Below are 68,383 nucleotides of genomic sequence, written 5' to 3' on the forward strand. Positions count from 1 at the left end.
AATAAGGGTTTGGGATACACTGGGAATAATTTCTATGTTAGAAATGGATTTTGAGGGAAGAAACACTTGATCGGCTGGGTGTTTCATTGAAAATACGACTTTTATAGCTATAATTGAACAATATTTATCATAATAATATTTTAAATTTAAAGATTTAGTGGGTTAAAAATTAAAATAATGCATAAGATACACAAATAATGCTTCCAACGGCGGATGATTGGTTTGCAGTTTATATAAATGCTTGGAGCTACAGCAAATATCTGAGAAATCTATGGATACACAACGTAAAATTAAGCTTTAGGCGATCCTTTACCCCAAAAGACCTTTCAATGCTTGTTTCTTTGTTTTAGGCCCCTTCACAACCCACAAATACCCAACCAAATACCCAACAAAATACCCAAGCAAATACCCAGTTTCTGCCATCAACACAGTGACAACTACATTTCCAGAATAAATGAAAAAGGTGCAAAAAAAACCAATCAAATTCGAACACAATTCTCGCAGACTGCAGACTACATACAGCAGCAACATTTGTTTTAAATTAGAATATCAATGCAAATACTGGTACAGCCAGGCAGCTGCCAGAACAACGGCCGAAAACTACAAGTTTTAATAAATGCAAGAAATCGCAAAGAAACTGGAAAACGATCTGTTCTCTGGGGAGGGAGCGATACGAAGAGGGAGAGGGAGAGACAACACACGGAAGCAGCAGTGCGTCGGCTTCGGCAGTCGGCAGCCTCTGATGCGAGAGACATTCTTAACATTCGAGCAATCAGAGATAAGCAGAAGAAATCTCTGTTAACGTGTCTACACTGTTAACAATGTCAACAGCAGCAGCAGGCAGGCGTTGGGCTAGCGACAAGCAAGTGCTGGCTAATTAAGTCGGCAAAAACCAAAGCCCTCTCTCGATCGTTTGCTCTCACCACCATTCTCTCCCTCTCTCTGTCTGTCTGTGAACACGAGCGATCATGCTCAGCCACGAACTGTATTTGCTATCAACCGAACGGCAGAAAGGGTCGAGTCGAGAGACTTGGCCATAAACTGGGCCTTTAGTTTTAGCGCGTTTTTTGCCGCTTCAAAAGCGCCTTGGCTGCACTCGACGCGAGTTAGTTGCGGTTTAAGCGGCGAACGGTGCGGATCTATCAAGCGGTACGAGAAAAACGATCACCTGCCAGCCGCCAGTGGAAAACCCTGTAAGGACTTTGCCCTGCAACAATTTTTCTCTGCTTCGTTGCTATTGAGATCCCAAAACCCTAATCTAAGTGCTATAAAATTTTGGTCGCGTTGTGTATTTAGTGATATCATAAGGCCCAGCCAGTCGTGTGATAAGTCCAGTCCGCCCCCCCATCCATCGCTGGGATAAGGCCAAGAGCCGTGAACCAAGAGAACAATTGTGAACTTGCTTGGTTATACGTCTCTCATAAATGCTGTAATTGTGTTCCATAAAGATGGTTTTATAAACAAAAACTTTGATACAAAACGAATATCTGTCATAATTGTGAAATCTACTTTGAAGAAAAGTGATATATTTCAGAAAATCGTAAAGAATTGGTGTAGTTTTCGCATTGGAGCTGATAAAAATTATATCTGACAAAAGATTTATGACTATAAAGATGACAAAGATCTTTCCTAAAAAATCATAGAAACAAATGATTTCGCATAATTTGTTTTTATTTTTCTATATTTTGAACTACCTTTCATGGTACATCTATGGCTTTAGATATGACATCATGCAACAATATAAACCTGAAACTCATTCCACAATTGAAAGTCTTCAAAAAGCATAGAAAATATTATACAAAAATATCTTGAGTCTCCACACAATCACCAGACCAACAAAGAAACTTCCATCTTATACAATGCTAAAAAAAAGCCATAGAAAACCTCAGAGACGATTCCCACTCTACAGAAACGCCTGCTTCTCCCCATCCGAACACATTTACAAACGGCCTTGACATTGAAAAAATACATAAATCCAAACAAGCAGCGTCATAAATAATTGCTTCATTCCGAGATTCTATCGACAAGAAAAACCCCTCAATCTTCATCAATCATGAGTCAAAATAATCACTAAAAATATGGTTAACAAATGTGAATAAGCATAAACGAATTGGGTAAATATTTGTGTGGTTTGTGGCACGTAACTGCGTCTCACAGCTGACCCCAGAGCAGAGTTTGTTTTGGTTTTTATGTGGCTTGTAATAAGAAATACTTAAAGACTGGTTCCGCAAACCGGCTTGGCCATGGCTAGCACATGATGGCAAGAACCAGGCATTCGACAAGTCAGGGATTTCCCGAGAGGAGAAAACAGGAATCCCCCTTCGGAGGTTTCGTATGATAAGCGGCTTTTAAATCTTCCACTCACCTTTTCTCTTTTGGCCATATCTTTCGTCTGTTTGCCTACCTCAACAAAATGCCAGCTCGGACACAGCCCAAAAGCCAACAAAGAGATCAAAATGCGGTCAGCTAATTGTTGTCAAAATAAGTGGCCGCATGCCGCTGAAGAAGACGCTCACAAATAAATCAAATTATAATACTTAAGCCCTCGCCCGATAATTATATGTAAAAACGTGAAACGGAAAGCACTACGCCATGTGTTATGCAACCTTTTTACGGACGTGTGATTCGTCCGTATATATAAAAATCCAAATAAATAATAACAAACTTTGCATAACAACAATTGCCTGATTAATTGGCAGAGAAATTTTAGTTGTCCATCAAAAGAAATTTTCCATAAAAAAGAGGCAGGGCAGAGGCAACATAAAAATTGTAATCTGATTAGTGTAGAGCAACTCCGATTAAATAATACTCTTTTTTATAGAAATGAGCAATTCCTAAGAGTGTCATAGAAATTTAATTTAATTTGTAATTTACTTTTACTTCCTTTGTTAAATCTATCATTGAGTGTTCATTCATTCATAAGTTTATGAATGGTTTTTAAGGGTTAATAGGTTCTATCATCGTGTAAAAAAAGATTCCCTTAATTTCCATAAATTAAAAATTCCCTAAACCCCAAACTTTAATCTATAAAAAATTCCCTAGAATCCCATCGATTGGATTTCCCTTATTAGTTCCAATCATTGAATACTTTTATTGTTCCAATTTCTCAAGTCTAAATTATGCAAATTCTATTGTGGGGGGAACTTTCAGAGACCATTGAAGCAGAACAGAAACCCATCCCCGACTTTAGTCAAATAAAAAACCAACACCGCAAAGAAATTACAGCCTGCGTGAGGTATCCCTCTAGGTGTTAATTTTCAGGGATTACCCTTGTGGGACGGTGATTTTAATTATAGTTCAAATCAAGCGTTCAGACCATATAGACAATGAGTAATCGTGGGTCGAGCGATGAGTCCACGTGACATTCCCCGCGTCAAAAGCCAAAGATGCATGTTAATTAAAGTGGTTGTCACAGCTATTAGACAATTGACAAAACGCGTAATGAAATCGTTTAGTCATGTCCGCAAATGCAACAAAAACCCACTTGAGATACATACTTGCAAGATGATCAGATATATAATTGTATCTGAATGCGATTTAAGGGGCCCTAATTATCAAGCGCCATTCACTTTTGTATCCCCCATCAAATATTTACTCTTTTGATTGATTATTCCCCGAGATTCCCCTTCAGAAAGCATTAATTAACAAACCCAAACCCAAACATTTCAGTTCCGTCTCGCATTTGCAAATTAAATTATCCGCTAAATATCCGCTCACATCTTTTTAATAGATTTACATTGAATTTCGGGGCTTTCGGGGTTTTCGGGGTTTTCAGGGTTTTATTTTTATTTTGTTTTCCTTGTGACGACTTTTATGAAGTGCCACGTAGGCGGACACTTAATTTCTAATTAACGGAAGTGCGTTTCGGGGTCCACACAACAGAGCAGTAGCCCCCAGGTAGTACATAAATCTTTAAGATGCTTTAAGTGTTTGCCAAACACAAGTGGATGTTATGGCAAGTCTCTCAAGGAAAGTGCTTTGCGATATGAAGACGTTTAAATACTCTCAAGATTTGAAAAAGTTAAAGAAAGGAATACAAGAGGTTAGGGAATTACATTTTCAAAGAAATAAAGAGCGATAAAAGAGGTATTCTTATTCTTTAAAGAAAACCTGACTCAATGAAAATTTCCCTAAAGAGCATCCCCTGGACAGCAGCATCCACAAGAAAATGGTAGCGTAAGGAAAAATGTATGTATGAAAAATGCCTCACGCAATTTTCCTACGTATATTTTTGTGTTTTTCTTTTCATAATTTATGCGCAGTTTTCTTTATATGCCCCCGTCCCACTGTACCGCTTTCTGTTCCTCCTGTGTGTGTCCCTGGACTCTGGCTGGACTTTTGGCTTACGGACGTGAGTCCTGCCTGTCCTATGGGTGTATGAGTATCTGTGGGTCTACAAGGATCCGTATCTGTGTGTGTGTGTTTAAGGAACAGCGTGCTAATTAATTAAATTTGTACGTGTTGTATATTTCTGTATCTGTGTGTGTGTGTTTCTTGAGCGAATCAACTTTCTGGCCATGTGCTGATAGGGCTCAAATGCCCACACTTTCTCACTCTCTCCCTTTCTCCCTTCAAATAGGCCAAGCAACACAGAGCGTATGAGTGATATTTACAGTCAGGCCGTAAATCATACTTAACTTAATATACAATATACAATATATTCGCTCAGATGTCGGCCCTTTCGGCATGCTTTCGGCCATGTGCGTGTCCTTCCGACTCGTCTCATGGGCGCGTGGGTCAATAAAGGATGCTGGAGTTAGGTTAGAGTTTCGGGGATTTCGATTTATTGGGGGTTTGGCATGGAAGGAAAGAGAGTGGCACCATTTAGGGGTAATTGTTATTGTTAATTAGAAGGAAACAATTATGGGGATACAGATTGCGGTGGGAAAGGGGGAATAGAAAGACGAGGGAGGTTATTCATCGAATTATGCCAGTCATCGTTCGATTTCGATATCAGATAACAGGGATTATAAGCAATAAAAATATGCATAAATTTATAGTACAAATTAATATAAATCTACTTAATTAACTAATTTCAGAATGAATCAAAATAATTATCTAACATTTGATTACCTGTAATTATTTTGGCGGTCTTTCCGCATAATATTCATGTATCGATTACTTTCCAAGCGCACTGTGCCACCCCCAACTCTCAATTTTCGAGTCTGGCCTTGAACCCACACATCAAACCATTTCTCCATAGTCCCGATAAACATCAGAAATGGCTCTTAAAAAATGTCAGTAAACATCTTTAATGTGAGAGCAACTCGTTTTGGGTTAATATTCTTTCAACATTCAGCAAGAACATCTGCAAAACAAGACAAATACTCGTTATATTAAATTCCGAAAAATCAACCAACTGAATAAATACATATAATAATCATATCGTATGTAATTTTAGCTTTATCTATAAGTACTTATTAATCATTTATTTTTCGTCGCATTTTCAGGCAATCAAGGCAAAATTGTTTGGTCAAAATCAACAACAACTTCCGCAAAACGATTCCAATAATTCCTCGCCCAAAAGAAAAAAAAAGTTCAATAAAAGACAATTACCACTAAAATAGGAGGGAAAAGAGACGGCCACAATAGAAAGAAAAACAATAACCGCAAATTAAATATACGTAAACCATAATTATGACAAAATGAGTTTGTCGACAGCAGCAACAGAAGCAGCAGCCACAACAAAAGCAACAAAGAGCAGATTCTACAGCATGCGGGCGGCTAACAGAGTGCTAACAGTGCTGTTGGTGTATGCCTTAACAGTGCTTTTACAGTTTGTTAGTAATGCCAGCGGCCTGAAAACTGTAAATACTACAGAAGGCTTCCAAACTGTAAATGCTTCAGCAGGTGAGTGAAAGATGATGTATATCGACTATGAGATACTCTTTAGGAAAGTTTTTGTGCTTGGGAAATTAGTAGAAAATTAATTAAGAGGAATTCTCCAAGGAAAAGTCAATTATAATGATAGAAATACCTCCAAAGAGAGTTTATTAATGTAGATTTGTAGTTAATAAAACTCCCATCAAGACGGAAAACATATGATCTTTACGATCTGCATAAACACAGTATACCCTTCCCCTTAGCGCCTACTGGATAAAAAGAAATGTGTGTATCAACCTGTAAGAAGCTCCGGAGTTGGCAATTAACAGGTTTGGTCTCGACCTTGGCCAACATTATGGCGGGCATTAGCATTAAAAAAAAAAACATACATATATACTTAGGTACGAGATTGTGGAGAAGTGCGAGAGTATTTTCCTTAGACAATGTACGGCGATAAATAATGATTGCCACTCACATGCTAAAAATACTCAGAGCCTACCCCCGACGACCCGGGAGCCATGTGAATTTGCGCAAGTCCAGCAAATAATCAACGAAATGGTTGATGGTTTAAACAAATGTGGCTACAAACAGTCAGGCAATCATAATAATGGCCATAACGAGCCAATAAACGATGCAGCCCAGAGCCCACAGACCAGCGCCCTCCCAGCCACAAAAGCAGTCAATGAATACGGCCTTAATGGTTAACTGACAGAGAACCAGCGCCTAACGGAGGAGCGGAGGAACGGAGCAGCGTGCTACGTGCAGCACTCGCAGAAATAATTTATATGCCAAACAGCTGCTGACAGCGCACGTTCTTCTTTTCCTCTTTTAAATAAACAAAAAAAAAATAAAACATACATGTATAAAATAAAAAGAAAAACCCAACCAGGATGGAGGCTCATATGGAGTCCCAAAAGGGGAGGGAGAACACAGAACCATATTTCATGCCAAGACAAAAACTGTTGATTTTCTCATAAATAATCCCCGTTTTTGAAGTAAAGTTTTTTAAAGTATGCTTTTGGAAAAACAGCCTAGTCAATCATGGACTACAGGCAGAACTTTCGAGCAAAAACAAAATAATTGTTGCAAATTTCTAAATTTTTGCATCTGGAAACCAGAGCCTGGGGTCTTGCTTCCTCGCGGCCTTCAGATCTGCTCGTTTCACACTTTTTAGGCATTCCCAGGGGCTGGTCCTGTATCCTGTCCGAGTCACCATAGGTGGGGCCTGGTCTAGCCATCTGGAAAGTTGTTGGTCGTGGCTTCCTGTTTCTTTCTGTTCCTGTATACTGCTCAGCTATACGCGTCCTATTTGCCGCAACAGAAGGAGTCATCGTGGAGCATGGGCATCGTCTCATCGGTCATTGAAACGGCGCCTTAAGAAAAGCTTTCTGACAGATTCTTGTGCTGAGATTCTCGGCTTCCCTGAACGCTTTGCCTGGTGTCACTGGTTGTGGATTCCGGAACGATGGTGTTTGGAGAAGTCAATAGAAAAAACCCATCGGACTGGAATGCACTCTGGGATTTACCTCATTAAGTTTTACACATTTTATGTGTATTATTTATTCCCATAGATTGCACAATATTGCACTTTAATAGACAGCCGATTGCAATCTAAGATCTAACGCCCCCATTAGGTACTTATTTCTTAGAAGCAGTATCTGACGGGGCCTATCTTTTCCCTCCATCGTAATCTCTAGTCAAATGCTGTCGTAAATTTAATTTGTTTTTAATGTGAGAGTATTTTTAACTGAGATTTTCCTATCGACACTAATCAGACGGTACAATTTTCATTTGAACGTGAGCATGGCCATGTTCGTCCCATTGTTTTGGCTTTCAGTTAAACCATTTTTATGGCCTACTTTTATTGGGGCCCATGGCGGGGTCTGTGAAGATTAGCTGCACACTTAAATGGAAATATAAGTCCATATATCGATCGACAATACGGGTATACTCATGCTTACGCATGCTTCCACAAAATGGAGGGTAGAGGAGGGAATGGAAAAGTGTATATTAATGATCGGTTAAGGCCTGCAAATTGCAATAGACAGCAACCGGATCAGGTGGCATACATATACCTGACCCGCGAACCGCGATCCGGGTCTTGATGTCATTATAATTAGCATTCCGAAACCGCCTCTTAACTGTTTTAAGTTCTGTTCTGTGCTTTAATCTACATACGAATGTCGGAACAGGTAACCGGACCAGATGTTCAGGGAATGACAGGTGTTGATGCATCATCACAGATTGCTTGGGAAAAGATACATCCATATACAGATGGCTTATTGGGAATGTCTGACATATGTAGGTAGCAGATATTCGGAGGGTATTTTTAGCGAAACTGGAAACTGAGAGGTGATTGCATATCAAACTTGAATACCCTATACTAAAGGAGTAATGGCGCGTGGGCACGTAATTTCTGAATTGCGGCTATAATTATTATAAACGTATAAGAACAATTTAAGAGAAATCAACTTGATTATGTTCGAAATATATCAATATTTATATCAATTACGAATGATATGAATCAGGTTTTAGTGGGAGCTAAAGCTCACTTGTTTAGGAACAAAATCCTCATAAGTTTAAGAAACCCTGAAGCCTGGAGCAATCAGCACGTGTACAGAAATTTTAGCGACTAAATAATATGTACAAATAATCACAAACCCAGAGATTTGTACTTGTATGTATTATATTCCCAGCTTTCAATTAAATGATCCCATAAATTACGAATTTCTGGCGCGTGATATGACAACAAAAGAGAGTTTTTTGGGACTCAGCTCTCAAATTGTTTGCATTTGTCTTTAATTGTTCTTTTCACCATTGTTTATAGCCCATGCTTTATGGAATTATATTTGCTAGAGTGCTAAACAATTGTTTGTCAGAGCAAAACAATACCATACCTCTCTTTTCCTTGAGAGAGGAAAGTACTTTAATGTCGTTATGATTTAATGCGGACTTTCTGTGAATTTCAGGAGATACTTTCTGTTTGTATCAAGAGCACAATACCACCTACCGCAGAGAGCTGGGGGCCGTGTGGTTTGCCTCTCAGGATCCCTGTCTGGTGTACTCCTGTGCGGCGGGAGTGGCCAAGGATCCGCAGGCCCATATTGTGGTCACCCAAGTGGATTGCAGTGAGTTCTACTGCGAAGTGGTAAGTAATTATAGAATATCCATACATATACATATATATTTCTGATGTACATGTTCGTATCTGTACCTTAAGGGTTCGGAGCTACGCGAAACCGATGGCAGCTGTTGTGGCGAGTGCGTGCGCACCCACTGCCAGCACAATAATACCCTGTATGCGGTGGGCGAGTCCTGGCACAACGATGCCGACTGCACGCTGCTCGAGTGCGGTCGCCTGGACAGTGGCCAGATCATTGTCAACACCTATCAGCGCACCTGTCCGCCGCTGGAGGAGGAGTGTCCTGCCTCCAGGCTGGAGCTCAGGAACTGCTGCCCCTTCTGTCGACCCCTGAAATCGGTTCGTGTGGAGCAGCTGGACGAAGGGGATGACACGGATGACACTTGGACAGCCGAATGGTACCGCATGCATCCCTGTCGCCGCGACTGTCAGGCGGGAGCCGAACCCCTCACCTGTCGCTACACTTTTGTTGTGGAATGGTATCAGACCTTTGCGAAAGCCTGCTTTGATTGTCCCCTCAACCTGACGGACTGCTCGCGGCCCCACTGTGTCATGGGGGATGGCCTGGAGCGGGGCATCACTGTCGTGAATCGCATGATGCCCGGTCCCGCGATAGAGGTCTGCGAGGGCGATCAGATCGTTGTGGATGTGAAGAACAGTCTGCTCGGCGAGAGCACCTCCATCCACTGGCACGGACTGCACCAGAAAGACAGTCCGTATATGGACGGAGTGCCGCACATCACCCAGTGCCCCATCACGCCACATGCCACATTTCGCTATAGTTTTCCCGCGGATCTGTCGGGCACCCATTTTTGGCACTCGCACACGGGCATGCAGCGGGGCGATGGGGTTTTTGGAGCTCTGATCATCAGAAAACCCAAGAGTGCCGAGCCACATGGTCGACTGTACGACCTGGATCTCAGCGAACATGTGATGATTGTCCAGGACTGGATCCACGAGCCGGGGGCCAGCATCTTTGCGAGTCATCATCACTCGCGAGGAGACAACAAGCCCCACAATCTGTTGATAAATGGCAGGGGACGGTACTACAATCGGATCTGGGCGGAGGCCAAGAAGGATCACCAATTAGCCAGAGGAAAAATGAGCACGAAACCACTGAACCCGCTGCCCAAATCAGAGGTGGATGTAATCCAAACACTGCCACGTTCTGCGCGTCTGGCAAAGAGCAACACCACGCGACTTTTTCCGGTGCCCAATCCAGAGAAACTCTCGCGGCAGAAGCGTGGCAACCTCAACGAGATCCCCCTGGAACTGGTGCCCCATCAAGTGTACAATGTGCAGAGAGGCTTTCGGTATCGCTTCAGGATCATCAATGCGGAGTATCTCAATTGTCCCATTGTCGTGTCTGTGGACAAGCACAATCTCACAGCCATCAATTCCGATGGCTTCGATATCGAGGCCATGGAGGTGGGTTCCATTGTGACCTATGCCGGAGAGCGCTTCGATTTCGTGCTGAATGCCAACCAGGAGGTCGGCAACTATTGGGTGCGGCTCAAGGGGCTGATGGACTGCAGCGAGGTCTTTACCTCCGCCTTCCAGGTGGCTATCCTGCGGTACGAGGGCGCCCCCGATGAGGAGCCCACCGCGGAGCTTAGCTACGCCCACAAGGCGGAGGGCATCGAACTGAATGTGATGAACCGCGGTCCGGGATACCCCGATACCAAGACAGTGGCCGAGATGAGAGCTCTGCCCATTTACGATCAAGTGCCAGGCATCGATCATGATACCCTCGAACCGGAGGCAGACTTCAAGTTCTTTGTTTACTACGATTTCTATGCCAAGAACAATCCGGAGTTCCACGACAAGGATCTGTATGCCATGGACATGAACATGACCCAATCGAATCGACTGTACACGCCGCAACTGAATCACATTACCCTGAAGTTCCCGTCGCTGGCGCTGTTGCCATCCCGCAAGCAATTGAGCGACTCGGACTTCTGCAACGAAACGAGTCTCGAGCAGCAGGGCATCGACTGCAGGACAGAGTTCTGCAAGTGCCACCACGTGTTGCAAGTGCCCCTGAATGCAGTCGTGGAGCTGATCATCGTGGATGAGGGTTTTCAGTACTATGCGAATCATCCTTTCCATCTGCATGGCAATGCCTTCCGAGTCCTGGCTCTGGAGAGATTGGGCGAGAACGTCACCATTGAAATGGTGAGAATTACCCCTAAAATGTTCCTGGGAGAAAGCATAATTTCTATTTCTTTTTCTTTAGATCAAATCTCTTGATCGTTTCAATTTGCTGAAGCGGAACTTTGTGAATCCTCCCGTCAAGGATACGGTGACCATTCCGGACGGAGGCTATACCATCATCCGCTTTGAGGCCTACAATCCTGGCTATTGGCTCTTCCACTGTCACATCGAGTTCCATGCGGAGATCGGCATGGCTCTGGTCTTCAAGGTGGGAGACGATGATCAAATGGTACCCGTGCCAGATCACTTTCCCACCTGCGGGGACTACAATCCGGACTTGCGATCCGATGGGGAGGGAACCACTGAGGGCACAAGCAGACCCCCAACAGCAGCTCCTCAGGATACCGATGGAGGAGTAAAGGGACTGGCAGCCAACTCTAAGATGATGGCTTTGATCTTCAGTTTACTTCTCCTGAGATTTGGGCACTGAGAAGTGGTTCTGACACGGAGGTCAACCCCCATACTTGCCAAGCGAAATTCAGAGATTATTTATTCGGAGGAGCAGCATTAATCTTAATCAATTTGAGATCATTTGTAAATATTTTCCATAGTCGTATCGTTGCCTCATTGTAGCATCTAAACATCTGTGATTGTCTAAGAAAATACTTATTGTTTATTAAGCACAAAAATTCTATAAAAAATTGTATAAGAAATAGAAAAAGTGCAAACATTTAAAAGCCTTTTCTCTATTTTTAGAGATGTATACTTTCAAGGATCGTTTACAAAATTTATTCCTAAGATTTCATGACCCCTTCATTGTGTAAATCCTTTCATAGTGCGTTCCTAATGTTTCAGATAGAGGATCGTGTAGAATAGAACACAAAAATATACCTGAAAATATGATGAAACTTTCCCCAAATATTGCAAAATATTTAATTTGATTTATAATAAGGAAAAAATCACCGAATGGCATACATTGTCAGTCAGGTGGTAATCCAACGGCAACGCCCTCAAGGCTGATAGCGATCTTATCTGGCGGCCACTAGCAACAGCTGGACCTTAGAGCTGGAGACGAGACGTCACCCCGATTGGGGTATCAACAAATGCAGGGATCTTTAACACCGCTGACCCCCCATCGGCCATCCGTAGATAGATTGCATTTCGAAAAACAAACAAAGTAATCTCTCTGCAGAGATGCGCTCTGGACATCTGGAGGTCCATTAGGTATATAAGACGTGCCACCAGATCTGCTGTCCAGTCAGACACAACACTCGGTCCGAATCCTCCCATTCTACTCCTCCGTAATACTCTGAAAACCAAATTCCAATTCAAAATGTTCGACTGGACGGGCAAAAATGTGGTCTATGCTGGCAGCTTCACGGGCATCGGGTGGCAGATGGTGATGCAGCTGATGCAGAAGAAGATCAAGATGATCGGCATCATGCATCGCCTGGAGAATGTGGAGATGATGAAGAAGCTGCAGGCGGAGAATCCCGCCGTGAAGGTAGTCTTCATGCAGATGAATCTCATGGACAAGGTGTCCATTGAGCAGGCGATGCTGAAAATGGGCCAGTTGATGGGACACATCGATGTCCTGATCAATGGCGAGGATGTGTTGCTCGACAAGGATGTGGAGACGACAATGGGCATGAATCTGGTAAGGAATGAAAGTGCATTCGAATGAATCCCCCTCCAATCTCAGTTCCCTTCTACAGACCGGAATGATTATGATGACTATGATGGCTATGCCGTATATGGACAAGACCCAGATGGGCATGGGCGGCATGGTGATTAATCTCTCCTCTGTCTATGGACTCGAGCCTGCCCCTACCTTTGCCGTGTATGCGGCTGCCAAGCATGGCGTCCTTGGGTTCACCCGCTCGATGGGCGACAAGATTATCTACCAGAAGACTGGTGTCATGTTCATGGCCATGTGTCCGGGTCTCACCAACACTGAGATGATGGCCAATCTGCGCGATAATGTCACCTGGCACCACTCCGAATCGATAGTGGAGGCTATCGAGAGCGCCAAGCGCCAAATGCCAGAGGAGGCGGCCGTTCAGATGATCAAGGCTATGGAGATGATGAAGAACGGCAGCATGTGGATAGTCAATATGGGACAACTCAAGGAAGTGATGCCCACGATGCACTGGCAGATGTAGGACACGAGCTGTGCTGTGTTTGAGAGCGGAAAAATAAACTTTGAAGGAAGAAAAACCTGATTTTAGCTATACCTTTTAAAGATTTCATGCTTTTCCAAATCAAAGCAAGCATTTCCATATCATTTCTAACTAGAAGCCTCTGTTTCCCAATATTTCGTCATACCTTTTCGAGTTCTACTCAACGTAAAAACACACGAATTACAAAACTTTTACCAAAATTTGACGATGGCATCTGAGGCCCAGCAGTGCACTTCCTGTGGCAAGAAGGTCCTAGAGAACAGCAGAGATGGACCTTTGAAGAACTCGCGAAGCGAACACTTTTGGCAAATTGATGGCCATGAAGTGGAAGTTACATGCAAGATTCTCGGCGGACGTCTTCTTCCACGTTGTACTTGGCCGTATTGCACACTCAACCTCGTTGCAGTGCGGCGTCCAATTCGTAAGCCAAAATGCAACCCAAAACCTCGGGGACCCCGCAAGACCATTAGGAAACGTCCCCGCCCAGCTGTCAAGTCGCAACCGGGCTATAAGAAGTCCCGCAATGTCTGCGAGAAGAATTTTCAGCTGTCTGAAGCTGAGAATGGTACGCATCCCATTAAGGCGATCATCCTCAAGCAGGTGGAAGAAATGGGCTGGAAACCCAATCCCAAATACGCAAGAAGACAGAAACCTAGCTTGCCGTACAAGCGACGTGACCCCCTGACCAGCAAGTCGAAGTCCTTGAAGGCCCGCAAGACCCCAGCAAGAAGAGTCAAGCGCAAGCGTGGCAAACGTCCACGCCCCGCATGCAAGCGTAAGACCGAGGCCCGAAAGGTGCGTAAGGTCAACGGAAAGGCTCCCTACAAGCCGCATATGTACGAGCTACACGGTCCGTTCTCGGACTCCAAAATGGTGATCTCTTCCTACGCCAATAGCTCTGAGCCGCCCTCGTACAAGACGGTGATCATCAGGGAGCTGCAAAGTCTGGGCCGGACACAAAATCCCCAGTACGCAGAAACCGCAAGACCAGAGAAGACCGGCTATTGTTTGTTGTGCAGTCGCCTTCTGTTGAAGGAGAGGGAGAAAGAGGAGCCAGTTCTTCAACAGCAGAAGGAGGCAGAAGAGGCATCTCTTCACCAGCAGAAGCAGCAGCAGGAGGCAGCTGTTCAACTGCAAAAGCATGATAAAGGTACCAATACAGAGGATGATCAAGAGCAGCAGAGCGAGGAGGACGCCACAAAGGTCTGCCAGCAGACCGGGAATGTCCTCCAACAAGAAGGGGAGCCAAATGTCTTTGCTACGCCCTCCGATGAGGAATTAACGTTACTTTGGAATAATAAGAAACCAACGACACTACAATCAAAGTAGAGATAGAAATAGATACATCAGCATCATCGATGCTTTATTTATTGTTAGGTTTATCACATATTGGATCATCTTAAAGCTAAAGTCTTACGTAGCCATCTCTATAATGAACCTTGAGCATGTCTTTAACGCTTCAATCTAAGGCTTTCGAAAATTTTCTATATTTAACCGATAAATTACAAGTTCGAAACAATTTTCGAGCAAATATCTCACTCTTGTTTAGTGTCATTTTGTCCGCCACATCCGATCAATGTAATTTTGGGTCAATCGAACATCGATTGTAGTCCATCCTGCGATGGAGTTCTGCCTCAAAGTCCGCCTCGCTGTAGGGCTTATTCGAGCGAAAGAAGGTGTCCAAGATGCGGGCCTGGCACTGTCCTACCTTCATCACGGAACGCCAGTCGGTCGCTCTGTCCGGCTCCTTCTTGCTCTCCAGCGGCGCATAGATCGGCACCAAAGGGCAGTTGTAGTGGCGCGCATTGGCACGCCTGATGGGCCCACGATACGTCGCGTATTTGCAGACGGCACACTCGAACGTCTCGAAGAAGTCATACTCTCTCGTCGGATGCGGATAAGTGATCAAATGGTGGAGTAACTTTTCGTTTTGGATCGGATGGCTGCGATTCAGTTTGTGACCGCGAAAGGAGTCATATTCTGTTTTGTTCTCGGACAATTCCATTATATACCTGCCCAAGGCGGCGGCATTGGGAAAGTCGCTGACAAATATCGCAGATTTTTTTTGCGGCTGCCAGTCCTGAAGAGATTTTTTGAAGATATAGTTTATGAATTTTTGGGAACCTCTCCTTCTACTCACTTTAATGCTGGGCGAACCAAAGTAAATAGGAATGACGCCTACTACCAAGGGACGCCAGAACTTTTCGGTGATGTAGTCCTCGCACACGGCATTCTCGATGGCAATCATGAATTTGTATCTCGATAGAAAACGCAGCAGCTTCGGCGAATAGAGATTGTTCAAATAATCATTTTGCAGGCTGCAAGCAATAACGAAGTGATTAATATTAGGTGAAACATTTAAAACTCGAATTAATTTTGAAGAAAATGTCTGTTTGATGTGTTTTGTGTTTGTTTGATATGAACATTAAATTGATTCGACATCGCTGTCTTTGGACCCCTCCGACTTCGAGGGCTCAAAGCAATCCTTCAAAAGTTCGTTCTTTTTCTTAATTTCCAGGCATTTCAAGCAATTCTTGCTATTACATTCGTGTTTTGACTCAACGCGACGACGCTTGGGCGGACGCTGCCCATCATCAGACATATCAGGCAGACCAAGCGAGATGTTGGATTCCATGGACTCCACCAATACAGGGGATGTCTGTATCTGTGATTTGACTGCAGTTTCTGACTTGGCAAACCATCCGGTCACTACGCTTATAGCACGAGCTATCATGGGTTTCTGGAGTTCAGATTCAGAGTGCACTGTGGCAATTGTTACAATTTCTGAACTCTCTGCATCTAGCTGCACCTGCATGCCAGAGGGCGAAGATGAAGCTTCAAGTGCATCCACATTATTTTCCGTTTGGCATATGGGAACCGGAGACGAAGACTGCTCCTTGGCGTCAGCGGTTGCTGCATCTGCAGATGCAGATGTTCCCGGAAGTTCTTTTAATTCGATTAACTCAGTGGCTGTCCGGATCTCGTGTTTGTCTGAAGATTCCGACTTGGCAATGCATCCGCTCATTCCGTTTGTCGCACGAGCTATGATGGGTTTCTGGATTTCAGGTTCAGAGTGCACTGTGGCAATGGTTACAATTTTTAAACACTCTGCTTCCTGCTGCACCTGCATGCTAGAGGGCGAAGATGAAGCAGCGTTTGCTGCAGCTGCAGATGCAGACGTTCCCGGCAATTCGTTGAGCTTCGCATTCAAGCACTCACGGTAGCAGATCTGGGCCACCGCCTTAGCCGACTTCGAAGTGACATTCTTCTTTGCAGATGCAGATGTTCCCGGAAGTTCTTTTAATTCGATTAATTCAGTGGCTGTCCGGATCTCGTTTTTGTCTGAAGTTTCCGACTTGGCAATGCATCCGCTCATTCCGTATGTCGCACGAGCTATGATGGGTTTTTGGATCTTAGGTTCAGAGTGCACTGTGGCGATGGTTACAATTTTTAAACACTCTGCTTCTTGCTGCCCCTGCATGCTAGAGGGCGAAGATGAAGCTTCAACTGCATCCACATTATTTTCCGTTTGGCATATGGGAACCGTAGACGAAGACTGCTCATTGGCGTCAGCAGTAGCTGCGTTTGCTGCAGCTGCAGATGCAGACGTTCCCGGCAATTCGTTAAGCTTCGCATTCAAGCACTCACGGAAGCAGATCTTCGAAGTGACATTCTTCTTTGTGGCAGTAGCAGGAGAATTATTGTTGGGGCGCTTACGCGGTGGCATATTTGTTTAGAAAAATAAATTCTTTAAATATTTCAGACACCCGATATGTTTATGAGACGGTTGTGGGGAATGGCGTGAGATGTTTATTAATCGAATAAAAACAGGCCTCCTTTGTTTTCAAATTTACTTGCCTCGCAGGCAGATCTTTGTTGCGTAGGCAACTCCCAAACGAATCCACATTGATGTGCCGCATCAGCTCCTTCATATAGTCCTCGCGGCCGGACATGGTGTCGCAGTCGCTGTTCAGGAACACCACCGATGGCGAAGGCCCGTTGAGATTCGAGGACTTGAAATCGAACGACATTGTGTAGTCCATCGAGATGAGGTCATGGGCACTGGGCAGCCACTGGGTAGTGATGGGTTGATCACTGAAGCGACTAAAGGTGGAGGTGAAATTGAAATGCTGCAGGAAGTCATCAAAGGGAGCGTAGATTACATTCCTTGGCGACTCCTCGTGTAACAGAGCCCACAAATGCTGTGGGCTGCGTGGCAGGGGATAGTCCCCAGTCTTTAGAGCCGATCCATAGAAGAGAACAGCCTGAAAAATTATAAATTCATTATTCATTCTCTCTTCTCTTATCACAGCAGCCACCGGATGGGCGATAATTTTCCATGAACATTCTTTGACTAACCCGCGCAGAGGCCAATCGCTGTCGTTTGTTTGTAACGCGACAGTCGAAGACGCCGCATTGTCGCACCTCGTCGTACACAAAGGCGAAGTGGTGCGACCACCACAGCAGCTCAATGGGTGACGCCGTAGTTGATTTTTGAACGTCAAACAGCTCGACTAAGTCCCAGCAGACGAAATGCAGCAGCCACACGAGTAGCAGGCACGTGAACCCAATGATCCAACGGTGTGCGAACCGCATGTCCACGTTTCAGCAAAGAAATGTTCTTTAAATTCTATGGTTTTCTTTCAAACCGGCGGTTTGTTTGCGATTTCAGTCACAACAGCTGACAGTGCTGTGAAGCGTCTGTCTGTCGGAAAGCGGCGTATTACACACGTAACACACGGAAATCTTTTGTATTCCGTGACTGTTTTGATGAACAGTTAAATGTTAACAGAAAATATATTCCACAACTATTTTTGCACTATATATAAATTACTATTTTAAGTCCACGTACGCTTTATATATTCTTAAATTTGATACTTCCCAAATTTCAATGTCTTCTCGGTCCGATCAACTCCGCAAATGTGTGTTCTTTGATCCGACTTCGATCTCTAGTTCCATTCAGAGCTAGTTCACCGTAGTTCTAGTTCGCAGAATTATTCGAATTGAACTATTTCAATACTTATTCGGATACTTCTTCATTTCAGTCAAATATAGTATATAGGACTTTAAGATATTACTACGAAGTTGTCTTAAATTGTCTTAATTGCCAATATTTCTGATATATAATGATTAAAAAGTATTGAAATATCGCAGGCCACCAAAATATATTAACCCCACCATTCATCATACTACATCATGCACGATTGAACGTGTACGCCTGAACGTAGCTGTCGATGATCTTTCCAACACTGCAGTACGTCATCAAAATATTGTTCCATTTACAAATTGCTCAATTAAGGTAACTTCAGCAATAGTTGTTCAACTCAAATTAATATATTTTAAGTTAGCCATTAGACCATGATATTTCGAATAACTTTCCTCGTGCCGTGCTCCTGATGGAGAGAAAAGATTCAACAAAACCAACATCTATGAAAATCCCTCAAAACACTTCAGTCGACGCAGCAGCAAAAAAAGCCCATAGGCTCACCTTAAAGACGCTATATCTGAAATACACAGAATTTTAAAAGCAGAATGGGAGAGAGAACTGCTCGCTTTTCCCCGCAAACTCATTAAAACCATAGTTCCGAAAAAAACTAAACTGAGAGCCATTGTATCGATAGCGTCTCGCATATTATTTTTCATTGTAGAAAGTACAACACAACAAGGCACAACTTCGCATCTCTAAGACAGTATAATGATATTTGCAAATTTTTTGATAATCGTCGAAGAAATTTATGTAAAACTATAGAAGTACTTTAACATCTACTATTTCACGTTCACAAAGCCGGGCGGCCAAATAATCCCACGGTAATCTAGGGTAGCATAGTAACTTAAACACCATTTACAGACAATGATAGAGGAGCCAAGGGACGGCCCAAAACATTTGGGTTTAATGGACGGCCCGAATCAGGCAGAAAGCAAATACTGACATAACACGCTGAGCCAGGAACAGGGATGGAGCCGGGTCAGCGAGGAAGTAGGAAGCTCTGCACAGCCAGCCGCACAGATGGAATCGGAGCAACTGCAGCCAGCTGGCAAAGCTGCTACTACTGCACAAGCTATACGACCAGCGATTCTATTCCGATACCAAATTCGTAATTATTGACCCCGAAAGCCCACGAGTGACGAGTTTCAAGGAAATCTGATTATTTTTTCAAATGAGTTCCCACCATTCGACAATATAGGTTTTTTCAGGTTAGAAAAAAAACCTGACGTGATGAAGCAAATCTGACCTTGGATTCGTGTGGAGGGCCATAAAATACATAGGGATGGGATACTCTGGTCAGCGGCGCACGACACTTTTTTTGTGGGGCTGTGTTGTATTATCCAACATTGCCATAGAGATTGAACCTTGAGCATGTCTTTAATACTTCAATCTAAGGCTTTCAAGAATTTTCTCTATTTAACCGATACATTGTAAGATAAAAACAATTTTCGAGCAAATATCTCACTCATGTTTAGTGTTATTTTGTCTGCCACATCCGATCAATGTAATTTTGGGTCAGTCGAACATCGATTGTCGTCCATCCTGCGATTGAGTTCTGCCTCAAAGTCGGCCTCGTTGTAGGGCTTATTTGAGCTGAAGAAGGTTTTCAAGATGCGGGCCTGGCACTGTCCCACCTTCATCGTCAAACGCCAGCGGACCAAACTGTGCGGCTCCTTCTTGCTCTCGAGCGGCGCATAGATCGGTACCAAAGGGCAGTTGTAGTGGCTCGCATTTGCACGCCTGATGGGCCCGCGATACATCGCGTATTTGCAGACGGCACACTCGATCCTCTGGAAGAGCGAACCCTTAAGCGTGAGGTCACCCGTGTGATACCGATAAGTCATCAAATTGTGGAGTAACTTGACGTTTTGTATCGGATGGCTGCGATTGAGTTTGTGACCGCGAAAGGAGTCATATTCTGTTTTGTTCTCGGACAAGTCCATCAGATACCTGCCCAAGGCGGCGGCATTGGGAAAGTCGTTGACAAATATCGCAGTTTTCTTTTGCGGCTGCCAGTCCTGGATAGGGTTTTCTAGAGGATATAGTTTAGGATCTCTAGGAACCTCACCTTCTACTCACTTTAATGCTGGGCGAACCAAAGTAAATGGGAATCACGCCCACAACCAAGGGACGCCAGAACTTTTCGGTGATGTAGTCCTCGCACACGGCATTCTCGATGGCAATCATGAATTTGTATCTTGAGAGAAATCGCAGCAGCTTCGGCGAATACAGATTGTCCATATAATCCTTTTGCAGGCTGCAAGCAATAACAAAGCGATTTATTTTTGTTAAACATTTTAAACTCGGATTGGATTTGAAGAAAATGTCTGTCGAATCTGGATCCGTGCCCATGTTTGAATTTGATCGCATGACAATGCAACAATCAGCACTTTCGGATGAGCGAAAAATTCAATATCGAATGCGAGATGAAAAAACAAAGCCGATGTGTGCGTTGTCTACAATTTTCTCCGAGAGTGCCAATTATGTACAGCTGCAACTGTCTTTGTTGATTTCGTTAATTTCGTAGCTATTGTGATTGGGATTCACACAAGTGCGTCAAGCCCACACGCACATTTTCGTTATTATGTTGGATTCATTCGTCGTGTCTTTCTGCTCTACTATTTAGAATGTTTCTTGTTTCTAAAATAATAAACTCCCGGTTACAAAATGGTGGATGGTGGTAGGAAGGGGAAAAATACTTAACGACACACCTGTTTTCACACCTACTTAATATACAACAAATACACCTGCACCTGCTATAGAGCGAAGATGAAGTTTCAACTGCACTGAAGACTGTTCCTTGGCAGCAGCGGCTGCTGCAGCTACAGCTGCAGATGTTCGCGGCAATTCTGTGCCATATTTGTTTAGAAAACTAAATACTTTAAATATTTTTAGACACACGATATGTGACTGAGACGATTGTGGGGAGCGGTGTGAAGTGTTTTCAAATTTACTTGCCTCGCGGGCAGATCTTTGTTGTGCAGGCAACTCCCAAATGAATCCACATTGATGTGCCGCATCAGCTCCTTCATATAGTCATCGCGGCCGGACATGGTATCGCAGTCGCTGTTCAGGAACACAACCGATGGCGAGGGCACGTTTAGAATCGAGGACTTGAAGTCGAACGACATTGTGTAGTCCATCGAGATGAGGTCGTGGGCACTGGGAAGCCACTGGGTCGTGAGGGGGAGATCACTGAAGCGGCTAAAGGTGGAGGTGAAGTTGAAATGCTGCAGGAAGTCATCAAAGGGAGCGTAGGCCACATTCCTGGGCGACTCCTCGTGTAACAGAGCCCACAAATGCTGGGGGCTGCGTGGCAGGGGAAAGTCTCCCTTCTTTAGAGCCGTTCCATAGAAGAGAACAGCCTGAAAATGGAAAAATTATGAATCTCTCTCTGCTTATCAGAGCAGCCACCGGATAGGCGATCATTTTCTATGCACATTCTTTGACTAACCCGCGCAGAGGACAATCGCTGTCGTTTGTTTGTAACGCGACACTGGAAGACGCCGCATTGTCGCACCTCGTCGTACACAAAGGCGAAGTGGTGCGACCACCACAGCAGCTCAATGGGTGACGCCGTAGTTGATTTTTGAACATCATACAGCATGATTAAATCAAAGCAGACGAAATGCAGCAGCCCCACGAGTATCAGGCACGTGAACCCAATAATCCAACGGCGTTCCAACCACATGGCTAAGCTTCGGCAAAGAAATTTTCTTTAATTTCTATGATTTGTTTGCCTTTTTCGATTCCAGCCACAACACTTGATAGTGTTGTAAAGCTTGTCTGTCGGAAAGTGGCGTACTTTACTTTTACTTGTGCTTGAAAAAAATATATCTTTTTATGTGCACAATATAATTATTAAGGCAGAAAGTCAACGTGTGTTTTATATATTCTTAGATTTTGTGCTTCCCAAATTTAAATGTCTTCTCGGTTCGATCAGTTCCGCAAATGTGTTTCTTTGATCCGACTTCGATATATAGTTCCATTCAAAGCTAGTTTCACGTAGTTCTAGTTCGCTCAACTATTCGGATAGAACTAACCATTGGATACTTATTTGGACGGTACAAATATTTGGTTTCAGTCAAAACGGCGTGAAACTGGCATAACACGTCAACGATAGAGTGGCGGGGGAAGCCACAGCAGGCAGCAACAGCACAAAGCATGTGCTATGCACGATGCTGAGCCAGGAACAGGGGCGGAGTCAGGGCAGCAAGGAAGTAGAAAGCCAGCTGCACAGTTGGAACCGGAGCAACTGCAACCAGCTGGCAGAGATGCTACTACTGCACAAGAGAGCATTACAAGAGCCTCACGATACGCCTAGCGATTCTATTCCGAGCACAAGCATAAACTCTGGCTGCTTCTGCTTAAGATCTTTACACTACAATCTGAATAGGTATACAGATTTATCGGTACTTCAGCATCTTGGATGCTTAATTTATTGTTAGGTTTATCACATATTAGGTCAACTTAAAACTAAAGCCTTACGTATCGATGGATAATATTTTTGGTGTCATTTTAGGAGCCAAAATGTCATATCCTGCAATGCATGTCCAATCAATGAAACTTTTGTAGAGTCTAACATCGATCGTCGGCAATTCTGGGATTAAGTTCTGCCGCAAATTCCGCCTCGCTGTAGGGCTTATTTGAGCTAAAGAAGGTTTTCAAGATGCGGGACTGGCACTGTCCCACCTTCATCGCCGAACGCCAGTGAGCCAAACTGTTCGGCTCCTTCTTGCTCTCCAGCGGCGCATAGATCGGCACCAAAGGGCAGTTGTAGTGGCGCGCATTGGCACGCCTGATGGGCCCGCGATACGTCGCATATTTGCAGACGGCACACTCGAACACTTGGATGAGCGAACCCTCAGGCGTGGGGTCGCCCATGTGATACGGATAAGTGATCAAATTGTGGAGTAACTTTTCGTTTTGTATCGGATGGCTGCGATTGAGTTTGTGACCGCGAAAGGAGTCATATTCTGTTTTGTTCTCGGACAAGTCCATCAGATACCTGCCCAAGGCGGCGGCATTGGGAAAGTCGTTGACAAATATCGCAGTTTTCTTTTGCGGCTGCCAGTCCTGGATAGGGTTTTCTAGAGGATATAGTTTAGGATCTCTAGGAACCTCACCTTCTACTCACTTTAATGCTGGGCGAACCAAAGTAAATGGGAATCACGCCCACAACCAAGGGACGCCAGAACTTTTCGGTGATGTAGTCCTCGCACACGGCATTCTCGATGGCAATCATGAATTTGTATCTTGAGAGAAATCGCAGCAACTTCGGCGAATACAGATTGTCCATATAATCCATTTGCAGGCTGCAAGCAATTAATTTTTGTTAAACATTTTAAACTCGGATTGGATTTGAAGAAAATGTCTGTCGAATCTGGATCCGTGCCCATGTTTGAATTTGATCGCATGACAATGCAACAATCAGCACTTTCGGATGAGCGAAAAATTCAATATCGAATGCGAGATGAAAAAACAAAGCCGATGTGTGCGTTGTCTACAATTTTCTCCGAGAGTGCCAATTATGTACAGCTGCAACTGTCTTTGTTGATTTCGTTAATTTCGAAGCTATTGTGATTGGGATTCACACAAGTGCGTCAAGCCCACACGCACATTTTCGTTATTATGTTGGATTCATTCGTCGTGTCTTTCTGCTCTACTATTTAGAATGTTTCTTGTTTCTAAAATAATAAACTCCCGGTTACAAAATGGTGGATGGTGGTAGGAAGGGGAAAAATACTTAACGACACACCTGTTTTCACACCTACTTAATATACAACAAATACACCTGCACCTGCTATAGAGCGAAGATGAAGTTTCAACTGCACTGAAGACTGTTCCTTGGCAGCAGCGGCTGCTGCAGCTACAGCTGCAGATGTTCGCGGCAATTCTGTGCCATATTTGTTTAGAAAACTAAATACTTTAAATATTTTTAGAGACGATTGTGGGGAGCGGTGTGAAGTGTTTTCAAATTTACTTGCCTCGCGGGCAGATCTTTGTTGTGCAGGCAACTCCCAAATGAATCCACATTGATGTGCCGCATCAGCTCCTTCATATAGTGCTCGCGGCCGGACATGGTATCGCAGTCGCTGTTCAGGAACACAACCGATGGCGAGGCCACGTTTAGATTCGAGGACTTGAAGTCGAACGACATTGTGTAGTCCATCGAGATGAGGTCGTGGGCACTGGGAAGCCACTGGGTCGTGAGGGGGAGATCACTGAAGCGGCTAAAGGTGGAGGTGAAGTTGAAATGCTGCAGGAAGTCATCAAAGGGAGCGTAGGCCACATTCTTGGGCGACTCCTCGTGCAGCAGAGCCCACGAGTGCTGGAGGCTGCGTGGCAGGGGAAAGTCTCCCGTCTCTAGAAACGTTCCATAGAAGAGAACAGCCTGAAAAGTGAAAAGTAATCAATCTCTGCTTACAGCAGCCACCGGATGGACGATAATTTTCTATGCACATTCCTTGACTAACCCGCGCAGAGGCCAATCGCTTTCGCTTGTTGGTAACGCGACACTCGAAGACGCCGCATTGTCGCACTTCGTCGTAAACCCAGGGCATGTGCCGCGTCCACCACAGCAGCTCAATAGGCGCCGAGGATTCCGATTGTTCAATGTCAAACACCTCGACTAAGTCCCAGTAGACAAAATGCAGCAGCCACAAGAGTATCAGGCACGTAGACCCAATGATCCAACGGCGTGCCAACCGCATGGCTATGTTTCAGCAAATGTATTCTCTATGATTTGTTTTGCCTACGATTTGAATAGCCGGCAAACTCGAAGACGGCTGTTTTTTTTGCGATTTCAGTCACAACAGCTGATAGTGCTGGAAAGCGTCTTTCTGTCGGAAAGAGGCGTACTACACACGTCAGACACGGAAATACTTTTGTATTGTGTGTCTGTTTGCATGAAGAGCAAAATGTTGAATGTAAAAATATAGCTCGACTATTTTTTCACTGTATGTTTCACTAAACTAAATGAACTATAAGTGTTGCAATGTATAACCTTTCTTTGAGTTTAGCTTGCAGAATAAACATCTTTTGATATTCAATATATTATTATTGAGGCAGAAAGTCCACGTATGTTTTATATATTTTAATATTAAGTTCTCCCATATAAAAATTTCTTCTTCGTCCGATCAATTCCGCAAATGTGTTTCTTTGATCCGACTTCGATCTCTAGTCAATCCAATTCCTCATTCGGATAGAACTATTCGATACTTATTCGGATAGTAATAATATTTCGTTTTAGTCAGATATCAGGTATATCATTTTTAGTTATTACTGATGGAAATTGTTTTTAAATAAAAATAAATTCATATTAATAGATGTATTAAGTAATAATTTTTAATGATCAAATTTACTGTGAAGCCATGAAATGTTGAATATTTCCGATATATAATGAATAAAAAGTACTGAAATATCGCAAGCCACATATCGTGAATTATCATGCACGATTGAACGTGTACGCCTGAACGTATCTGTCATTGCCACTGGATGATCTTTCCAACACTGCAGTACGTCATCAAAATATTGTTCCATTTACAAATTGCTCAATTAAGGGGACTGCAGCCGCAATAAAAATACTGAAAATTGACGATAAGTATGCCAGAGCCAGCACCCATTTACAGCCAATGAGAGTGGAGCCAAGGGACAAGGCCCAAAATGCAACATTTGGCTTTAATGGACGGCACGAACCAGGCAGAAAGCAAATATTGACATAACACGTCAACGATTGAGTGGCGGAGGAAGCCACAGCAGGCAGAAGCAGCAGACCATACGGCGGGGAATTTGGGAGCACAAAGAATGTGTTATGGCCACAACGAGAACCCAGGGAGATGCTGAGCCAGGAACAGGGACGGTGCCAGGGCAGCAAGGAAGTAGGAAGCACTCCACAGCCAGCTGCACAGGTGGCATCGGAGCAACTGCAGCCAGCTGGCAGAACTGCTACTACTGCACAAGAGAGCATTTCAAGAACATACCAGAGTTCGTCAGGTGGGTATCCATCAGATAAGTGTACAATCAATCCATTGGATGAGTAATCAATTAATTTTAGTCACTTGCGGAATCGTCATTGCACGAGGGAAGGCGGTTCTTTCGTCTGCCGCTATGGCTTCAACGGAGTGTGCGCCTCATTGCCGCTGGACGGCGTCTCGGATCGCGACTACGATGCCCATGTAGCCAAGTATCACGTGAATCAGTTTACCCGCGAGATGCCGCCCGAGTGGGGCGTCTATTCGGCGGCCCAAAACCTGCCAGCCGTCCTCAACGATCCCTCGCGTGGCAAGCAGAGCAATCTGTTCACCAAAAAGTGGGGCGAGCAGTTTGTGGAGCGCCCGCATGTCCCAACATCCTCTAGGCTGCCGGACATCACGCATGCGGACTTTGCGGTCTACTTGGGTAGCATTGGGAAGCGCTATCGCTGGCATGAGCGACGCAAGCAGCAGCTGGAGCGGGACATTCCTCTGGAGAATGGAACAGGAGGAGCAGCAGGATCCATGGGAAGTCCCACGCATTTGAGTTCCGTGCCGGATATATTCCTTAAGTCGCAGCTGCAGCTGCATCATGCCCCCACCTTCAAGCAGGTCTTTCCGGACCTCATGCAATCCTCGGAGTCGAGTCCTTCGACGCACCAGCAGACGGGAAGGCAGCTGCAGGAGCAACTGAGTCAGTATCTGGACGTTGTAGAGGTGAAGATAGCACAGCAGGTGTCCCAGAAGTCCGCAGCCTTCTTTCATGCCATGACCACGCAGCACGCCATCCTGGCGGAGATGGAGCAGGCGGCCGAGCAGGTGCGGCAGCTCCGTTCGGCCCTCGCACAGCTGCACAACAGCTCCGTGGTGGATAGCTTTAAGGTCCTGCGCTATGCGAAGCGGCGGCAGCACTACAATTTAACCCTCGACAAGCTCCGATTGATGGCCACGGTGCACAAGACGCAGCCGATGCTCCAGCTGCTCCTCGGGACACAGGACTATGTGGCCGCACTGGACCTGATTGGAACGACGCAGGAGATACTGTCCGCGGAACTGCTGGGCGTGCACTGCTTCAAGCATCTCCCCATGCAGCTCAGCGAGATGGAGAAGCTGATCGACAAGATGCTGACTACGGAATTTGAGCGGCACGCCGCCTCCGACCTCAACAGACCCCTGACCCCCGAGGGCCTGCTGGAGACGGAAAGCGTGTGCGCGGAGGAGGACAAGTTGGTGGCCATTGTGATGGGTCTGCTGCGCAAGCAGAACTTCTCGTTTGTACAGTCCTACCAGCAGGAGGCCATCGCCACCATTCGGGCCATCATCAAGCAGTTGCTCATCGAAGTCCTCTCGCGCAGCGACAGCGACCAGGAGATCAGTCTCACGGGCGCGGGAGAACAGGCCTTGGAGCTGACCCTTCCCGAATGGATCGCCCTGCTGCAGCGTTCGAGTCAGGCTTTGAGCTCCATTCTGGAGCGGATCAAGGCTGTGGTGGGGATAATGCAGCAGACAGCCGATGCTGCCGTCGGAGCCCAGGACACCGTCAATCTGATCGATTCGGAGGCCTTCCTGAGCGCCAGCCATCACGAGCAGCTGCGCTCCCAGCTGCAGCTGCTCCTGCAGAACGTCTGCCACTACTGTCACGAGCGCTGTGCCAACATCGTTTCGCCCCAGAGCCTCGAGCGGAGTTCGGCCAGCGAGCAGCAGCTCTCCCAGCTGTCGGACATCGTCGAGCAGTTCAGCGAGACCACGAAGAGCATCTGTGGCGTGGCCAGCGTTCCCCTGCAGCTGGCCCTAAAGGTGCAGGCCTCACGCTACGCCCAGCGATTCCATTCCGTGCGCAAGAATAAACTCTCGCTGCTCCTCGACCAAGAGAAATGGCGACAGGTTGACATCCCCCACGAATTTCAGCGCATCATCGAGCGCATGTCCTCGGGGGACTATGCCAAGCCCGAAGGTTCGCTCATCAGCAACGGAGGAGGTAATCCCGTGCTGCTGCTGGAGGGCAAGCAGCCGTATGCTTTGGTCAGTGCCTCCCTGATGCTCATCCAAATGCTGTATGAATACGGGGGCAGTGCGCATCGTCTACCGTTCCTGGCCAGCTATCATTCGAGGAACGTGGTGGATCTCTTGCGATGCTTCAACTCCCGCAGCTGTCAGCTAATCATCGGAGCGGGAGCCATGCGAGTGGCCGGACTAAAGACGATCACTAGCACCAATCTGGCGTTGGTTTCGCGGGCCCTGCAGCTGGTCCTGTGGCTGTTGCCGCGCATCAAGGATCACTTCCATTCGATGAGTGGCTACGAGGCCATCGAACGCGACTATCAAGGCCATATCAAGGAGATCGAAAGCAAGATCCACGGCATCGTCTCAGAGCGCGTGGCCGCGCAGCTGGAGGTCTGGGAGGCCCGTCCGCCCATTCCCTCGCAGACCTTCCGCCTTATCTCGCGGCATCTGGTGAAGCTCCACGAGGCCATTGCGGGGGTCCTGCCCGAGGCGCAGATCCACGAGATCTACGGCGTGATGCACCGCAACTTCAAGGATCGCCTGAGAGATCAGCTCCTCAAGCTGAACATCAACAACAACGGAGGGCCGCAGCACGGCGTCGTCACCTCAGAGCTCACCTTCTACATGGAGACATTGCGCACGCTGAAGGCCCTGCCACCGACGCAGCTGGACAATGGGATCCTCGAGGAGATCTGGCTCTACTGAAGTATTTCACAAAGCATCATCTTCATTGTTTGTTATCCCCATGGGTCGGATCGGATCGGATCGGATCCCATACCATCCCCCACTTCTACGTTATCCTTGTTTTATCGTCTCCTTTAATCCTTAATCCACGTATGTATTTTGTTTTGCAATTGTATATTGAGTCCTAGTTTTAAGTTCCGCCCAAAAACGCAGAAAGGATTTTGCACTTTTTATAATAGTTAAGATTCAAGTTGAAGGAATGATAATGATTAAAGAAATACTATAGTTAATAATCAATTGAAGGAAACGGCGTATAATTCCGTTTAAATTTAACTTAAAATACTACAAGTTCCTTTTTGAAAACTTAACGGTTCTTTTGCCATTCGCAAAGGCACTGCACCATCCCTTGGGCGTTGCCAGATCAATGCACTTGTTGCCAGGACAACAATATTTAAAAAAATGTCAAAACAAAACGCATTTCTCCTAGTACTTTTTTCTCCGTGCAATGCGCTTGCCGCAAATCTTTCTCAGTTGGCACAAACGTATCCTGCGAATGTTTGAGAAGAGCACTGAAGGCGGGGATAATGCCACGCCCAGCATTCAGGACATTGCCGGTCGATTGGCAGAGGAACAGCAGCGACTGCGGCAACTGGAGGCCACCTCAATGCCCAAAGAGAGGACATTGCTGGTGCTGGGCAGCAAATGTGTGGTGAGGGAAAGGGGATTACGCCTCTTGGGCAATGGAAAGTATATCTTCACCTTTTACTAGGGAAAATCGACGGCCATCAACAAGTTCTTCGATCGGGAAGAGCACACAACGCGTCCCACTTTGGCCCTGGAGTACAGCTTTGGTCGTCGGATCGGGAGTGGAAGGTCGCCCCAGGTCATGAACGTGTGGGAGCTGGGCTCCCTGGACAATGCCGATCAGCTGCTGGAGGTGCCCATGCGGACACACGGACTCCAACAGCTGGCGGTCTTCATTATGGTGGATCTGTCGCAGCCGCAGCGCTTCTGGACGGATCTGGAGTGCGCCTACAAGGGCCTGAGGGACACATCTCAGGAGCTGTTGGCTCGAATGACACCTGAGCTGAGGGAAACCCTGGAACAGCGGACACTGGAGCGCGTGGGGCAGCAGAATAAGGAGGATCTAGGAAGCCTAGAGCTCCTGCCCTTTCCCGTAGTGATTGTGGGAGGGAAGTACGATGTGTTCATGGCTCTAGATCCATCTTTAAAGAAGGCCATCTGCCGCTGCCTGCGCTCTATGGCCCATCACATAGGTGGGGCGCTGCTCTTCTACTCCCAGAATGTTCCAAAGCTCTCGAAGGTACTGCGGGACACCATCAGTCACATGGGCTTTGGCTCTCCCAGTCATCCCTTTCGGTCGCACGTGACGGACCACAATGAGCCTCTGTCCGTCTGGTTCGGCACCGACAGTTGGTCCAGAATCGGCGACACGGGAGAACAGAGTGTGGAGCGAATCGGAGCCACATTTGGGGTGGCAGTCCCCCAACTGCAGCTGGAGAAGCAGATGCAACAGGTGCCCCAGGATCCGGCAAAGGATCCAGGCTTCAAGGAGTCCCTCATCGATGAGATGCGTGCCCAGAAGAACGAAGAACTTGCGACCATAATGAGGGATGTCCTCCTCAGGGGAAAGTTTGAAAGTGTTCAAAACTAAATCTAGAAATCCGTTCTCTAAATCTCATTGTAAGTCCTCTCCTCTCTGTATTGTTTGTTTGGTATCCGTGTCGTGTATTATACGCCTATCATGGAGTCCATCCCAACAAAAGGCCGCGTTATCAAGATCTTGGGGCGCATTGGAGCGCGTGGATATCAAACTGAAGTCCGCGTGCAGCTACTTTCTTATCCACGCATTCAATTTCTGCAAAAGGTTAAGGGTCCAGTCCATCTGGGGGATGTCGTCAATGTGGAGGACAGTAAGCTGGAGCATATATCGTGGCAGTCATAGATTTGCAGTCCCTTAGATTAAAAATGCAACAGAAAGGCAATTTTGAAGAGAGCTGTCAGCAGAGAGGACCACACGCTTCAATGGAAATCCGCAAAATCACTCAAAACTTTGTTTAATTTCAAAATTTCGTTTATAATTGGCAAAAAATTCCACAATAAAATAGTGACAGAAATAATAAAAGAACGAAACTAAATTTCGGAAGTTCTTGAATTCAAATTTGCCGCCTTTTACGGCAGATTGGCAGCACTTATCCACAAACAGCTGCGTTTTTTGCCATTCCCTTTTACGCTGTCAATGTACCGTTTTGTGGTGGAAGAAGCTCCAGGGCAAAAAGGTTTACAATTTCAAAAGCACCCCAAGCGCTCTTTATCGTTTCTCTCTGTCTCACTCTGAGTCTCTATCTCTCCCTCTCCGTTGCGGGCTCCAAACGAACGCCAGGCGTCGAGGTCGACTGCGTTTCCTCGGTTCCCCAATATTCGGTCTCGGCTGGCGTCGTAGTCGTAGCTCCAGTTGCTGGTGCGCTGTGCTCCACGTCGAGTCGCTTCGATCTCTCTCGCTCTCCATCGCTTGGCGGAACCAGCGTGTCTGTGTGTGTGTTTGTGTGTGTGGTAGCGTGTGTGCGTGTTGGCCATTTGCGCTTGCTGTAAATCTCTGGCAAAACTCCGGCTGCAAACACCAACAAATATTCTAATTAATACTAAAATAAACCATGTGAGCCGTGCCTCAGGCCTGGAGAGCAGCAGCCCAAAAATCAAAGTTAAAGCCCCCTCCACTCCGTTGCCTTTGCGTGGCGCTGGTTTCCCCCCCAAATAAAAGAAAAGAAAACTTCGGCTCGTGAAGTTTTTGTATTTTGTTGGCGTTGTGTAATCACTCTCCGAGAGTCGCCCCGGAGTTGGAGTTTATTTGCCTTTTGTACTTGTAGTTTTTTCGTATTTCGTTTCGGCATAAAAAATATTTTTAAATTGCCTTAAAGCTTGTGTTGTGGCGTGTGTGTGTACAAAAAAAAACAAAACAAAAAAAAAACGCTGACCCCAAAACTCCACTTCAACTTTAAAACTTCACTTCACAAAAGAGATATTCCCTAAGCAGAGGCGAAATTCAATCACAGGTGAGTCCCGTTCCAGCCCGAAAGCACAAACAGTGTGCTCCAGTTTTAGTACCGCCTCCGGACTCCCCTTTGTGGGGCACATAATTTTTGGTGGCACAAAACAAAACATCAAATTATTGATTTTCTTCTGGCGCTCTTTTTTTCCTGCAATTTTCCTCCTGTGTATATTTTTTGCTTGCGTGTTTGTGTGTGCATGTGGGCATGTTCATGTGTGCATTTAATCAAGAGCAAAAAAAAAGAACAGTTTTTATGCAGCTCTGGCAGCTTACTGTTAGCCTGGCAGAAGGGAGGGGGAGCGCGTGCTGAGCCGAGCCAAAGCCAAAGTCGCTTCGACGGTGACGACGACGATTCAACGCATTTGCATTTTGTCACATTGCCAAGGCGACGCCAACGACCCAGCGCCATATGGTCGCGATCTGATGCCCTACTTACTTCAGTTTAGGGTATATTTTGTTCTAGTTGGGATTGGGCATAAGCATAAAGGGAGGGAGGAGCGGCATCTACTAAGGAAAGGGCCACCCTTAGCTTATTTCATCGCCATCTCTTAGTTTTCTACTCTTCCATTCATATTCCTTTCCAAGCAGGGCATCCAATTGTCGATCTTCCCGACCCTAGCTTTCAATTTCGTTTTTGTTGCTTCCCTTTCTTTCGCCCGATGTTTGTGTACGTTGGACCTCTTGCATTATTGTGATCGGATCGGATCGGATCTCCTCTTTGACACTCCGTTTTTTGACTTTGTTGTTGCTGCCGATGGCACGCGCTCGTTTTGGTTTATTCGTAAATTCGTTCCGGTTTTCATTGCCATTTCATATTTCCAGTTGAATTTTTCCATATTTGGCAATGCCCACACTTAGAATATGAATAACCCAAAGAAATACAATCATTAATTGCCTTGAAGCTGCTTTTTTTGGCTTTGAAGAAAAAAGAATCAAACCGAAAAACGCCTGAAAATATTACTTTATTTTGTTGTTGCCATATATTTTGCTTTGACTTTGACCCGAGGGCGTGGAAACCAAAGCGAATCTATTTTGTGTTGCTTCAAGTATTTGTGGGGCCCCGATGATTAATCATAATAATATATATTAAGCCCCCGTTAGTCCCTGCTGTCGGCAGTGGTTCGGCGGTTGGTAACAGAACACCGAAAAGCGGCTTCTAAGTCATTCAATAACCTGGTTTATGTGCGTTTAATTCAGCTTACTTTCGAAAAGCAAAGCCTTTCAATGGACACGATTCAATGACCTTCCCGTGCATGTGTATGAATATGTATTACCATATGGCCTGGCCAATGACTTGCACTCGAAAATGTTAATTGAACCATGAAAGAGCGTGTAAATTAGAACTTGTTGCCACACAAAAAGAAAAGAAATCTGCTAATTAAGGCGCTAAAAACTGGAATGTCTTCACGATATAATAAATAATAAATGACAAATGGCAGCCAAAAAAAAAATAAGAGTCGAAAATCAAGCCAGAATCGCCATAAATATGAAGAACAAAAACTATGTGGGTGGAGAAACAGAGAGGGTAAGAAGTGCACAATCAACATTTATTATTAAATGTCAAATATAATTTAGAGGATGGCAAATTGTCGAGGGCGTCTGCCGCGCAATGAATTATTCTCCGTCTGTCGTTTTGGGAGGGGAAAACTGGAATAAGATTGGGGTAGGGTAGGGTAGGGTAGGGTACAGGAACGGTATAGAGGGGAACTACCATTTGCATAATATTTTCAATTGAGACTTTGGGCAGAGCTGGGGATCGGTTGGGAATAGAGGCAGTGTAGAAAAGGTAGTACTTTGGCCTTAACACATCCACACATCCAACCGGAAACAGCTTTCAAATATTGAAAACACACTCTAAAAGCTTTCTTATCATCGCACAAGTCACAACCCACTCACAAAATGGAACCTATCAAATGTTTTTGATAACAATAAACCTGAAAGCAGGGGGAAAATCACTGAAAGCAGTAGGAAAAACACTGAAAGCAGAGGGAAACTGAAACCCTAAAACAGAAATCATATGCGAGGTGTGTGGGTGGCCCGAAAGCCACGCTTGGGGCTGCGACTGTTTGTCTGGGAATTTATCAAGATTTCGACGACGGTTCCGTCGCTTCATTGTCACGAGGCATGCTCATAAATCTAATGGCATCTGCCAGATACAGAGATACATTTGATGCGTGCGCATTATGTGCATATTACAGATGCGTCTCCATCCATGACACCACTCCCATCCGAATGGCAAATGTCACTCGAGAAATGCAGAGCCGCGAAGGCCCGAAGGCATGATGGCAAATGTCAGGAAAGGATAATGTAATGTCATCTGTTGCCCTTGGAGCTTCGCCAGCGGAGGTTGTCTCATAGCAGTGGGTGGTGGAGAATTGGCGACTTCCATTTCTGAAAGTGCTTGAAGGTGGGTTAAGAGAGCGAAAGCTTTTGAAATTGTACATATATCCGAATAATAATAGCCTTTTAAAAAAGTAGTAGTGTTGGAAAATTGATATGGCCAGTGTTGGTAAACTCTTTTATTAGTGATGTAACACTAATTATGTGTGTTGGGCAAAGAGAAAAGCGTTTGAACAATTTTAGTTTTGGAAAATTGCAATGCAGTGCTGGTAAGCTCGCTTCTGAGCATCTATGTATATAGTAGTATTCTGTCTCAAACCATTCTACCACAGGAAATGTATATTTACCCATTTTTAGCATGAAAACTCTTCCACAAATCATGTCGTAGCACTGCCTGGGTTCCTTTAGGCGGAAACTCTATCTTTACCTTTCCCTTAACTTTAATTAGCTTCTTTCCAAGCATGACCGTACGCTGACCCTCGGGGCAGCCCCCCCGCCTTAAGCATCAGAACAATATCAGAAATCAGTGCCCTGTCCAGTGGCTGAAAGGTAGCCCCCGTGTTGCATACAGCACAATGAACTGCAATCTAGCCCCCGTGTACATTCTCCGTGAACGTGAATGAAAGAAATGGGAAGCGATGGCTGTTGCAGCTCACTGAAGCATCAAACGACGACGACGACGACAACGACAACGAAGGTGACTTAAAGTTGCAGCCACACCACACGGAGGAGAGCCTTGAATGAACAACGACTACGCTCTTGGGTCTGTTGGGGGCTGGTCTATCTCCGACTCTGTTTCTGCCTCCTCCAGCAATTGCATTCTGTGAGTGCGTGCGTGTAGCGCTGTGTATCCACGAGATACGTACTTACACGTACTTGTACATTCTGCTCTTGTGCTCTATGGTCATAAATGAGCAGCCAAGCAGCACGACAGCAGCACTGGAACTGGGACTGCCAATGGGCTCTGGTTCTCGTTCTGGAGATGGAGATGGGTAATCGTTTCCACAATATATATACATATATGTATCTTTACACTCCCACCCCCCACCCCCACTCTCTGTGTGACAAACGTAAAGTGTGCATAACTTTTAGTAGAGCATGAAAAATTAACTTTAATTTGATTGAAGGCTGGGCTGTTCCCAGAGATGGAAGGAGGAAGGAGTAGAGTGACTGCTGGAGGGGGGGGGGGGGGGGGGGGGGGGGGGGGGGGGGGGGGGGGGGGGGGGGCTGAAGCAATTAAAGTGTGATAATTAAATTGTGATATCAGCTGAACAATTTATCAATTAAGGCCTAATGATGATGGCCATCAAGAACTTAAGAACTGCCTTTTCTTTGGAGGAAATAACTTCAACTGATTGAAGGATATTGAAGGGTTTTCTATCTTCTTAAGTGCAATATTTGTTTGCATTCCCGACCTACGTCAAGTGTCAAAAACTTGAGAGAACTTTTATTGAGTGAAGGGTTTTGTGTGGCAAGTATTGAACATCCCTTAGAACACCTCAGTTTTCCCCTTTAAACCCTCTGGAGACCACGACCTACGTCAAAACTTCGGTTCGAAAGTCAAAACAGTTTCTGTTTTTCTCACGTTCTGCATCCAAGGAAGCAGCACCGTTCCGTTCCTGCTTGCCCCAACTACGTGAGCCGGATAATGAGCAATTTAGCAGCAGAGAACATCCCGACGGAGAAGCAACGAAGCGCAAAGGATGAGCTAGGATAATGCCACGCAGACACTTGAGTCGTCGGCAGAGGCTTAGGTCAAGCGGTTTCCCAGGGAAATTTGCATCAGGGATGGTGCTGCTGCTGCTGCTGCTGACTGGTGTTTATGCTTTATGAAACAATTAATATGTCAGTCGGCGGTCGGCGGGTCAGTGGTCGGCGGCTTAGAGACAGATTGATGGGGTTGTTGCCTGCTAAACGAACAAAACCAAAATCCCGAAAACCCAAGAACCAATTAGAACGAGAACTGTCAACATCAGGCACGAACGCGCACGAAAGTTTTCCTTCATTTTCTTGAACGGTGAACGGGCTCGTGTGCGGCACGTTTTTGCATGATTTCCTGCCGCTGCCGCACCCCCAATCGCTTGGTGGCAGGGGTATTAACAAGAACGAGAACAAGGACACTCCCTGGCATTTGTAGGCCGCCGTCGCCCACGAGCGTGTGGCACATTATCCTTAAGCGTCGCTCTTTATATCCGAGAGCTACAAGTGCAAAATGCTGAGAACAGCTTTTCCCATTCTCTACCCCCACTCCTGAGAAAGAGCGAGAAGGAAACAGAGCGCCAGAGAAAACGGAAGGAGACGTGGAACGTGACGCCGCGTGTTCTGTCCGCAGTTCCCGTGGGAATTTCCAAGAATCTCCGTATCCGTAGCCGTATCCGTATCGTGGGCGTGCGAAATAATTTGTATACGTCCTGGTTTGGGCTTTCTCTCTCTGTGTGTGTGTGCGCTGGTGGCAACCCTGTTTAATAGGGCTGTGGTGATTCATGGCAACTCTTTTTAATAGGGTTGTGGTGTCTTAAGACGAGAAAGGAGGATTAGCAGATATTTTCTGATTGAAAAAGTTTCTTCGTTTCGAGTGTTTATTGGAGTTTTTTAAAGCTCGTATCCCCTTCTTGGTGGTAGGGGGTATCTCTTTTAAACTCAAATTTACTTAAGTAATATCCATCGCCCCCAAAAGATTTCCCCATTCAAAAACCGATTTCATGCTTTCGCTTCAAGTTTTAGCAACTTTTTGGCTGTGCAATCAATTTCCAGTTTATGTGTATCCTGTGTATCCTTGAGGCAAACAACTTCCAAACCAATCAAGAGTTTACCCCCCTCCTCTCTGCAGACAAGAGGTGCAACACCCACTTGTATCTACCTACATATCCGATGGCAAAGCAATCAAACTACAAGATACAGCACAACAACAACAACAACAACCAAAAAAAAAGAGAGAGAAGAACTTTAATGGACATCCGGCTTTCATTATTCGTACTTTTATTATTATTATTCTTATCCCACCTTCCAGAAGGTGGCAAGGTGTGGCAGTGTCAGAGGCAGAAGAAGCACCTCAAGTGCAACCACAATAAAACAGAACGAGAACCAGAAAGCATACACACACACAACTACAACTATAAGTACAATCAAAAGTACTCGTAGATGTGGCTGTGGCAACGGCAACGGCAGCGGCTGTGGATGTGGATGTGGATGCGGATGATGATGATACGAGTATTTTGCGTTGGCAAAGGAAATGACTTTTGGCGTGGTCGAAGCCCAGAGATGGAGAAGAGTGGAAGTCGCAGCCTCAGCCACAGCCATGCACAGCTTGGGGCACACAAGAAGAGTTAGAAGAGAACGAAGAGCCGCCTCATTGAGTGTCTGACGCTTTTTTGGTTTATGGCTTTAACTGGCAGGAAGATTAACAATTGCTGCCACGATTGCTGCCTGCTGTGGGTGGGTGGTTGTCTGTGGTTTTTGGGCGCCTTTATGGCCATCATTAATCTTGTGGCATGCCCCGCCGACAGACAGACAGACAGACAGAACAGAACAGCGGAACGCACTAAGAAGACCAATCAACACTGTGCCGCGCCTTAAGTCGGTTACTATTTTCTTTATTGATTCACTTGTGGGGCATGCCACTAGCCCCACCTATAACACTATCCGCCCCTCCCCGCAACCCACAGCCCCCCATAGACGTCTGTCCATGGTAGAGTGTAAATTTATCGCGTATGTAAACAGAAACAAAGGATAAGCTAATTAATTTTATTACCAATTAAATGAATTGTAATGCAGTCTCTTCTCTCCAGGAAATGAAAGGAAAACCCACAAAAAAGTACATGGAATTTGGAGGCAATTCTAGAGATAATTAATGAAGAAAAGGCTCTGTAGGATGAGAGACATTAATAGAGGTTCAATAATTGAGATATTTAGGAAAAAATAATCATTAAATTAGGAATATATATAGAACCAATCAAATCGGGTATCATTTCTGAAGAAATAATGAGCAAGTTTCTTGTAAAACTCCTGAAGTAACAGATCAAATCTTTCCAGTTCTTTTAAAATCGTTTCTATATCAGATTTCTTTCATCAGAAAGTACTTTCAAATCACTTAAAGTCTCTTTCCTTCTTTGGAATTCTGTTCTCCATTCTTAAAATACCCACCATTTGACATTTGCTTGGCACTTTTTTCGCCCATCCCCATCCAGGGAAATGTAGTGAAAAAAGTGAGAGAAAAGAGAAAACTGAAAGAAGAAAAAAAAATGATTGCATTAATGCAATTTTAGCATCTCCGAACGAAACAGAGAGGGCAAAAAGAACTTTAGCGGGCACGTTCTGTAGCTGTATCTGTGTCTGTATCTGGGGTCTGGGGGTCTGGGGTTCTGGGCCATCCTCTGGAGTCGGTCCCAATTGCCGGCACATGACTATGACTCCGCCAATGGCCATGCTGCAGCTGCAACAGAAGCACAATTCAACTAAATGGAAAAGGACGGGGGCGTACTAGTAGGAGTAGTGCTGTTGCTGCTGATGAAGAAATGTTGTAAAATGGAATTGCATTACACATTTTAGGTGCCATTTGTGTTCGAGGGGGATACAGACCGTGGAGCAGGAGAGGAGAGCGGAGTAAGCGGAGTAAGCGGAGTGTGGCAGCCACAAAGCTGATGATGCGCAAACAAATTGGATGCCAAATGCTTGGCCCACGTAGAGGGAGAGAAAGAGTGAGCCATAATTGAGATATTTATGGTGATGGCCAATATGGATTGATGGATCCATAAGCTACTCGTAAAAGTTCTCTTTTTTGCAGAAAAAACTATAATTGGCGAAAGTTTCAACAGTGGGGTTTAAAATGTGAGTAAATTTCAAATATAAATCGTTGAAAATTTAATAATTAACAGAAGAGCCCAAAGGCTTTAACTAATTGAAAACTTGTGGACCCGGGAAATTTCCAATAAAATCCAAGTTTTTTCCTTGGAATATTCCCATTTTCCTGGGGGCACAGACATTCCTCTGTAATTCAGTTTTGTCCTAGTTTCAGGAGCATAATCAAATTAAATTCCAATAAAATTGTGTGTCGGTTCACACGCTCCATGCCACGTAGCCTTGCCGCTGCCCCTCCCTGGCTGGCATATCAGATAATGCTGGTATTTATTTTTTTTAGAGCAATCTCCTTTTTTATATTGCCTCTAATCCGATAAATGCTTTTTAATTGCATTTGCAACCTTATCCCAGGGACACTTGAAAATGTGTTCATGCCTGATGAGAAGAGGCAGAGAGAGGCAGGAGGAGGCGTGCAACGGGGTGGCGGATGGAAAGATGGAAAGGCGAAGGGCGAAGGGCGTGTGCAACCCTTGGCTAATTGCTTGGGTGTGAAATGTGTCGTCGAAGGACGTACAACCCCTATAAAAAAATATAAAAAAACGGCGGTACCTCCTGCGGGAGACAAAATTGATAAAGAATGAAGGATGATGCGACCACTAATTTTTTGTTGGAAGATTAGATAAACATAAATCTTTGGAAGCAAAATAAATAGTAATTAGGATGAAAAATAAACATCAATTAAAGCTGGGAATAGAGTTCGAATGGAAAATTCCCTCCATTGATCATTTAACCCCTCATTTCTCTCACTGTTTCGATACGATATTCTCCAAAAGCCAAAGTTCATTCAACCGCAAGCACAGCTTAAGCTTGGCTTGGGATAAAGCTCTGCCACCTGCTTGGCAAAGCTCGCAAGAAAGCCCTCAAAAAACCACTCGAGCTTTTTCATTCAGACGTCCGTCTCAAGAACCCACTCAAGCGATGCCTCCAGAGGCCTCCTAGCATACATATGTATGTTTCTTTGCAGCTCGTAAATCCCACACACAGATGCACATACTCGTACGTTTGTATGTGTGTACATAAATATGTAAAAAAAAACAAATTGTGAACACGAGACAAAATATTCGCGCGAGGAGACATGACCCTAATGACTGTGGGAATTTTTTTGTAACCGCCGTCACTGACATTGCCCCTTATTTTTTATGTGTGTGTGTGTAAACACAAGAGAGCAAGCTCTTAAGTTCTTGTTAAGAGCATCTTGGGCCCTAGGCATTGCCAGCTCTTAGAAAACTGGTGTTTGAATTTTTAACCGACATTTGAGTTGGCTTTGAGCAAAGCTCTTAATTATTGTGTATTTTTAACTAATTTTTGATGTTTCTTAACTTTATTCCAGCATTACAAGGCACACACAAATTACAACAATTTTAAGGTAAGTCTTTAGACGTTTTCTTAAACCTATTTAAAAGAGATCGAAACAAGTGCAAGAATTTACAGGAATAAAGAAAAATAATAATAATTCCCTAAAACAGCCGTAAATCTAGGAAATAATTATTGAAAATTGTTCCTAAATGAATCACTAATAAATTTACATGAATGAAATCAACGAATCAACAGAAATGCCAATATAATTTCCCTCAAAGTACTAAAGGATCGCCGTAATAAAACGATAATAAAGAAATTAAACGACCATCAATCGCAAAAAAAAATATTTACCATTACAAGGAAATCAAGGACAAAATTATAAACGCACATAAAAATGAATAAAATCCAATTAAAATAACAAATAATTCCTACCAATTTGTATCTAAATGGTTTTTCAATTACCAAAAGTACAATTGATTTGGTAATTTCCCTGTCTTCCCATTCGAGATTCCCAAACAATTTATCCGACAATAATAATTGCATTGCCTCCTTAATAACAATTACTGTCCGGGGATTGAGTTTGTTTGGATTGATTCGGGTGGGATTACTAATGCCACGGCAGGCCTCCGCCACCGCCTCCCCCACCTCGGGTCGGGGCGACGACCGACACACATGTTTCTCTATGAGTGACTGTGCTGTAAACCGCTCAGTGATGTTTGCATTTAGCCGCATTTTGATTGAATTTTTGATTAGGTTGCACATGCGGTTGTGCGGCTTTACCTCCAGCCCAGCCCAGCCCAGCCCCATTCTGACATTGATTTCTCCTCCCAGTCACCCAGTCTCCCACTCTCCCATTGGCGTTGGCCCATTCTTCAATCTGCAATCTCCACTTTCCGTTTGCCGTTTTGCGGCTTTGTCTGGGTTTTATCTTTTGTCTGTTCATTGAAGAAAGCAGTGCTGTGGGAGTACCTGCAGTGGCAGTGGGTGTGTCTGCGATATGGTATCCAGTTCTTTCTATTTCTTTTTTTTGCAACCTTTGCAGAAATTTGTTGTTTCATTTGAAATGATAATAGTATACGACTTTGAGTACATAAATGCTTATATACTCGTACATATATATGTATGTATTCATTTTATACCCTCTGCTCTGCTCTGCTCTAAATATTCTTGGTAGCATTATTTATATGCGTTTTTACCTGACTTTCTTGGGTCTACCTGGCTCTCCAGATTCGTTGCATTGCAATTTTTCGCACGTTCCAATGTTATTCTCTTCTCCCTCTTTAATCTCTCACACACACGCACACACGCTTAGGAAATGTATCTAGCTCTGCGTTGGTTCTCTTTTTTTATCTAGGTTTCTCTTAAGCCGCGCTCTTTGAGCAAATAACGACCTTGTCTCTTTCACTCGTGCTTCTTTCGCTCTCTCCCTCTCTCTCTCTCTGTCGACCGATACCATCGATCATTGGCATTGTTGTCACGGAATTTAGGTTGGGCCACTTATACGTATAGATAAGTTCAATTCAATGATTACCCGAACATTGATTATTGTTTAGTTAAACAGTTTTTCCTAGTTTTTTGTGTGACATTCTTTGTTTCCCTGACATTTCATAACCATCTTACGATCCACTACTTGGAGTCGCCATAACTCTCTTTGGCGCGGCGGCGCGTCACTCTCTTGAGTCCACAATCACTTCCACAGCACACGCTCCCTTTGGATGAAAAAACAAAAAAAAAAAAAAAAAACTGGCAGCTGCAGAACTCAGGAACCAACAACTGGTTTCCGGTGCTCTACAATCGCGTGCATGGGGTACATGGGTTACACAGTCGTAATCCTGGATCATATTAGATCTCTGGCTTACTAATTGTTGCAGCAAACAGATTAAATATTTCGCTGGTCTTTTCTGCGGAATTCCAGACCTGATGCCATGTTTTCCAAGAACTGCTTAACCGCATATCCCACCTAGTGATTATCCGATATCCAAGCCGGAGATCTTCGGAAGCAGCGCATCTGGGATTCTACCTACCCCTCGTTTAGTGGTCGCTCTTTTGCCTCGTTCTACTACAAAAACCAACGCTGTTGCACACACGGCCATGGCCATGGGTGTAGTTAAGATCGCCACAAAGAGGGAATCCATCCATCTTATCACCATTATTTATCAGAGAATACCTAACGCTCTTTTTGGACTCAGATTCGTGCATCCCCTCTCTTCATCTACGCCCCTGCGTGTCGCAGTTTTATCATTGCCGTCACCGTTGTTGGTAGTAAATAAGACAGGCACGAACACGCACACAGATACAACCCCCCTGCAACAGCTGTCGCTCGTTCGGCTCTCTTCTGTCGCTCTTTGGCCGCTCTATCCACCGCGTCTCGTTCGCCTGTACAGTAGAGCAATTTGAGCCGCCGCTGTTTCTCAAAAACCGTTGCCCCGGACAAACGTGTCGTTCCGTTCCGTTCCGCAGTCTCTCAAGCTTCGATGTGCGCGTGAAGGGGGGGTCGCGAACCACAGTTATTTGTTAGTTAGTCTCGAGTGCTTGGCCAGATCTCAGACCAGAGATTCCACCATTCAATCCATCCATCCATAGATTCGGTCCAGGTTTAGTCAGGGAGCGTCTTCTGGGGGAGTCGATAATCGGTATTTATCGTTTTTTGCTCGGTTTTCCCCCACATTCCGTACCGTGTTGTTGTTGGTGTATTTGTGGAGTGTTTTCTTGGAATCCAACGCCTTTATGAGTGCACAGAAATTTATTTAAGAAACGTTTGCAAAAAAAATATCCACTCAAAAAAGCGACAAAAATACAAGTTATATAAGGCCGAAACCGGATTTATCATTCAATACGACTGTGCGGCATATATTATACGAATCGACTGTGTTACGAGTATAAATATATATATGTACATATGTGCATATGTGAGCAAAACAAAAACTGAACAACAGAACTCTTGGATATACAACAATAACCCAGTCTCCGATCCAACCTCAACCACAACCCATATATACGTAAATGGTAAATTTTTAATCACAAAAACGCAGAAACAACAACAGAAGCAACCTCTTGTAAAACGAGTTTTTTGTGTGAAATAAAATTTGCATAAAGATTTTGTTGTTGCTTTGACATTTTGCAAAAACACAAAATAAATATTTCGAATTTTTGTACAACTTTCTGTTTAGGCTTTTGACGTTTTCAAAGACTTGCAGGAAATATTTACACATTTCTTCAGCTGTTTAAACGCAACACAGATCTAGATCTGTATGTTCACAGGTGTCTTTGTCTTTACAGAAACTACCACATCTTAATGGGAATATCATTATTAGGATCCCCATTAATTAGCCAACGAATGATATTCCAATATGGAATGGAATATTGGGTAATTTGCACTTTGAAACTGGCAATTCGGGAGTGGGGATGCAATTAGCAGGTTGTTTCTATATCAAATGAGCGGAGGAAAGTCCATCTACAGTTCCGACTGACTGATCTCTCTCCCTCTCTCTCTCACGACTGTGATGATGAATCATTAATTTTTGCATGACTAAAACCGAGGTTTTCAATAGGATAAACAATATAATAAACAATAGGGAGAGCCTCGAGGTTGAAAAATAAATGGATAAACAAATGCAAAATATAATACCCTATCAAATACTTTCATTGGAGATAACTTTGTTTCTTTATCTCCTTTCTTTTTTGTATTTGATAAAAACGTAATTTATTTTAATGTATACTTTGTGGAAAATTGTTTCGACTGTCAACTGCATAAATTACGAGGGAAAACAAATGGGGAAAACAGGGTGGAACAATTTCCCATTGAAATGAGTAATGAATTGGCCAAGAAGAGTGAGAACAAACGCTCGAGTCGGGCGAGAGTGGGTGAAAATAAATTATAATTACATTGTAATTAAATGCAAACTTTGGCCCCAAAGCGAAAGCCCCACACAAAAGGAAAAAATGCCAGTGTTCTGCCAGATCTCAGAGATAGACAACCGAAGAGATCCAAAGGTTTTCCCTGATTACACATGAAATAAATCTCGTCTTCAGTTCATAAAAAACTTCACACAAAACAGCAGAAAAAAAGCTATTCAGAAACATTCCACAGAAGAGAGAAAAAAGAGAGAGAAAAACTGGTAACAAGACAAGAGGCAAAAAAGTAAGAACATAATGCTTTATGGGTTGGGTGCAGCACCAGCAGCAGCAGCAGAGAGAGGAGGATAGATGGTTGGGGCAACCGGTTCTTCAGTGGCCACTCCACACTCCACCAACATTTTCTCACATGCCTTTCGATTATGCCAAAGCGACTGACTGCATTCTTTGAGACTCGCGGACTCTCTGGCTCGGCTTCGGACTCCACTGAGCGGCTTTCGCTAAGCTGTTGGCTAAAACCCGACCGACCCGAGCTTCAGCTCCATCTCATCCTTCCACCCATCCTCAAGATACAAGTTCAACAAACAGCAGAGAGGTATACGAGACAGAGAGAAAGAGATCTGCTGCTGTGGCTGTGGCTGCATAAAACTTTAATTTCATGGAATTTCCTTTCTATTTTTATGCAGCCACGCAGATGATTAACCAGTGGGGAGGAGGCAGCGGCAGAGCCACTCAACTCAAGAACACGGGAACAAGTCCAAGACCAGCTCCAAGTCCAAGTCATTGTTGGCTCGTGCAACTGCTGCAACGTCTTGGCCATTAACTTGGCAACGCGTCTGGGGGCTCTGCATCCCGCATCCGTTGGGGCCGGGCATCTATTCCATGGATTCATTCTGCTTCTAAGGCAGCAAAAAGGAAATTACAAATGCAACAAAAATTGGATAATTATGCGACGTAAACGTTTTGCCATTAAGTCTGCGATTAGTAAGCAGATTTCCCATAGAAAATCCTGTATTTAATGATGATGTGCCCCATCAAGACATGAAAAGAGATCTCCCCTTTGGAAACTCGGCTGTAAACAGCAATTGACTTAAGTAAAGGACTTGGCAAAGTTCTATTAACTTTTTCATCATTCTTGACACCTTTCGTGGCTGGCCTCTCTGTCAATAGTTAGCCAGAGCCTTTTTCATGCCCCAAGACCCCTCCTCTAGTGCCTCTTGTACATTTCATATTAATGCCAAAAAGTTTGCCATGCCCAACACGCAGGCAAAATGGTAATAACTTGGCCTTGAGTTGGCCATCACAGAGTGTGGAGTACAGAGCCATAAAAGCCGCAGAAGAACAACGTGAATGTCAAAGGGCATGTACGAGTAGTAAAGCAGGTTTTTATTCCTCTGAATTTTACCTGCACTGAAGATGGACTTCAATTTCCGTTCTGTCAGTGGTTTTAGGCATGAAATAAGAAGATTATTTATTGATTTTCTTGGATATTCTTTAAAGAAAGGCTTTCCAGTGGGGATTTATGCCTCGAAACTTTCACCATTCGGAGTCTGTATTCCCTACACATTTCTATAAAAGGGGTCCCCCCTAATGGCTTTTTCTATTCAGCTCTGATATCATCATCATTATAGCTGTTTCCATGGCTGATTGGGGGCTCTATTCGAGTAGAAGAGTGGAGCCACTTCTTTGGGCAAACACTTGCCACACCTGTTCACATTTGCCCCCGCCCCCCCAGCCCTCCTGAGAGGAAAGTAGGGGCATTCTGCGCCATGTAACTTGTTACTTGTGTGCCCCCTCCGCACGTACACTGCAAGGGCTTCCTGAATATGTATATTCGCTGTATATTTAGTTCTGTGTATCGATTATTTCCCCACCAGTATTTGCAGTCTACTTTCGGGCGCTGGCACCCCGGAAATTGCCACAGCAATTGGCCAACATTCACAGCTGTTCTGTTCCATCGAATGTGTGGAAAATGTGTGTGGGGGCGTGGGGAAAATGTTTATTTGTGTCAAATAAACAGTACAACGGAAAACTGTCATGAAGAGAAAACGTAACTTTGTTACAGTTTTGTGGGCCATTAAATTGATTTGCGAGTACCCGCCATTCGCCCAATTTTCTATCAAAAAACCCAACGATTAACTATGACAATCAGAGCAGAGAACGCAGAGTGGGGAGAGAGAGAGAGACCTTAGTTAGAGAATTTGTTAAGCTTCGTTGACCACACGTTCTCGAACCCAGTGATGACCTTTATAGCTATAAATCGGTTAGATAACTATCTGAACTTCAGACGTAAGCATTCAAAAACTTAGTCCCATTCTCTGTTGATGTCACGTAGCTTTCCAGACAACTTTGTCGACAAACAAAGGTATCTGCTGTCTCTCTGGACTTTTGATTTCTTATCAAACTATTATACTAGGAAAAAACCCAAAGAAACCTTCAACTAAGGCCGTGTTTATCCACGTCTCAAGGGGAAATATATCTAACATTTTGTGTACTTTGGTTACATGAGGATTCCGTGAAGATCTCTTGGAAAATGCAATAGAAAATCTTGGATAAAAGTGGCTCCAATCCTCAATTAAAGTCCAAGAATATCTCTTGGAATAATCTTATATGAACGTGTGTATATTTCTCGAATAAATCACAATAAAAAACTTGTAAGTTTTCTTGTGCATTTCCCAGAATATGCTCCGCGACTGCAAGGAATGTCAGAACTCTTATCATGAATCCATTATGAATAATGTATTATGTGATTTTCTTTTTCTTTTTGTGTTTTTTTCTTGTTTTTCCTTTCCAATTTTCTTCTTGTTTGTCTTTCAATTGAATTTTGCATGAATTAAAAGCTTTAACACTCGAGAAAACTTGTTCTTTGAAGAAGAAACAGGTTCCCCACTTCCCCACTCTTCTGGCAGTGAAAAATATTTGATAATATTCGTTCGTTATGTATGCCATGGAGCGCATGGAGCTCTGTGAGTTATAACAATTCATTTGCATAATTCGCAAAAAATACCAAAAAAAATACAAAAAAATACATTTGTAGAGAGCTAAAGAGAGAACTTCCTCTGAGATCGATACCTAATTTGGTTTGCATCTGCTTCGAAAACAAACAAAGGATCAGACACGAACCACAAAAAGGTTCCTTCTTCTTTTTTTTCTACCTGAAAATCGTGGCAAATCCAAGTGACTTTTGTTGTGGATGGAGGCAGCAGCAGACGGCAGACGGTTCCACACTTAACAAGGCTCGAGGACCTCCTCCTCCAACTCCGACTCCGATTCGAACAGAGAGTCCTGGTCCTGCTCCTTAGCCACGTGCAGCAGTGGAACATATGTCCTTTGGCAGGGGTAGGGGCTAGCAGAACAACAACAACAACTGCTGGCTGGCTGGCTGGCTGGCTGGTTGTTTGGCAGCCGGCATCCATTCAAACGACAGATGCAAACCATTTTCGAAAAATATACAGAACCAGAAACCCGCTGAAAATTGAGTTTCCTTTCATGCCGTTTGCATGTCTCGTGTGTGTGTGTCGACGACAGGATGGTGTTCTACTACCACTTATACGATTACCTCTAGAATCCATGATATATACATACATATAAAGAATGTCTGTGTGCGTTTCTCTTGTTTCTACACGCGTTCCATGCGTTTATTATTTTGTTTTCATGCGTTTTGTGACTCCTTTTTCAACTTCCGTTCGGTTCGTTTTTGAGGTTTCTTTCAAGTGTTTTCTTGTTGTTTTTTTGGGGAAAGGAAAGGGATGTGGTTGAGATCCAGCTAGGGATGTGTTTATAACAAAATTTATTGGTTTATTAGCTCCCAAAGGTTTGTCTTTTGTTCTAACTGTACCTAGGAGCAATTTTCAGAGAAATTTTAGCTATACTTTTCACAAACTTTTCTATAACCTTGGTGGGAAAATGTCACCCATCTTTAGGTACTATTTAATTCCAAAATTAATTTTCCCATGAAATGAAAGTAGGTAAAACTTCGACCCATCTACAGACGCTCCAATCTCTTCTTTTACTTTGTTCGATCTTGAGATCCTACCGACATTTCTTAACTGATTTTGAATACCGCATCTTTTCTAGACAGTTGCATCTCCCGAGCATCCCCTAGACATGCCCTACCGCCGCTCTTCTCTTCTTTTTTCTCACACTCATTCCCACCCCAACCCCCCGCTCTCTTACCTTTGGCTATGTATTCCCATATAGCACCAGGTATTCCTATGAATATAATGGTCAGATCACCGCCCAAATTGACAGCCCAATAATTATGCACACTTTTTCAACAATACTCGTACGAGTAATGCACATTCCCTCCCCTCTCGGATGGCAATTAGGACGGGACTCTCCGCCTGCATAGGAGGACATGGGTGCATAGGAATTCCCTACCTCCCTCCTCACACTCTCCATTCCCCTTCGCATTCTCCTCGTTAGTTAAGGGTGCATTTTGGGTCAGCGTGTGAAATATCTAAGCATCCATCCCAGTCCCAATCCCAATCCCATATCCATGCATGAGTAACCTCTCGGCTGAGAGAGGGATTCTTTCAAGATCAAAAGGATCCTTTCATCCCAAGAAAGAAACTTCTTCTTCTCCTTCTTCTTTTTTTTTTTGGCAAACATTTTCCTACCCTTTTCTATCGAATGAACGGATTTTAGTGCGTCACAAGATAAAAAATTCGCATGTCTCATGTCTACCCTCCCCTCTCGAGGGTTACCCTGAAGCCCTCCATTCTTCGGCGTCTTAAGAGACGTTGCTGTAAGATTTTTTGTTATTATCGCTTTTATTTACATTTAATCTTTTTTTTCGGCTCTTGCTGCAATTTCTTTGCAAATAGAGAAAGAGAGGAGGAACCAAAAACCAGCAAAAACCTCAGGAAGAGTGCCAACAGATTGGTGGAGCAGAAGAGGGAGGTAGAGCCCTGCCTTGCGGTTTCTTCTGTTTTGATTTATGATGAAACGTAGCTTTTCTTTACGACTTTTTCGTGCATATGTTTGGCTTCCAAAAGAACCACCCACCACCTACCTTTCTTGAGCACTTCCTCCCCTATGGGATTATTAATTATTTGCAGAAGGATTTACGCATAAGCTTGGAATTTATTGCATATCTTGCGACAAATTTTCGTCGTTTGTTTGCCAAAAGTTCAGTGTTTGAACGGAAAAGGTTATCTAATTTATTTTTTTTTTTGGGGGAATTAAGAAGTACGTGAATGGATAAGAAATATAAAGAATATGAAGGGAAATGTTTAAGGGGGGCTGCCACTCATAATTCCCCAAGTAATTCCCTCTCTTAAATCCTTAGAAAATCCTTTGGGTCTCATGCCTCATTGCACCTTCATTATGTCCCCTAATTGAAGTCATTATCATGGGAGCACAGTTCTCTCCCACTGGCCATAAAAAAATGAAATAAACACACAGCCGCGTCGCTTACAGGAGAAGGAGAGAGAGAGAAAGAGAGAGAGAGAGAGAGCCTTTTAATTGCTTCACTGAATATCCTCACAGCAGACACACAAAACGTTGGCTTATGATATTCCAAAATGTACTATATTTTACAAAACAGAAAGAGAGAAAAAAAATAAAAAATTCCCACGACCACCGACACTGCAGCAGAAGGCTAGAAGGAGGAAGAGCATAAAGAATTATAAATTCCGTAGCAGTAGAGCGAGGGAAACCCTCACAGGACGAGTGGCAGCTCTGCTGTGGGTTCGGTGGTGGTTCCATGCCCTTGCCCCTTGTACCCTTGTGCCCCTGTGCCTTCTGTGTGCCCCAGACAGTAGCGTCGTTTGGCGGGAATAATTATAATTTTATATCATGTACTGGCAAAAAAAAATGAAGAAAAAAACTAAAGAGAGAGCGACAGAAAAGGAAGCCATAGGATGTGTATCCTTTCGGTTTCTGACCAACAGAAGAGGAGCGTGTGAAAATGCATTTTCAAGTGCAAGTTTTGACACTGAGACATGTACATGTGTAGGTATTTGTTGGGGGTTAAAGGTGAAGGAAGAACTACAAGTATCTTAAGAGCAGGGTAAGCCAAGAGGGAGTCCATAGGCCCTCTTTAGAGTGGGAAGAGATTACAGAACCTAAAGCTAGCGAAAGCACAGATTTCCAACCAAATGAATTGCGTTTCCATTGTTCTCTTGGAATTTCTAGAACAAAGAACACAATATGAGAAAGGGTAGACCCCTTTGAAGATAGGTTTCCTTTCCCTTTCAACATTTGCAGTCTGCAATTTCCGAGCTTGCACAATATCCCATATTTTGCCATTTGAAAATCCAATTTTTTGCACTGGCAAAATCCCATTACACTCCCAGGGCACAGGCTCATCTCGTCCCTGGCCCCCTTCGTACGTGATTTCCATTTAATCTTTCTGCATAACAATTGCCCACCCACACACCTCTCAGGACAGCCTACATTTGGCCATAGAAATATGGCACAATAAAGGATTGAGAGCCAGGCTAGATGGGTGGGTTGTGGGGAAACTTTTCTAATGGGATTTCCTAGGTGACAATTTTCCCCCCACCCACCTACGCCTCCCACTGCAATCAAAATTCTCTATCACTCTCTCTCTTTCTCTGTGCAATGTGCAACAAGTGTCGTTGGCCTTTTGAGGGCAAAAAACAAAAATTAATTACTTTGGGGGGGCGATGGGCGTTCGTTCTCTGTGCCACCCACTCCACGATTGAAGCTTGATTGTGGTTATGCAATACAAATTACTCGAATATACAGATAGATAGATATATGTATATAGAAGATATGTGTACATCGTGTACCGATGTATAAAAGTGTCATTGACTGCGCTTGTTTCCAGGGTTAATTGTTTAATGCTAAATTAAAAACATGTCACGACATTTTTCAGCAGTCTCTCTCTCTCCCTCTCTCTATTCATTCCACAACGAACAACACCCTATAGAGGGAAACCAGGCATGATGATCCAATGATTTATGGATGGTGTGGTGTAGTGTGGTGTCTGTGGTCCACTGAGCATAAAACTCAAAGAGTTAATGAATTAATTAGTGGGCGGTAGACACTCTCTTAAAGGTCAATGAGGGGCGCAGACTTGTTTCATTTGTGACCGAGCGAATGATCATCATTCAAAGACCCAATCAAGAACCCCTAAACAGAACCCTCTTTAAACACAGGCCATCCGCTAATCGATTTGATTTGTTTAACCTGCTTAAATCATGGAAATTAATCCCCCACCCACGCACGCACGCAGCGAAAAATAAATATAAACACTGATAAAAGGCGTAGACATTGTACATATCTTCCCTTCCATATTTCATATGATTATTATATTTCTTTTCGTTCGTTTTATCAGAGTATAAACTGCAGTTGGGGATCTCTGTGCTGTGCTGTCTGATATTCTTGGGCAAACACCACGTACCGTAGCGAGATTTTTTATGGCTGTAGAGAGAACCTGTTTCGGTTTCTGTCGGTCTGGCTTATTGGTTGAATGAACCCTTCCGGTTGTTGTTGGTGTTGCCCCAAAACCACGCACTGCCTCCCGCCTCCCGCCCCCCTCTGATACACCGATCGATTGTTGTTGTCATTTATGAAATCATGCCTCATTTTAGTGCGTGATTTGGCTTTTAGTTGGGGCCTTTTGCTATCACTTTTCATCTCTCCCGCTCTTTGGGCCATGAATCATCGAAGTATCTGAAAGTTTCGACTCAAGTTTTTTTATGGTCTTTACGAATATTTACACGAGGTAATTCCTTGGGTTTATTAGCTTTTTTAAATGGGTTTCTAAATTAGCAGAAATTCTGGAGTTTTTTTTTATTGGTTTTTCTACATATCCATGGCAAAAGGTCCTGCAGTTCTTCAACCAAATTGAACCCTAAATAATTTATTTTACTCTCCAAAACATGTCTGCCCACTCTTTGGCCACTAAAGCATCTCTGACCCACTTTGAAAATCGTTTATAGCCTTTTTCTTTCGAGAGATTAGCCATCTCTGTGCTGTGGGGAAAAATGCAGTCAAACAGCATCCCATGCCCCCAAAAGAGTCAACGCCCTTCTGTCGAACGCCTTCTAATGAACGGAGAAAAACCAGAGCCAAAGCCAACAAATTGTGGGATTGCCCTTGTGGTCACCAAAGAACCGACAAGAACCAAACTTCGGGCCATTTTTAAGTAAATAAAATTGTTGGGAGAACTGGTTTTCAGCCCTGCCACAAGAAGAAAGTCGCCCCAAAGTTGCAATGGAATTCGGAAAACGTTCGAACACGAACATCTTGGATAAGTTGGGTAAACAGTAAACAGTAAACCGTAAATAGTAAATAGTAAGCTATAAGCTCAATTAGGAAACACTGTTTGTGTTTCTGGCCAATTAGCATGGCCTGGCTAATGGGAAAGCTCCGTGGAAATGCAGGGAATGAAAAGTTCAGGTCTTCGGGTCTTCAGGTCCCAACAGAAAGATCTTCAGACAGAAGGACAAACAAACGGAAAGATTAAGCCTTATTTATTTCATTTAAATATTAGATAATAACATTGTTTAACTTTTTAAGTTTATCTTGGACTTATTTAACAAAAACACAAACAGACAATTGCTGTTCTGAATAGAATGTTGATTGTTTTTGCTATACAAAAATACGAACTAAAATTTAGTAGAAATCACTCAAAAGTCAAGTCAAAAAGCGCATTATTCAAAAGGAAAATCTACACAATTCTGTTGTGATTTCTATTTCTTAAGATACTGTTACTGATACTGATACTACAGTTATCAGGCAGCGCGTTTACCGCAATATGAGGCATGTGATAAAGTCACAAAAATGTCAGAAAGCTGTCGCCGCATCGCTGGGAAAACAAAAGCCCCCATAGAGCCCTCCCAAAAGCAAATAAAAGTGAAATATATTAAAAAGAACAGTATATTATATCTCTGGGCAAACAATTACGTGAGACACGACATCCAACCGCCAACCGACAGACGGAGGTCGTTCTCTCTGAGTTCTCTCCTGACTTTTAGTTGTAGTTGCAGTAAATGCGTGAAGGTTGGTTGATGGGTTGGAGGACTCGTAATACTCCCTGCCAGAGCACAGCTGATCTGGCTAATGGGGGGCGTTGAATGCGAATCAATGTTCCATTTACGATAAGCTGTAGCCCCAAAGTGCTTTCATGTGTCAATTGTTGATAGAGCGGGTGAATACTTAGAGTACGGAGAGGGTCATGCGAGTCATTGAAAACGTCAAAGCAGATAAAGAGTTCCACCGTCATTCCAGCCCAGACCAGAAAACTACACACTCTTCTACACACTTTACTTCCAGATCGTCCATCAATTTAATTGAATCAATAATCGAACTAATCAAAAAGCATAACGCAAATTCAATGAACAAACTCAAACGATCCAATAAATAAATCAATAAATATAAACGAATCCAACAAAAAGAACAAACGAAAAGTACTCTGCCATCTGGCAACGCTTTCTGCTCTCGAACGGAAGCTCGTAACGGTTATTCCACAGAATTTACTCACGCCTCGAGATCCGAGTCCCGAGACCTTGGTGTGTGTGAGTGTGCGAGTGTGAAGGATATACGCTTAAAGGAAAGACCGAAAGAGACAGCAGGCAAAAGCCATGGGAAACTCATCGTCACACACGCACGAACCACTGGAGCGCGGCTTCACACGCGGAAAATTCGGTGATGTTAAAAATGGGGTAGGTTCCTACCCTCCTCCCCCCCTCTCTCTCTGCCCACCTCTCGGGGTTGCACTTGTCTCGATCTCTGTCTCTCTGTTTTGTGCTCTTTTTTGTGCATTTTGTATCTGTTTTGTATTAATTTATTCACCCATTCTGTTCCCTTGTTCTGTATAGAAATCCGCCTCCTTTCGGTTTAGTAAAAAATCCCCAAAGAAAATGGATCGTCTGCGTCGCTCTTTTCGCGACTCGTTTCGTCGGCGCAAGGATCGCGTCCCCGAATCCTCGAAGCCGCATCAGTGGCAGGCCGACGAGGAGGCTGTCCGATCGGCCACCTGCTCCTTCTCGGTGAAATATCTCGGTTGTGTGGAGGTCTTCGAGTCGCGCGGCATGCAGGTCTGCGAGGAGGCCCTAAAGGTGTTGAGGGTAAGTTTTTGAAATGGTTGACATCTCCTTTGAAACACACACTATCTTCCACTGGAAACCCCCATTAATTATCCTTTTCCCTCCAGCAATCTCGCCGTCGTCCTGTCCGTGGACTCCTTCATGTCAGTGGCGATGGCCTGCGTGTGGTGGATGACGAGACCAAGGGCCTGATTGTGGACCAGACCATCGAGAAGGTCAGCTTCTGTGCCCCAGATCGCAATCACGAGCGCGGCTTCAGTTACATCTGTCGTGATGGAACCACGCGACGGTGGATGTGTCACGGGTTCCTTGCGTGCAAGGACTCCGGAGAGCGTCTCTCGCATGCGGTGGGCTGCGCCTTTGCCGTGTGCCTGGAGCGGAAGCAGCGCAGGGACAAGGAGTGCGGCGTCACGATGACCTTCGACACGAAGAACTCGACGTTCACGAGGACTGGCTCCTTCCGGCAGCAGACGCTGACCGAGCGCCTGGCCATGGCCACTGTGGGGACCAACGAGAGGAGCGTGGACGGGCCGATGTCCGCTCCGGTGATGGGGCCGCCAGCAGCCACCGTCAAGCCGTTCAATCCGTTCGCCATCGAGCGACCCCATGCCACGCCCAACATGCTGGAGCGTCAGGGATCCTTCCGCTTGAGCACCATCGGCAGCCAGTCGCCGTTCAAGCGCCAGATGTCGCTGCGCGTCAACGATCTTCCGTCCAACGCCGATCGCCAGAAGGCCTTCCTGGCCGCCGCTGCCGGCAATCCGTCGTTGCACACGCCCCTCCGCAGTGTCTCCCCCATTGCCGAGGTCTCGCCGGCGAAGTCCGCCGGAGATTCCGTGAGTCAGCTGTGCCAGGAGCTCAGCCAGGGTCTCTCGCTGCTGACCCAAACGGACGCCATGCTGGCCGCCGCGGCCGGGGACGACCTGAACTTCAACAACAACCGCAGCGTCAACCAGAACATCATTGCGGCCGAGAAGCACGAGCAGGTCCGAGAAATCTCATACAGTGCCGCTCCCACGGCGCAGGTGACGCCCCGCGTGGTAAGCACCACGCCCACTTATCAGTCGCTCTCCTCGCAGTCGCCCACGCGATCGGAGCAGAGTGCGGACCCGGCTGCTGCTGCCGCGGAGCTGCCCAACGCCGATCAATGGCTGGGACAGGTGGTGCGTAGTACATCGCCAGCGGCACCGGCAGCACCACCCAAGAGGCCCACCTACCTGGCCAATGTCGGACGCGCTCAGACGCTGGCCGCTGGAGGTGGAGGAGGCGGAGGCGGACCCGAGGATCCCTTCGATGCTGAGTGGGCGGCCAATGTGGCGGCGGCCAAGAAACTTTCGCCGGATATGCCAGTGGCTGGTGGGACTTCACGCTCGCCAATGCATACCAGGCACAGCACCAATCCGTTCATCTCTCCGCCCAAGGCGCCGGCGCAGACATTCCAGGTGCAGCTGTAGAGGGGGATCAGAGGATCAGAGGATCACAGGATCGCAGGATCACAGGATCACGAGGGGGTCAAAGTGTGGTTCACTTGAAAAAAACACAGAGGGGAGTAGTGGAGGAGCAGAGCAGTCGGCCAAGCACACGGGATAAAGGATGCAGGATGGATGGATGGTTATCACAGAAGATACGCAGATACTTAACGCAGACATAACCAATGTTGAAATATAGAAAGATACGCATACAAGAATCCATTCCCCACTTAAACTGCTTATAGACTAAAAGATACGTTAGAGAGAGAGATAGAGAGAGAGAGAGAGAGAGAGAGAGAGAGAGAGAGAGAGAGAGAGAGAGCGAGCGAGATCTGTAGATCTATCTATAAGCCCCACTCTTAGCACTAACTTTAGGTCTTGTTCTTTAGGCCAGAACCCAACCAACAATTGACCAAGCTACCAAGTTACCCACAAAACGAAAGAGAAGAATAAGGACCAGCACTAAGCAGCAGCACTCAATCCTTTTACACTCTCCTACAGAATCTGTATTATACTTTGGTAATATCCCTTCCAATCAATCCCACTCTAAGCATAATATATATATATAAAGCTATATCTGCTATATAGGAAACACTCGTCTTATTATTATTATTTTAATGAATTTGTCACGTGTGTGCGGAATTTCACATTGTTTTATAATTTAGCCTAATTTTTAAATCTGTACAAAATGTATTATACTTAAATTATAAATATAATTTAACGAACAAACGTAAAAAAAAACAAAACGAGAAAAACTTCAAGTTATTTAAACGGATACAAAATAAATCAAGCAGCTAAACAAAATTCTACTAATGAAAATACTATGATAAATAAATAAATATGCAAAAATATATATAAACAAAAATATACAATAATTTTAGAAGATACATATGTATGTATATGTAAAAGACAAAGCGAAAAAATACATTCGATTTGTGTGCGTGTGTGCTTCATGTGAAATGTGATTTTTGTGTTTTAATATTACTCTTATTTCGACGAAGTAATTCCATTAAAATCGTATAATGAAATGCACCAAAATGTTACTAAATGTTGGATATAACTATCCTCGAAAACTAGTTCAAGCCTTAGATAGACTCATCATCCATACAACAAATTTAGAGGGAATCCAAGAGCTCCATTATCAGAAACGATCCATCGACCCCTGGAGTGTATCGTTCCTATATAGATATATCAGTGGAGATGGAGATAGAGATCTATTGTATCTGTACATAGTATTAAATCAAAGATTCGAATCGAAACAACTATTTACATTTTCATTTCATTTGCCTTGCAAAAAATGTCACCGCGGCTTCTTTTGAATATGGTTTCCATTGTTTCATCATTTCGACACAGAACTTTTCTATATATATTTACACTGTTTAAGGGCACCGTTTGAAGACTTTAATCGAAAGAAAATCTATCTAAAAATTGACAAAAATGTCTCTTTAAATTAAGCAAAAATCAAGAAGGCTCCAAAGTGGAATAAAAATTGAACATTTTACAATGAAAGACCCCCCAAAAAAAACCTATTAAATACATGAATACATATACAATATTATCTCATACGAGTACGAGTATATAGGAAATGCATATCGTTTCGTTTGACGTTTAGTGAAAATTGACAATGCACACATACGCATAAAATACCTAACTAACAAATAAAAACCAAATTATTATCAAATGGCACATAGTATCTGAGATATTGTGTTTATGTTTATCCGTTTTGTACGACAATTGTATCGAACAAGAGAGTATTGAAATACAGGACACGAAATCGTTATTGCATATTCGAGTATTGTGAAGTATTTGGCATTCATTTGAGCGTTAAATAAATTATACAAAAATCAATTTAAAAATTGAACGAATAAAATTGGTTTCTGTGGCGGGATACAGCGGGCGCCACCTACGAGAGGGTACAGGAAATACACGTTTATGGCGCCACTGAGCACTTCCTCATGTCCCTCGACTTACTCACTCACCTGTATTCTATCAACATGTTGCTGTGCGACTTTTTCACTAAGAAACATCTAGTACCGTTATTTTTTGCAATGCTTATTCCATACACCCGACCCCGCTCTTTTTTGCTTATAGCGGGATGATGCCGCCGTTTTGGACCAAAAAAATGTAATAAATCAATTAAAATAACTGTTTTCTAGTACATCGAATATTTAATACACGTTTTGCACTGCCATTGCACATATTTCACACACTGACTGCGATCCGTCTTTCTTCTGCTATGTTTCGGAACATATTTTCATATTTAATATTTTCGCCACTGCACCACACGACTGCGCGACAATATTTTCGACGATTTTTCAGTTTTTCCGGATCGAAACGGCAAAAAACGCGGAGCTACTTGTTGATCCTTCAATTGCGCGGGATAAAATGAGAGAGCGGCGTCACGTAGGCCAAGGCAGCTGAGAGCTTTACCTGCTTTTCACCTGCTCTCTACCGATACTTCACGTGTAGGGCCACCTGTTCACCACCTGTCGGCCACCTATTGGTACATGGCTGCGGGTGGCCTAGTGCTTTAAGTGAGGCTAAATTGCACCTCCCATGTAACAGGATCAAGTAGACTGGCGCGCAATTGAAGAATCAACAACTCCGCTCCAGGGTTTCCGATTTGATTCAGAAAAAGTCGTTTGGTGCGGTTAAGACAATATTATGTAGAGATTTGACTGAAAAACGAAAAATTGCCAGAAAAAATACAGATCAGAGTGCAATGTGAAATGGAAGTGCAAAAAGTGTATTAAGAATTCTGTGCCCTTCATGTGTAGTATCTCGCAGTTCGTGGATGAGTTACATCTTCACGTGTATATCCTTTTTAAATCGACATATATAAATATACATATATGTATACACCTGAGGCGCCACCAATCGTGGAAAATTAGAAGTAAAAAACCAGAAGTAGAGCGATGATAATTATAGCAAGGAACATAGAAGCATACGAACATAGGAAGCAAAATACTTCTATGATAAAAATAAAATATTATATTATATTATATATAGTACACAGTCTATGTCTATGTTCCTTACTATAGGAGGGTCATAGAAACATATATCAATCATAAAATAGAATATTGTATTTCATCATAGTTGGGCTAAAACATCGACAAAATACAGAACATACCATCCATTCATCGCACAGAACTTCCGCTCTCCTCCCACAGGTGACGCCTTCGCTTTTCTAGTTGTGCTATTCAGCATAAGATGGCACCACACCACGATCACCATTAAACCGTTTTAAACCGTTATTAGAGCTCAAAATTTCTTGAGAGGATTGACAGAGGAATAGTATGAGAAGTGGTGAAGCTCCTTCCATGGCAGTACTCTTGTGAGACAAAAGTGGACCTCCATGGGCCTAATCTAATCCATGTTTTGTCGTTAGTATCTTCCATTGAAAACCATGAAGTTGACAACAGTTTAATTTTGCTGTGATTCAAACAGATACAACAACAAATTAAGTAATTCAAAGAGAAAGATATGATTATGCGTCCCCTCTCCCCCCACTAATAGAAGGCAGGATAAAAAAGGTTTGCATTATAATCTGCCTGCTGCCATTCCTGTAAGAGAGACGGAGGGCTAGAGAGAACTTCTTCCAGCCATCAAACATAATTACTTGCCCACGAGGCATGCGCCAGGTGACATTTCAGTGGCTACTTCGTCCTTCGTCCTACTTCGCCCCCCTCCCCCACTGGGACGGTCATTAAGTGGTGTGCTGCCAACTTTAAGGAGGGATTCCTTCAAGGCTGGGCCGCCCTTTACTCTCTTCGTACCCTCTCGACCATCCGTTGCCTTGGGGCATCTTTGATAATGAATTTCGTTGTCGGGGACGCCCTTTTAAGTAGACTACGGTTTATATATCCTATAATCGTGGCATGGGAATGAGTATGCTGTGCGAGGGTACACCATGTAACGGGTGGAAGAACATTTCATAAACTTCAAAGTATCTACCTTATCTACTTATCTATTGAAAATCATCTCAAACGTGGAAATGTCAGCATTTCTACCATAAATCTGCCATCTAATACCCACAGAAAGTCAATCGAAAAAGGGTAGTCTCTTCTCTACTTTAGATTTATTTTTTAGCACGGGTTAAGGCGGAATGAGCAGGTTCTCCTGCCATATGATCGGGTAAGTATTTCAGACCCGTTTCAGACACTCTTTGCCCCTCCCACTCCCCCTCCCTTTCGCGTATTGCACTTGCTGCAGCGCAATCAACTGTCAATGAACTCGGAGCAATTTTGTTAACAAGTTTCTGGTTTCCGGCCAAACGCTTTCATTTCGCTCCTTTCCTTTTCCGCTCTCTGTGTTTTGTTGGGGTGGCGGCTATGGCCATGGGTAGCCGTATTTGTTTCTCCTCGTTTTTCGCTGCTTTACGGTCTGCAGCTGAAATTTATGTTTATTTTTTTCGTGCCATGCAATTTGCTTTTTGATTATGTGGACGCGGTCAGTCGTCGGTGCCTTTACAGGGTTTTCCTTTCCATTCCAGGTTCTCCTTTAAGTTCTGCTCCCCTCACTCTCTCTGTGTCTACTCGCTCTCTCCTTTATGCATTCATGATGATGGATCTAACAAATAACTCATTTCTATGATAACTTGGCCAATTGCCCGCATCCTCCGCCCCCCACCAGAGAACTTTCCAACGCTTTCACTCTGGCGGCATGGCATTGTGTGCCTTAAGTTACTTAGCTTTATGACTCGAACGGGGACTGGCGGAGCCTCGCGAGATCCAAGTTGCAAAGTGCTTGAGCCAGCATCTAGTGCCGTTATTGACACATATCTTCCTCGAAGCGTAAGAAGTTGCACAAGTTGCATAAAAAGTTGTGCATTTTTCATTTAAATTGCGGATAATGCTAATCGAAATCCAGGGCCAAGCATCCTCTCAAAATTTAATTACCGCCTGAGCGCCCTGTAAAATCATTTTGTGGCAAGTCAAATTAAGCGCAACAAACCACAGACCACACAGATACACGCACACGCACAAAGAGGCAGACAGGCAGACAGGCAGACTGGTATAATTAGCCACTGGAGAAGAGAGCCCCCTCTCTAAGGGCAGATTGGACATTGAGTTTGTAATCCTGTGCTTTGCTGCGTTTTGCCTCAATTGCAAATTACATTTAAGATGCGTCGTCGCCGTAAAGCAAAGAGCAACTACGATTCGCTTGAGCAGCAGCACCTGAGATGCACCATGTCTCTGGGAGGTACGACCTTTACCTCTCTAATCCTTCAGCCTTAATTGTGTTGCCAGACAGAGAATTGCATCATGCAAGTACTACGATCTGTGGACACTGCGTATACGTAATTTATAACCAAGAAGTTTTATATTTTCCCCCCTTAACGATACCCATTTCGAATCTGAATGATCCCATCATCCGTTTGCTGTTTGACTTTTGAGTCTTTTGAGCTGCAGCTTATTTCAATTATGATAATCAATGCCCTCGCTCTTTCTCTTACCCTCTCATGTGATTCAGAGAAACTTTCTCCCGCACTGCACTCGAGAGTGTTGGACTTTTGCCTTTCGTTTCGTTTCGTTTCGGATTCTTTGCATTGGAAAAACTTTTAACGCGACATGTCATGCCCGAGTGCGGCTGCGAATGTTTGTGTTGATTTTGCTGCGCACATTTTTCAACACTGTCAGGGCATCCGCATTCGCATCCGCCCCCCCCATCCCCGTCTACGAGTAGTATCCGGAAACTATGTACGAGCGCTGACATCATTTGTCATGTCTTCTTCGCGCTCGGGTCCTGGCTCTGGTGGAACGAAAAAAAAAATAGGGGAAAAACAATAGCTTGTGGAAAAGTTGGCATGTGGAAAAAGTCAAAAATGGAAAAATTGCTGACAATGCAATCTGAATTATGCATAAGCTAAAGTTTGTCAGCTCTGTGGCTGGGATCCCGATCCCCCAGCCCCCAGAGGAGCAGCAGCTTCAGCAACCCCGTCACCCTCTGCCAACACACAGGCATGCATGCATCTTGGATCAACACTTGGGGGGGGGAGGTTCAAGATATGGCCCTGATATATGACAGGCCAGTGAGGTGAATGGTTATGAATGAGGCGGGAAAAAATGCAAGAGAAACTTTTGACATTACAGATATCGATAGGGCATTGGATGGGGTATCGATAAGCGCGAACGATAGGTAGACAGATGGAACCCTGAAGTACAGTTTGCCCTTAATTCTAATATAAGATTGTTGTTATATTTTAAACATATTCCCCCATAAATCTCTGCATGACCTTGAACCTCCTTTTGGCATCTTCCATCTTAGCCATCAGGCAACAATCCTTAACCCTCCATGTCACGAGTCAGAGCTCGCTGCCACCTTGCCACACGAGTAGCAGGAGAGCCATGATGATTGATGACACTCTGCCTTCAGAGGCGCTGTCGCTGTCGCTCTCACTCTCAGTCTCTGGGCTTTTGGGGCAACACAAAATTGTCAAGCCAGAGGCAAATACTTGTTAACACGTTGTTGCTCACGGGCACGGACCCCCAGGAGCCATGCCGCTCTGGGGGAAAATGTCAGGAGTTGTCAAATCAAGTTGCAGCACAAGGAGACGCTGCTACATGCTGCACGCCCCATGCTTCATGGTCCGCGTACCACACTCCCCTCTCCTCTCTCTCCCTCCCTCGCTCTCTGTCAGCGACATAGTTTGTGGAAATTATCGAAATTGTATTATGGAAATTTCATGCAAACCAAATTTTTCTGTAGAGCTGAGCTGCTGCTGCTTCGTTTTCTTCTTGTTGTGCTTTGATTTTTTGTTGTTGAAAATTAGTTTTTCAATTTTCTTTTGGAAGTAGGAAAAGTGCAAGGGCCCTGGCCGAAACGAAAAGTTTCTCCCAGAGAAAGAAAGAGAGGGGGAGACTCAAACGACAGAACCAGGAGGCAGGCAGGGCAGGACCTCAAAGTTATGTACATATTTATCGGTGCCGGGGCTAGATCTGTTCTGTGCAATATATTTTTTAATATGCAGATTGATTTGGCAATCGGAATCGATTTAAGGGATATGTTTATTCGTTTATTTATTTCAATGGCCATTTGTCATAGCTAGAAATATGGCCAAGAGAGTCTTGACTGCATTTTTTAATTAAAAACTTTTTTACAGCCAAACGAAAAACTCCGCAGACGCAGCAGCAGCATCAGCCGAGTCATAGATAACCCCTCCAGATCCTCCAGGTGCCAGCTTCTGCGTAAATTTATGCCCAGTCAGAGACCAAGGTACGATATAACACACGTAGTTACAGCCGACCCCGATTCAACCTTTGCCCTGTCCCTGCCCCTGTCCCTGTCCTTGCCCTTGCTTGTGCCTCTGCCTTTTGTCCAGACAATCAACATGTTGCGGGCCGGGCCCAAGTAATGCTCTCGGGCAAGTGGCCGGCACGTAATTGCAATTTAACCCGTTTTGAGCTTCACTTAGCCAGCATTTTATGGCACTGAGAGACCATGACCCCTGCTCCCCTGCTGCTCCTCTGCTGCTGCTGTGGCAAGCTTATGAAATTTATAAGCGCCAAGCTGCTGATGCTCCTCTGCTACTTGACTGAGGCCACAAATTCATAAGCTCTGAGTTGTGGTCCGAACAGGAGTGTGAACCTCAGGCCGCAGGCAAGCAAATACGCAGCCAGGATTCAGTAGAGGAGTCAGAAGCCAGCACAATGCCCATACATACGACGGAGTACGTTAAACAGCTGGCAACGCCATGAATTCATAGAAGCAGCAGCAGCAGCAGACGTGAAAGCCGAAAATAGACTTCTATTTTCGGGGGAGAGTATGGTAGGATGTGGGTCTACTACCCGTAAGATGTTTAGTCACATTAAAAATAGTCGCATTTTAAAGATATTTCAAGAAAGTAGAGCCAAAAAAGATAGGACCTACACTATATAGTGTCCCCTAGCTTCTGATTAAATATGAATGAGTGGATAGCACTCGAAGTAGGTTAAAAACCTATCAAATATGAGGGCTCTTTAAATATTAGCTATTTCAAGTAAAAGTATCTGTGATTAGATATTGAGCACTTGACTTGGTCTTGGTCTTGAAAGAATCACTGTAAGCATTGCTCTCCCAATTGTACAGATCCTAAAGGACCCACTGCCATGTTGAACATTTGAGTTTTGAGTTTTCTTTTTGGCATATTCATGCCCATTGCACTTTGATCGATGATTGGCAAAGATTTCAGTTGATTACCCAGGAACTGAACAGAAATCAATTTATCTAAATGTAGCATATATTTTTTTGTTGTGTTTGGGACTACTCTTTCGTGTGTGTCCGACGAACCGGAGCTCGATAAATAATTTATTTCTCTCAGCTGCACGCAAAGGCATGGCAGGGCAGCAGAGCAGCAGAGCAGCAGTGGCAACCGCAAAAATGGATAGACAGTAGGAAAAACTAAAGGAAAAGTTAGTACGGAAAGCCACACACGCACAGATGGACAGACAGACAGACAGACTGGCAGATAGACGGAAAGAGCACAGACCCAGACACATACTCGGGATCTATACAGTGGCTATACAAATGAGACAACACCTGGGCCACAGAGCACAGAGGAACTGAAACTGGAAGCTGGAGCGGAACGGAGGAGTTGGCAAGGCTCAAGTGGATGGAAGAGAAGAGAGCCTTGGCTTGGGTTGGCAGGAACTTTGCCTCACATTGACGTGCCGACTGATCCAAGTGACTGACTGACTGACTGACTGACATTTGAATTACAAGAAGAGAGAGGAGTAGTGGCAGTGGGGCTGAGCCAGGGGTAACTCAACGAACTCTCAACACAAACTCAACAAAATGACACGACTTGAATTGGCTGCCAAGCATGAACGCATCGCATCCCAGGACTCTCGGCCAAGAAATGGCAAAAATTACCAGTTCATAGAAAAAGAAAGAATGAAACAAGAGAGACACGATTCCTATAAGGGGGGGAGAGTGCCTCAATAATGAGTTACCCTGGAAAAAGTAGGCGATATATAAAGAATTGTATTGAAAAATCTAACACTTGTACAACCCTTTCGTTCGTCTGGTATTCAGTCTCTTAAAACTGTTCCATACATCCCCTTGAGTGCTACATACCCTCCTGCTCTTTAAGTCCAGGGTAACAACAGGGAAAACCCAAAAGAAAACCAAGTCGAAGCAAAAACACTGACGGGACTAAGGCCAGCAAATGACAGAGCGAGAGAGAGACAGAGAGAGAGTGCAACTTCAAGTTTTCTTTCCAACTGTTTTGTTTATTTATTTTTTCGGGCCAGCAAACTAACTGGATAACTTTCCCAGAGGGAGTGGTAGAGAGAGAGAGAGAGAGAGAGATATAGCGCGGGGAGCACGGGGCTGCCTGCCTCCAATCAAATTGCAAGCAAACAGAGTCTAAGCATAATTTAGATGTCACATTGGGGCCGTGGCCTGGGTCTGAATTTAAGTTGCAGCTTCGATTTAATTCGAAAATCATTTCGGACAGCAAAAAGCCAATTCATCAGCGAATTTCTGTCAGCATCGGCCGCACAATGCAGGAGGCAGGACCCTGGTGGACGAGGACGAAACCAGCCAGCATGACTGGTAATTGCAGATTTATGACCCCCAAAACATGTGGACAGCACTAGTCTGTCTCTAGCCAAAAGAACCCTAAAAAAGGACACCAGTTAGAGGACTGACATACAAGTGCAGACATGTGGCATACCCTGGGGCAAATTCGTTGATGCCTTGTATAAATTTCCCATAAGCAAAAGGACAAATTCGGTTTTGTGAGACTGTTACCAACACCTACTCGAGTACAGACAACCCTTCGAGCACCTCGCATAGACAGCTCCGCAAAAATAGGACCTACACCCATTTTTTTTTTTAGACGCAAAGTTTGGCGGGAAATTTTTGAACGTTTCTGCATAATAAATTTTGAAAAGTGGATTAAAATGGCTCAACAAAAAATAGATATTTTTCAACTTTTTCAACCCCCATTGCCCCTTTTTGCCCTACCATATGTGAGGCGGTTGGGTGGGAGAGGGGGCAGGGACGGGGCTGTGTGCGTGTGTGTCACTTTTGCTTTTTGGGCAAACATTTTGATAGCATATTTTAGGCCCCGCATCGGGGCTGTCGATTGTGTGAATGTGAAATGCAAATAAAGAAAATTATTTGCCCAGAGTTTTTTTTTCCTGCGATTTGACATTCTGACACTCTGACATTTGTCGCTGTCAGACATAACAATCGATGGCAACGAAATATGTGACAATGAAATTAGCCTGCAAATTGTGGCAAAATTTAAATAAATAAATTCCCCGCCTCCGTCCGTCCCTCGGTTCGACTTCAATTTGGGGACTACAAGTATGGCAATTTGTCAGAAAGTTCATGACCCCAAAATTAACTTTCTATATATCTGATTTCCCGAAAATGAATACAAAGGAAAGTTAGTTAAAATCTTAAGAGTGGTACTCCAATGAATTGCACATATTTACACAGTTGTTTCTGTACTCAAGGGAATAATGATACAAAATTCAAATAATCATTCAAAATGGGCGTTTTTTAGATCTTATTTAGTTTGAAGATTTATTTCAGTCAATTTCTATCTTACAATACTTTACCATACAATAAACGAGGCTGTCTTCGGCTGTGGTGCCTCGCAAATATAGTATCTTGGAGTTGTACATGGTGAATTATTCAAACCAGTGTATGTGGTATTATTTTGTCTCCATCTCATTTCGTCTCAGTGCTCAACTCCCTTATAATTATCAGGCTGGTATGGATACCAGATGTCCAATGCTAAGGGTTTCCCAGTCGAAAGCCAAACATGTTTGCCCTGTTTCGCGAGGTCATTCCCCGAGGTCCAGTAAAAATAGTTAATTTTCTCATCCTTTAAGTACTTATTGATCAAATTCCATTCCTCGATAGTCTCGAATGAGATTAATGCGGCTCCCATCCGGCTACACGACTCATAGGCATCAAACCAGTTCTTTCCCACTTTGTTCTCAATATAATAGTACCCATTGCCGATTTTGACGAATGGCGCCTGATTTATGTTTAGGAATTCAGGCACTCCCAAAAGAACAATTTTCATAAAAATACAAAAAGTGTTCTTATATTCTGTATATTGTACAGTCTTACCGTCCATAACATTGGATATTACTCTATATCCTCCAGATAGGGAAAGGAAGCCCAATAGGGCCAATACTCCAGTGAGTTTCCGAAACATTTTGCGCTGACTGTCTGGCAAATCTCAGAGACTGCCCTTTAATTCTTGGAATCATCAGACACTTGAGAAATCTTGGGATATCAGGATCCTTTGATTGCAATTACTCAGATCTTTTATTGCCCGTAGTGTAATCGCTTTATGATGTGATTATTAATAATTTACTGTATGTTGTTAATGGAAATGACCACATTATCAACGAGGCTGTCATTTCCTGAAGTGGTTTCCACATATATCGCCTCTTTTCTGAGCATTATTCTGAGCAATAGCATATCGGCCAAGCAGGCGATTTCTCCAGTACATGGCAAGGACTCCTTTCCAAAGTTGACTCTTTATAGCCCAAGCCAAATAGACAAAACTCCATCATATCTAAAAAATTGTCTCAGTCCCTTGTACAAACAATACTTTGCCACGCCTAAAGAAGCCCCTCTTGAAAGGGGGAAAAATTGACCCTCTCGGCAGAGTATTGCTTGTTTATCATTCAGGCCCCAGTCGGTGGTTATATTTGTCTTTATTTAATTATTTGGGGCTTATTAAATGTTTTTTGAGATACTAAAGAGCCTTATCTATTTAGGTTCGCTTGCTATTTTGTTCCCACTTCTCCCGTTGGGAATTGTGGGGCATTGGGCATTCCCCATTCAAGGAATTAAGTTAATTTGTTGTACTTGTTGATGGCCAAAACTTGAATACTAATGCCCCAACTAAAACTAGTTAAGCCCTCGATTGATATACCATCTACATTTGTCTTTGCATTAATTTAATCTAAGGGCAATTAAAGGGGAGCGTGTCTGCCTCTGACTCTTCCCTTAGCTATTCATAATCTCACCATATACTCGTATATCTGGCATAAATGTTGTTATAATTTGTGTGCGCCTAATTAGTTGACTTTTGGTGTTAGCCAGACGCTGCCACCATCGTCATATACTCCTCCACCGACCCGACCCGAACCGATCCAATTAGTTAGATAATTAAATTCAAATAATAGCAGAGGGCCAAAGATGGACTCTCTGCCCTGGCAAAGTATTTGTTTCTGCAATTGCAATTGTAATTGCAACGGCGGGGAATGGATGAATAGATGGTGAGGAAGGACTCTGATGCCCTAAGAGAAACTACTGGAAATGTATGACCAGGTTTGATTGTGTTTTCATGGGGTATATCTCCATGGAAATCTACTTGAGGAATGTATGAAATATCTCTTTAATCCTTGAGTATCTATACATATTCTTTGGCTTCTTTTCTGAAAGTTCAAATCTCTGATTAATAAGTAAGTGGGTTTCTTGCACACTTAAGGATCCTATGAACCCACTTTTCGTAAGCCTTAAATTATTACAACTTTTCCTTAGGGTATCCAAAGTTTTATCTGCCAAAG

General features: G+C 44.2%; 9 protein-coding genes and 1 long non-coding RNA gene across 14 annotated transcripts; 7 read left to right on the forward strand and 3 right to left on the reverse strand.

Moving 5' to 3' along the window:
- The first annotated feature begins 1,087 nt into the window (after positions 1-1,087).
- LOC108163738 (laccase-2) lies at positions 1,088-12,038 on the forward strand. Its single transcript, XM_017299197.2, has 5 exons — positions 1,088-1,193; positions 5,451-5,850; positions 8,793-8,971; positions 9,044-11,140; positions 11,202-12,038. Exons 2-5 carry the CDS (start codon positions 5,646-5,648, stop codon positions 11,607-11,609), a joined length of 2,889 nt encoding a protein of 962 aa, XP_017154686.1. The 5' UTR covers positions 1,088-1,193; positions 5,451-5,645; the 3' UTR covers positions 11,610-12,038.
- A 327-nt stretch (positions 12,039-12,365) lies between these two features.
- On the forward strand, positions 12,366-13,352 carry LOC108163569 (fat body protein 2). Its single transcript, XM_017298936.2, has 2 exons — positions 12,366-12,776; positions 12,835-13,352. The coding sequence occupies exons 1-2, from the start codon at positions 12,453-12,455 to the stop codon at positions 13,279-13,281; spliced, it is 771 nt and encodes a 256-aa protein (XP_017154425.1). The 5' UTR covers positions 12,366-12,452; the 3' UTR covers positions 13,282-13,352.
- A 1,281-nt stretch (positions 13,353-14,633) lies between these two features.
- LOC108163567 (alpha-(1,3)-fucosyltransferase B-like) lies at positions 14,634-18,074 on the reverse strand. Its single transcript, XM_017298934.2, has 4 exons — positions 17,659-18,074; positions 17,158-17,564; positions 15,440-15,617; positions 14,634-15,379 (listed from the first exon to the last, which is right to left on the reverse strand). Exons 1-4 carry the CDS (start codon positions 17,893-17,895, stop codon positions 14,873-14,875), a joined length of 1,329 nt encoding a protein of 442 aa, XP_017154423.1. The 5' UTR covers positions 17,896-18,074; the 3' UTR covers positions 14,634-14,872.
- Positions 18,075-18,431: 357 nt separating this feature from the next.
- LOC117188836 lies at positions 18,432-19,743 on the forward strand. 3 transcript variants are annotated; one of them, XR_004472884.1, is made up of 2 exons: positions 18,432-18,598; positions 18,648-19,743. It is a non-coding gene; the product is annotated as an uncharacterized LOC117188836 (long non-coding RNA). The 3 variants fall into 3 exon arrangements; XR_004472885.1 differs by having other exon boundaries at positions 18,439-18,598; positions 18,948-19,743; XR_004472886.1 differs by having other exon boundaries at positions 18,467-18,598; positions 19,148-19,743.
- Positions 19,679-22,399, reverse strand: LOC108161211 (alpha-(1,3)-fucosyltransferase B-like). Of its 2 annotated transcripts, XM_033393298.1 has the most exons (4): positions 21,741-22,326; positions 21,245-21,651; positions 20,366-20,543; positions 19,679-20,304 (listed from the first exon to the last, which is right to left on the reverse strand). In XM_033393298.1, the coding sequence occupies exons 1-4, from the start codon at positions 21,975-21,977 to the stop codon at positions 19,786-19,788; spliced, it is 1,341 nt and encodes a 446-aa protein (XP_033249189.1). In that variant the 5' UTR covers positions 21,978-22,326; the 3' UTR covers positions 19,679-19,785. The 2 variants fall into 2 exon arrangements, 1 of the variants encoding a protein (XP_033249189.1); XR_004472883.1 differs by lacking the exons at positions 19,679-20,304; positions 20,366-20,543 and adding an exon at positions 20,551-20,926 and having other exon boundaries at positions 20,998-21,651; positions 21,741-22,399.
- A 300-nt stretch (positions 22,400-22,699) lies between these two features.
- LOC108163657 (alpha-(1,3)-fucosyltransferase B-like) lies at positions 22,700-25,179 on the reverse strand. The gene is made up of 4 exons (XM_017299078.2): positions 24,763-25,179; positions 24,274-24,680; positions 23,424-23,601; positions 22,700-23,362 (listed from the first exon to the last, which is right to left on the reverse strand). Exons 1-4 carry the CDS (start codon positions 24,997-24,999, stop codon positions 22,865-22,867), a joined length of 1,320 nt encoding a protein of 439 aa, XP_017154567.1. The 5' UTR covers positions 25,000-25,179; the 3' UTR covers positions 22,700-22,864.
- Positions 25,180-25,777: 598 nt separating this feature from the next.
- On the forward strand, positions 25,778-29,244 carry LOC108162547 (vacuolar protein sorting-associated protein 54). Its single transcript, XM_017297332.2, has 2 exons — positions 25,778-26,281; positions 26,343-29,244. The coding sequence occupies exons 1-2, from the start codon at positions 26,100-26,102 to the stop codon at positions 28,966-28,968; spliced, it is 2,808 nt and encodes a 935-aa protein (XP_017152821.1). The 5' UTR covers positions 25,778-26,099; the 3' UTR covers positions 28,969-29,244.
- A 137-nt stretch (positions 29,245-29,381) lies between these two features.
- On the forward strand, positions 29,382-30,644 carry LOC108162549 (cytoplasmic dynein 2 light intermediate chain 1). Its single transcript, XM_017297334.2, has 2 exons — positions 29,382-29,656; positions 29,717-30,644. Exons 1-2 carry the CDS (start codon positions 29,453-29,455, stop codon positions 30,620-30,622), a joined length of 1,110 nt encoding a protein of 369 aa, XP_017152823.1. The 5' UTR covers positions 29,382-29,452; the 3' UTR covers positions 30,623-30,644.
- Positions 30,645-30,688: 44 nt separating this feature from the next.
- Positions 30,689-31,088, forward strand: LOC108162550 (40S ribosomal protein S28). The gene has a single exon (XM_017297336.2). It carries the CDS (start codon positions 30,713-30,715, stop codon positions 30,911-30,913), a length of 201 nt encoding a protein of 66 aa, XP_017152825.1. The 5' UTR covers positions 30,689-30,712; the 3' UTR covers positions 30,914-31,088.
- Positions 31,089-31,345: 257 nt separating this feature from the next.
- On the forward strand, positions 31,346-57,644 carry LOC108162548 (protein numb). Of its 2 annotated transcripts, none has more exons than XM_033393297.1 (4): positions 31,346-32,021; positions 40,545-40,580; positions 54,163-54,411; positions 54,498-57,644. In XM_033393297.1, the coding sequence occupies exons 3-4, from the start codon at positions 54,205-54,207 to the stop codon at positions 55,842-55,844; spliced, it is 1,554 nt and encodes a 517-aa protein (XP_033249188.1). In that variant the 5' UTR covers positions 31,346-32,021; positions 40,545-40,580; positions 54,163-54,204; the 3' UTR covers positions 55,845-57,644. The 2 variants fall into 2 exon arrangements, with proteins under 2 accessions (XP_033249188.1, XP_017152822.1); XM_017297333.2 differs by lacking the exons at positions 31,346-32,021; positions 40,545-40,580 and adding exons at positions 42,894-43,519; positions 53,618-54,006.
- The last annotated feature ends 10,739 nt before the right edge of the window (positions 57,645-68,383 follow it).

This window comes from Drosophila miranda, chromosome 4 (genome assembly GCF_003369915.1).
Source record: "Drosophila miranda strain MSH22 chromosome 4, D.miranda_PacBio2.1, whole genome shotgun sequence".
Taxonomy (NCBI): domain Eukaryota; kingdom Metazoa; phylum Arthropoda; class Insecta; order Diptera; family Drosophilidae; genus Drosophila; species Drosophila miranda.

Excerpts from the sequence above, each read along its gene's own strand:
- LOC108163657 (XM_017299078.2), bottom strand. The coding sequence starts at position 24,999 with ATGCGGTTGGCACGCCGTTGGATCATTGGGTCTACGTGCCTGATACTC. Across the intron at positions 24,681-24,762 it reads AGCGATTGGCCTCTGCGCGG|GCTGTTCTCTTCTATGGAAC; the intron begins GTTAGTCAAGGA and ends TTCACTTTTCAG. Across the intron at positions 23,363-23,423 it reads TTGGTTCGCCCAGCATTAAA|GACTGGCAGCCGCAAAAGAA; the intron begins GTGAGTAGAAGG and ends AACCCTATCCAG.
- LOC108161211 (XM_033393298.1), bottom strand. The coding sequence starts at position 21,977 with ATGTGGTTGGAACGCCGTTGGATTATTGGGTTCACGTGCCTGATACTC. Across the intron at positions 21,652-21,740 it reads AGCGATTGTCCTCTGCGCGG|GCTGTTCTCTTCTATGGAAC; the intron begins GTTAGTCAAAGA and ends TTCCATTTTCAG. Across the intron at positions 20,305-20,365 it reads TTGGTTCGCCCAGCATTAAA|GACTGGCAGCCGCAAAAGAA; the intron begins GTGAGTAGAAGG and ends AACCCTATCCAG.
- LOC108162550 (XM_017297336.2), top strand. The coding sequence starts at position 30,713 with ATGGAGTCCATCCCAACAAAAGGCCGCGTTATCAAGATCTTGGGGCGC.
- LOC108162548 (XM_017297333.2), top strand. The coding sequence starts at position 53,926 with ATGGGAAACTCATCGTCACACACGCACGAACCACTGGAGCGCGGCTTC. Across the intron at positions 54,007-54,162 it reads TCGGTGATGTTAAAAATGGG|AAATCCGCCTCCTTTCGGTT; the intron begins GTAGGTTCCTAC and ends TGTTCTGTATAG. Across the intron at positions 54,412-54,497 it reads AGGCCCTAAAGGTGTTGAGG|CAATCTCGCCGTCGTCCTGT; the intron begins GTAAGTTTTTGA and ends TTTTCCCTCCAG.
- LOC108163738 (XM_017299197.2), top strand. The coding sequence starts at position 5,646 with ATGAGTTTGTCGACAGCAGCAACAGAAGCAGCAGCCACAACAAAAGCA. Across the intron at positions 5,851-8,792 it reads AACTGTAAATGCTTCAGCAG|GAGATACTTTCTGTTTGTAT; the intron begins GTGAGTGAAAGA and ends TGTGAATTTCAG. Across the intron at positions 11,141-11,201 it reads AGAACGTCACCATTGAAATG|ATCAAATCTCTTGATCGTTT; the intron begins GTGAGAATTACC and ends CTTTTTCTTTAG.
- LOC108163569 (XM_017298936.2), top strand. The coding sequence starts at position 12,453 with ATGTTCGACTGGACGGGCAAAAATGTGGTCTATGCTGGCAGCTTCACG. Across the intron at positions 12,777-12,834 it reads CGACAATGGGCATGAATCTG|ACCGGAATGATTATGATGAC; the intron begins GTAAGGAATGAA and ends TCCCTTCTACAG.
- LOC108162549 (XM_017297334.2), top strand. The coding sequence starts at position 29,453 with ATGCGCTTGCCGCAAATCTTTCTCAGTTGGCACAAACGTATCCTGCGA. Across the intron at positions 29,657-29,716 it reads TGCTGGGCAGCAAATGTGTG|GGAAAATCGACGGCCATCAA; the intron begins GTGAGGGAAAGG and ends ACCTTTTACTAG.
- LOC108163567 (XM_017298934.2), bottom strand. The coding sequence starts at position 17,895 with ATGCGGTTCGCACACCGTTGGATCATTGGGTTCACGTGCCTGCTACTC. Across the intron at positions 17,565-17,658 it reads AGCGATTGGCCTCTGCGCGG|GCTGTTCTCTTCTATGGATC; the intron begins GTTAGTCAAAGA and ends ATAATTTTTCAG. Across the intron at positions 15,618-17,157 it reads AACAAAGATCTGCCTGCGAG|CCTGCAAAATGATTATTTGA; the intron begins GCAAGTAAATTT and ends TATTGCTTGCAG.
- LOC108162547 (XM_017297332.2), top strand. The coding sequence starts at position 26,100 with ATGGCCACAACGAGAACCCAGGGAGATGCTGAGCCAGGAACAGGGACG. Across the intron at positions 26,282-26,342 it reads AACATACCAGAGTTCGTCAG|TCACTTGCGGAATCGTCATT; the intron begins GTGGGTATCCAT and ends AATTAATTTTAG.